Source organism: Sorex araneus, chromosome X (assembly GCF_027595985.1).
Source record: "Sorex araneus isolate mSorAra2 chromosome X, mSorAra2.pri, whole genome shotgun sequence".
NCBI lineage: Eukaryota > Metazoa > Chordata > Mammalia > Eulipotyphla > Soricidae > Sorex > Sorex araneus.
Genome location: NC_073313.1, coordinates 58,795,789 through 58,861,924, shown reverse-complemented (window position 1 = coordinate 58,861,924; position 66,136 = coordinate 58,795,789). Strand labels below are relative to the sequence as shown.

The following is a 66,136-nucleotide window of genomic DNA, read 5'->3' as shown; positions in this document are numbered from 1 at the left end:
GAGATATACAGTGGGTAAGGTCACTTGTCTTGCATGTAGCCAACAGGGATTTGATCCCTGGCATCCCACATGGTTCCCTGAGCACAGCCAGGAGTGAATCCTGAGCAAAGAAAGAGCCAGGAATCAACCCTGAGCATTGCCGGGTATGGCCCAGTGCCTCCCCCACCCCAATAAAAGAATAAAACAGACTGTCATTATTGGCTCATTTGCCCCCAGGTCACTCAGGGTCCCCCAAAGCGTTTATTTACTTCATTATAACTCGCAGAATACACCGACATTCTTATTCTAGTTGCCTATCCACACAATACCCAAGAGTCATCTCTGTGAAAGGGGAGAAATTATAACTGATCCTTTAGAAATCCAAAATATACTGAGAGGCTGGGCTGGAGCGATAGCCTAGCAGCTAGGGTGTTTGCCTTGCACGCGGCCAACCTGAGTTCGATTCCTCTGCCCCTCTTGAAGAGGCCGGCAAGCTACCAAGAGTATCTCACCCACATGACAGAGCCTGGCAAGCTACCTGTGGCGTATTTGATATGCCAAAAACAGTAACAAGTCTCGCAATGGAGATGTTACTGGTGCCCGCTCAAGCAAATCGATGAACAACGGGATGACAGTGACTGAGAGGCTACTATGAACAATTTTATGCTCTTAAACTGGAGAACTTAGAAGAAATGGAGAGATTCTTAGAGTCATGTAATCTCCCAAAGCTGAAGGAAGAGGAAGTAGAAAGCCTAAACAGGCTAATTATCAGTAAGGAAATTAAACAGTAATTAAGAATTCCCCCAAGAGCAAAAGTCTGTGTCCAGATGTCCAGAACTCTGGTGAGTTCTATCAAATTTTCAAAGATTTACTGCCTTTACTCCTTATGTTCTTCCAAAATACTGAAGACACAGAAATCCTTCCTAGCACCTTCTATGAAGCTAAAATTACACTAATACCCAAAGCAGACAGAGACAATCCCAGAAAAAAATTTTCAGGCCAGTTTACCTGATGAATATCAATCCAAAAATCCTTAATAAAATCTTAGCTAACCAAATTCAACAACATAGCACAAAAAAATCATACACCCTGATCAAGTGATATTCATCCCAGGGATGCTAGGATGGCTCAACATATGCAAATCAATTAACATAATATGCCGCATTAATAAACGGTCTGTCACTGTCTGTCATCCCATTGTTCATCGATTTGTTCAAGTGGGCACCAGTAACATCTCCATTGTGAGACTTGTTACTGTTTTTGGCATATCGAATATGCCACGGGGAGCTTGCTAGGCTCTGTCATATGGGTGGGATATTCTCGGTAGCTTGCTGGGCTCTCCAAGAGGGACGGAGGAATCAAACCCGGGTTGGCCGCACGCAAGGCAAATGCCCTACTGCTGTGCTATCGCTCAAGCATTAATAGAAGGAAAGAAAAAAAATCATCATATGACCATACCAATTGCTGCAGAGAAAGACTTTAACAATATCTAACATCCATTCATAATTAAAACCCTCAAGAAAATAGGGATGCAAGGAACCTTCCTCAAGATAATAATGGCTAGATGCATATACTGCCTGAGCCCTTGTGCTGCTTGTGCCCACGTGGCCGAGTACATGTGTTGTCTGAGCACGTGTTGCCCGCATCTCCCCTCTTGAGATCTGTACTTTCATGCTTTCCTGTCTAATGCTAGGATGTGTGTAGGGGCTCTCTCTGTTCCTAGAGAAGCTCAAGTTCTCTCTTGAGTGCATTACTCTCTCTCTCTCCTCCCCCTCCACACCTTAAAAATTCTCCAAATAAAATCTATTTATTTACTCTTAAATAAATAAATAATAATAAAAAGATAATAATGGCCATATATAACAGATGTAGGCCATCTAAAGCCTACAGCCAGTGAAAAACTAAAAGAATTCGTTCTGTGATTAGGTACAAGGCAAGGATGTCCACTCTCTCCACTTCTATTTAACATAGTATTAGAAGTTGTGACTACAGCAATCAAGGAAGAAAAACAAATCAAAAGGATCCAGATTGGAAAAGAAGAACTCAAATTACCACTATTTGCGGATGACATGATTATATACATAGAAGACCCTAAAGAGTCCATAAAGAAGCTCCTAGAAACAATAAACCAATACAGCAAAGTGGCAGGGTAAAAAGTCAATACACAAAAATCAGTCGCATTCTTATAATGCAAACAATGAATCAGAGTCAGCTTAACAAAATATATGGGAGATCTATACCATGATAACTTTAAATCACTTAGGAAAGAGATAGAAGAAGAACTTAGGAAGTGGAAAAATATCCCATGGATGGGAAGAATCAATATTACTAAAATGACTATCTTACCTAAGCAATTATATAGATAAAATCAAGAGAATAGAAATCGTATTAATTCTCTTCTCAGATTGTAATGCTGTGAAAATAGAAGTTAAATACAAATAGAAACAGAGAAATAACTCAAACATCTGGAAATTAAACAACTTACTACTGAACAACCAGTGGATCCGAGAGGACATCAGAGAGGAAATCAAAAGACTTCTGGAAACAAACAATAATGAAGGCACAAGCTACCAGAACTTGTGGCACAGCAAAAGTGGTGTTAAGAGGAAAGTCCATAGCTATGCAAGCATTCATCAGGAGAGAAGAAAGGGCCCACATAAATAACTTAATAGCACAGCTTGAGAAACTGTAAAATAAAGAACAATAGGACCCCAAAGCAGGCAGGAGCAAAGAAATGACAAAACTTAAGAAGAAATTAGTGAATGAGAATACAAAAAATTTAAAAGATGAACGAAAGCAAGAGCTTGTTCTTTGAAAAAAGAGACAAGGTTGATAAACCACTAGCAAGACTCACAAAGAAAGAAAGAGAGAACCCTAATTAACTGAATCAGGAATGTAAGGGGGATGTCACAACAGATACCACAGAAATTCAAAGGATCATCAGAAATTACTTTCGAAAATCTCTATGCAATGAAATGAGAGAACCTAGAAGAAATGGACAAATTCTTGCACTCCTATAACTTTCCAAGGCTAAACTAAGATGGCTTGGAATAACTGAACAGACCTATCACTATCAAGGAAATTGAAAGGGTAATCAAAAGTCTTCCAAAAACAAAAGCCCAGTCCCAGATGGATTTACTAGTGAGTTCTTCCAAACCTTTAAAGAAGACCTATTGCCAATCCTTTTCAGGGTCTCTCAGGAAATCAAGAAACAGAAACAAACACTCCCAAATAGTTTATTTGAAGCAAATATCATCCTGATACCAAAAGCAGACAGAGACTGCACAAAAATAGGAGAATTACAGACTAATATCCCTGATGCAAAGATCCTTAACAAAATACTAACAAATAGAATCCAACAACTCATCAAAAACATCATACACCGTGACCAAGTGGAATTAATCCCACATATACAAGGATGGTTTAACATATGCAAGTCAATTAATGTGTTGTGCCATATCAATACAAGAAAAATTAAAATCTTATGATCATATCAATAGGTGCGAGAAAGCACTTCACAAGATCCAACACCCATTCATGACAAAAAAAAACCCTCTCCATAAGATGAGAATTGAAGGAACTTTTCTCAACATAGTCAAAATCGTTGACCACAAACCCACAGCAAACACTATATTCAATGGGGAATAAATAAAATCCTCTCTTTTTATAGTTGGCTTTTTTTTGGAGGAGGATCACACCCAGCGATGCTCAGGGGTTACTCCTGGCTCTTCACTCAGGAATTACTCCTGGCAGTGCTTGGGGGACCGTATGAGATACCAGGAATTAAACCCCAGTTGGCCACATGCAAGGCAAATGCATTCCCCACTGTACTATCACTCTGGCCCCAAATCCTTCCTCTTAAGATCAGGCACAAGACAAGGTCGCCCACTCTCACCACTTCGATTCAATATAGTATTGGATGTGCTTGCCATAGCAATTAGGCAAGGAAAAGATCACAGGTATCCAGATAGGAAAGGAAGAAGTCAGGCTTTCACTATTTCCAGATGATATGATACTACATCAAGAAAATCCTAAAGACTCTACAAAACGGGTATGGTGCAACCAGCAGGAAACCTGTACCGGCGGAGCGAGTGCAGCAGCAGCTTGATGGTGCCTTCAGGTTTTCTGATACCCCAAAATTGCCGTTGTGCCTTTGGCTGAACCCCAACAACTTGGGGATAAGTTTACCAAGAAATTAAATGGTCAAAAACTAGGTATGTGGGAACCATGCCTACAAACTGCCTCCGGTTCAGCTATACAAACTCATTTATTGGCCTTATCTCTCAGAGACTCATAAATAAATCTCGAAAGAGATCAAAAGGCACAGTAAATCTCAGACTCACGCATGGCTGAACAGACCGGGGTAAATCAGAGTGGGACGGGTTAGTCTGGTACCCATCCAAGCAGAGCCCCTGGCAGCCGCTTGCTTCCACAATCCAAAATCGCTGCCATACCCCCAGCCTGACTCCACCATCTCAGGATGGACCTCACCAAGATATAGTCTGCTGAAAACTTGGGTATGCAGGTTTTGTGACTGAAATTTCAAGGCTTTCTCGGGGTTGGATTGGGCTACCTCCCCCCACTTTCCAATACTCCTGGAAGCACTGGCACCCCCATGAACCAACTCCAGCACCACCATGTAAGCTCTACTACCGGCCGTCCTTCAGAGACCCATAAATAAATCTCAAAAGAGATCAAAGCCGCAGTTAATCTTGGACCTGCGCATGGCTGAAGAGACCAGGGTAAATTAGAGGGGTCTGGTTGGCCTGTGCCTGCCCAAACAGAGGCCCCAGCAGCTGCTTGTTTCCACAGTCCAAAATCACCAGCATCCCCCCAGCCTGACTCCAGCATCTCAGGATGGACCTCACCAAGATACAATCTGCTGAAAATTCTGGTACGCGGGTTTTGTGACTGAAATCTCCAGACTTTCTTGGGGTTAGGATGGGTTACCTGCCCTAATCTCTCTTTATTTCTGAAAGCCTCAGCAGTCACATCCACACCCCAAATTGGCTACCAAATTGAAAAACTACTCCAGCCTTACTGTCTCAATAAAAATACTGAATGCTCTAAACAAACACCCTGGCCTCTTAACACCTGTATTGCAAATCATAATGCACAAAAGGAAAAGAAGAGAGAGAGCAAGAAGGAAGGTGCCTTTTATAGAGGGAGTCTGGGGGAGGGTGTGGGGTGTTGGTGGATGGTGGTAGGAAACAGGGGACACTGGTGGTGGGAAATGTACACTGGTGGAGGGATGGGTGCTGGATCATTTTATGACTGAAACCCAATTCTGAACAATTTTGTAATGGTCTATCTCACGGATATTCAATTTAAAAAATTTTTAAAAAGTATTGTGGAGTCCATGCCCAATTCAATCAGCTTAATCAATGTCTGAATAAATAACAGTACTTCTATATTTTAAAAAAAGACTCTATGAAGAAAGATTGCACTTATCTGTGGAAAATAAAATAACAGAATAGAAGACTAACACCCAAGAATAGTAGAAATAAGTACCAGGAGGTTTGCTCCATGGCTTGGAAGCCGGCTTCACATGCTGGGGGAAAAGGCAGCTCAGATAGAGAAGGGAACACCAAGTAAAATGTGGTTGGAGGACCCGCTCGGGAAGGGAGATGCATACTGAAAGTAGACTATAGATTGAACACAATGGCCACTCAATACCCCTATTGCAAACCACAACACCCAAAAAGAGAGAGAACAAAAAGGAATGCCCTGCCACACAGGCGGAGTGGAGTGGGGGGATGGAATTGAAGGGTGGGAGGGATATTGGGTTTATTGGTGGTGGAGAATGGGCACTGGTGGAGGGATGGGTTTTCGAACATTTATGATGGAAACACAAGCACAAAAATGTGTAAATTTGTAACTGTACCCTCACGGTGATTCACTAATAAAAAAAATAACTTAAAAAAAAGACTCTATGAAAAAGCTGCAGGAAACAATAGTACATTTAAATGACAGCTACAAAATTAACATGCAAAATTCCATGGCTTTCTTATATGCAGATAATAAAATAGAAGAGAGATATTTATTTATTTATTTATTTATTTATTTTTACACTATATATTACATTATTTGCTATTTATTTGCTCTTTTGCAAGGCCATGATTTTCCCATCTTAATTCTGTGTATATACCCCAAAGTGCAGAGAAATAGAAGCTTCAACGAACAGAGGTTCTACTCCAAAGCAAGAAAAAAAGGATATTGTGACATTATTTACTTATGCAAAACTAAAGTTTACAAAAGAAAAGCTGATTAGACAAATAATGGATATATTCCTCAATTTAAAGGCTAACTCAGTCTTTTTTGTTTGTTTGCCTGTTTGTTTTGGAGCATGGGTTCTTGAACATTGTATGTTGCCCAAGGCTTACTTCTGGCTCCTCTCAGGAATCATGAGACCATCTTGGCACAGTGGATGAAATCCCGGTTATATTATCTGCAAAGCAAGTGCCTTAACCCCAGGGCTCTCTGTCTCTGGCTCCAAATTTCATTTATTTTTCAAAAGAATTTCCCCGGATTATTTGAAAGCCCTGCTTGAAGAAAACCACCAAAGAGAGATATTTAAAAGATGCTATTCACAACTGTGCCTCAGAGAATCAAGCACCTAGTGTAGGGAGCCATCTTACAGAGCTTGGCTCTTATCGTCTAGTCAAGCGGAGGCTGCTTGGGATTCCTGTGATCTTATCATTTCACCACTTGTCTCGCTAGCCAACGGCCATGCCTGATCAACATTTTACTATTGTTCCTGTGGGGGTCCAAGCATGCATACCACCCCCTCCCACCAAGAGGTATAAGTATTGTAACTGCTGTGAATAAACTCTCTCTCTCTCCTCCTCCTCCTTCTGGCTCTGTGTCTGTTCATTCGGTTACGTCCCCTCCTTAGCCCCATGAAGGGTCCTCCCTGCGGGACAGGACGGGACCCCACAACCTAGGAGCTGACTTAACTAAAGAGGTGAAAGACCTATAGAAAGAAAACTATAAAACACTACTTTAAGAAATAAAAGTGGGGGCTGGAGCAATAGCACAGCGGGTAGGGTGTTTGCCTTGCACGTGGCCAGCCCGGGTTCGATTCCCAGCATCCCATATGGTCCCCTGAGCACCGCCAGGAGTGATTCCTGAGTACATGAGCCAGAAGTAACCTCTGTGCAACGCCGGGTATGACCCAAAAAGAAAAAAAAGTAATAAAAGAGGATACAAATGGAGACACATCCTCTGCTCATAGATTGGAGGATTAATATCGTCCAAATGACAATAATCCCCAAAACATTGTACAGTTCAGTGGAGTTCCTATAAGAATACCCGTGACATTTTTCAAATAAATAGATGAAAAACTCCTGAAATTTATATGGAACAATAACATTCCTCTCCTCAGTAGCTAAAATAATCCTCGGGGAAAAAGAAGATGGGAGGCACCTCTTTCCCCAACTTCAAACGGTACTACAAAGTGGTAGTAATTAAAACAGCATGGTACTGAAATAAGGAAAGACCTTCAGATAATAGAATAGAATAGAAAACTCAGAGGTAGACCCTCAGGTATACGGTCAGTTAATCTTCAATAAAGGAGCAAAAAATGTGAAGTGGGGCAAGGAAAGGCTCTTCAACAAGTGGTGTTGGGAAAACTGGTTGGCCACATGAAAAAAGGACTCAGACCTCTTTCTAATTCCATGTGCAAAAATCAAATCAAAATGATTTAAAGACCTAAATCCATAATTGCACAGAGAAAAACACAGGCAGAATTCTCCATGGCACTGAAGCTAGACTCATCTTTAAGTATGATATGCCACTGACCAAGCAAATAGAAGCACATATAAACAAATGGGACTACATTAAACTAAGAAGCTTCTGCATCTCAAAGGAAACACTGACCAGAATACAAAGACAGCCCACAGACTGGGAGAGGTTATTTGCCCACCACTAATCCAAAAAAGCGTTACTATCCAAGATACACAAAGCATTGGTAGAACTCTACTAGAAGAAAACAACCAATCCTATCAAAAATGGGGAGAAGAGATGAACAGGTTCTTTGAAGAAGAAGTACAAATGGCAAAAAAAATATAAAAGATTATCTGTATCATCAGGGATATGTAAACCAAAGAAGACAATCCAGACATTCCTCAAAAAACAGGAATTGAACTTCCATATGACCCAGCAATTCCATTCCTGGGTAGATACCCCAAGAACCCAAAAGCACAAATCAGAGAAAACATCTGCACTCCGACGTTCATTGTGGCACTATATATGATAGTCACTATGTGGAAACAACCCAAATACCCATGAACAGAGGACTGGATAAAGAAACTCTCATACATATACACAATGGAATAGTATACAGCCCTAAGAAAAGATAAAGTTGTTCAACGTGCTGTGATATGGATGGATCTGAAGAGTATCATGTTGAGGGAAATCAGTCAGAAGGTAAGGAACAGACTCAGAATTATCTCTCTCCTGTGGGATATAAAGAAACCTCGTAGGGAATATCAAATGCCCAATGACAATAGAAACCAAGAACAGGAGAACAGGTTTTCAGTAGGAAGCTTGGCCCTAGGCTGGGTGAGAGGGATAAGGTAGGGAAGGGAACACTGGGATAATGGGAGGAAGTTGCCTGCCACAGAGACAGGCTGGGGAGTCAGAGGGCCTTGGGGCCAGCTCCATAGCAAAGCCCATGCTTTTCGTTTCCAGCACCTCCTGACTTGCCCCCCGACACGGTCAAATGTGTGTGAGCACCACAACCACATACGCACCACCTCTGGTCTTCACAACAACCACAAAATGGAGGGGAGAGGGAATCCACTTTTTACAAAGAACAAAGTCCATTGTGGTTTCAGATACCAGCAATCCCGGGAGGCAAATTTCAAAGCGTACTAACTCATAATGGCATAAAAGCAGATGTGTCTGCTTTTCAATGCTTCTGACCAACAAAGTGCATGTTCTTTTGGGGGAAAATGCAGTGAAAGGATCTTAATAATTAGATGGTGTACTCATAAATGAAGAAACCCAATATTTTAGAGATGGCTAATCTCCAAAGTGAACCAAAAGTCAACAGACTTGCCCATCTATGGCTTTCAAAATAATCCCAGCAGGATTTTCACTGGAACTGGACAAGCTGTTTCACAAGTTTATAATGAAAACTGAAAAATTCCTAGAATTGGCAAGACACTTTTGAAAGTTGAGAAGGAACAGCATTGCCAAACAAGTGGAAGAATGAGGAGGAGAAAAAGGGAGAAAGAGAAAAGGAAGCTGTGCCAAGCCACTGCAGTCAGTCAAGCAAGGTAGGAAATAAGGTCAAAGGAGAGAGAGGAGGGTCTGGCCACAGAAGAGCAGTCAGAGTGTGACTAATGATAGCGTAGATGCACAGGTGAGTGTGTGGGCACACACAAATGCAACCCCTACCTCACACTGTTGACAACACTACCCTAATGTAGGGAGATGGATGAAAGACTATTCAATGGGAAATAATACTTATAAGGAGACACAAAAGAAAGTCTGCATGCCTTTGGGTAGGGGAGGACTTCTTTTAGATTTTGTGTGTGTGTGTGTGTGTTTTATATTTTTGGTTTCTGAGGGAATTATTTTTCCCACACTCAGTGGTGCTCAGGGGCTATTTCTGGCTCTAGAAGTGACCACTGGCAGTTCTCAGGGGACCATATGTAGTACCAGGATCAGTCAAGTGCCAGGCGAGCACCTTCCCTCCTCTAAGTTCTCTCCGCCCCCAGGGTAGGATTCTTAAACAAAACAAAGATGGCAAACCACAAGGATGGCTGACTCACGGATGACCGTCCAATTCAAATGTGTTCATCAAACAGTGTCACCAGCTGAGAAGACCAGTCCCAGGCAGGGAGAAGGCACCCAGGCCCAGGGCAGTGGAAAGGAAAGAAATTCTCCCTGCAAATAGCAAAGAAAAAAGCCTGCCTCAAAAGAAGGGCAATGACATGACCGCAGGTGGGACGAAAAGAAAGTCGGTGCTCCCATCTCAAGGCATGGCCGGCCAGGCCCCAGCAAACCTGTTGACCAACCCCCCTGAATTCTGGCCTGGCCCGAGAGCTGGGCTCACCCTGGACCCCCAACAACAGCGCTTGGTTCAGCCCAGTCCTGAGGTGGCGTCTGGCAGAGATGGAAAAGGGACTCAGCCACACACACCCCTCAATTCAGACAGTTGCACACCCACTTCTCACAAAACTGTGCTGCCTAGGGACATGTTCTTTGCCCACTGGGGAGGGCAGCGGAAGTGGTCCTGTGTCCTTCCGATGCCATCCGTGACCTCTGTGGTTAAGGGTGGTGGCAGGACCCAGCTGGCACTGGTTACGGAGAACCAGCCCCCAGCCCCCAACTCTTTTGATCTCTGTCCCCACCCTGATGATACTGTTCTCCCTTCCAGGAGACTGTTTCCGGGGGTTCGTCAGCAAACTGCTCGTGGGGGGGTCCTTCTAGAAAGAACGTGGGGTCTCCTGCCTCAGGAACTTCACCCAAAATTGTGGGCCTTAAGAGGGGAGTCCGGTTCTCCAGCCTGGCTGCTGAGAGCCCCTGAAGCAGTGGGTGTGGGTAGGGAAGGTTAGGGGCCCAGGGCTGAGTCAGTCTCGCTGCTCAGCAGCCCCATGGCTGGAGCCATTTTCTGCGCCACCTTCGTGCCTTGGTGTCCCCAGTGAGATACAGAGGATTGGTGGTCTCCCTCTTCGGTCACTGAAAGGACTGATGGAGTTTCCAGGCAACAGAAACTTGGACAGTCCCCAAGCATGGACGGTGTTGGCAGGAACGGCCCAGAGCCCTCTTCCTCTGCCTGACTCTCCCCTCTTTGGTGCCCTGCTCCCCACTGGGGCTCGCGGCAGCGGGCGTGTTTCTGAAGACACCTGGGGACAGCGCTGCCCTCCTACCTGCTCCAGTCAGGTGGCCCCGGAGCCAGGACCCACCATTCTCGCTGTGGCCAGCAGAGGGCAGCAGCGCCCCGGCCGGCACCGTCGGGCAAAGGGGAGGGCGGGGAGGGGCTGGGCAACGGGGCCGGGCTGGGGATGTGTCGGGCTGGGCACGATTGCATTGTGGGGAGAGAGGCTGGGGCTCTGGGCTCTTCAGGGACACACTCCTGGCACCGCCAGCTGCTCCTTGGCCCCTGCGGTGACCCAGCCAGGTAGGCAGGAGCGGGGACTGGCGTGGGCACGTGGTGCAGGGGTCACTAGGTCAGTGTGAGCTGCTGCAGGCTGTGCTGGGGCCTGGGGGAGGCCACGGCTCCCTTGGGTGCAGTAGACAGGGTGGAGCATGGACCCCCGGGCCACCACGGCAGTCCGCAGACACCCCGTCGAAGCTCTGAGCTGAGGGGTGGAATTGGGGACTTTACCCCCAATTGGGAGAGCCCGAAATGGCGGGACAGTTGGGGGGAAGGAGGCCGCCTGCCGGCACCCCACCCCCACAGCCACCCAACCGGCCCAGCCAGATGGCAGCCAGCCGTACCATCATTGCTGCCACCTCGCCCTGAAGCTCATACTGCTGCTGTGTGCCACCTGGGGGGACATGGGGCAGGACCCTGTGCAGATGGTGCCCCATGACGGTGGCCGGGGAGCCAGCTGCCGGCATGTAGGGGGCGCAGGTTCCCCCCTCCCACCAGGTGGGAGAGCAAGGGAGAGGGCACGGGACATCATTGGGCAGGCCTGAACCTTCTGGCTTGGCTCTTGGGGCCGTGCCCCCAGCCATTGCTATGCCCCCCACTGCCTCAGCCACCTCTGCTGGCACGACCCACTGCCACCACGCTGTCCCTGGCACCACTTTGCCAGTGCTAGGGGTGGGGTGGACAGGGACAGCCGGGTCACTGGCTCTGTAGCCAGTCTTTGGGGCGGGGAGGGAGTGGGGAGGGGGGTCCTGGACGGGCCGTCTTTGTCAGCGTGTCCCCTGCCCCCAGAGCGGACAAAGGCAGGCATTGAGGGCCAGACTGGCACTTGAGCGGGCACTGAGGCTGAGGTTGGTATGCAGGGGCTCAGCACCCCGACCCCCCAGGGGTTCTGCAGCTTACCGTGCCCTTCCAGGGGTCCTGGGCGGTGTAGAGCTCCTTGGCTGTCTGGAGGGAGCCCTGCGTGTCCCCCTCCCAAGACAGCGGTGTCTCCTGGGGGTGCAGAATGACCAGGAGCCTGAGTGGGGCCAGAACACCAGAAAGTGGCTCCCTGGCCAGGGCCTCTGGACAGAGGGGGCATTGTTGGGGTGGGGGCAGGGCGCCCTTGGCCTGGCCACTATTGACAAAGCTGCCAGCTGTGACGGAGCCGGGCCACCAGCCCTTGCCCCCACCGCCCCCCCTGCCAGTGTGAATGGGGCTCCACTCTCTCCCTCCCACTCAGGACAATGCCCCCCACAGCCCCCCGAGCCCTGTCACCACTGTCCCTGGGCTGCTGAGCCGGTAAGTGTCTGGGTCCCAAGTACAGGGCTGGCATGGGTACCCTGGGCCTGGCCCCTGCCCGCACGTGCCACCCCAGTGCCGATAGCGGCCAGAGGAAGTGGCCCTTCCTGTCTGGGGCCTGTGATAAGAGGGTCCGGGTGACAGCGAGTGCCCAGCTCCACAAAGGCTGGCTTCTGGCCCCTTGTCTGGGGTCCGGTGTCAGGCCAGGGGAAAGGAGGAGGGGTCCTGTGGTAGGTGAGGGGTCGTATGTGGGTGTGTTTCCCTGTGGGGCCTCCCAAGCAGCTGATGGGGAAAGAGGATGCAGCAGCTGCCCCTGGCGGGGCGTCACGGGGGTTCCTGAACCTTCTCGCCTCCTTGGCCCTCTGTCCTCTTTCTTCCCTTCGCTATGCTGTTTCTGAGCACCCCTTCTGCACCTCCACTCTGGCTGGCACCCAGCCCTCTCCGCAGTCGCTCCCTAGCTCAGTCCAGGTCCTCCTAGCCCTCAAGGGGGTGGGGGACTTCCTCTGCACCCTGGTTCAGCCCCCACATTGGTCATCTTCGGATGAATCTGGCTGCCTTTCTCCCCGGGCCTCCTCAGTGGGCCTGCCCTCTTGTCTGGCATCTCCCCTCTGCCCTGCGTGTGTTTTGGGGGCTTTTCAGAATTATCCGAACTGACCATTGAGATGCAGTCAAGTCCATTAAAGAAATTCTTTCCTTTGAGCACATGCAACTGCACGTGCTTCCCCGCCCTTGGCCCACCCCGGGTCACCCTCTGTGTCCTCCGCCTCTCTGCTTCTCTCTGTGGCCCTCCATGCATCCTCACCCCTGCCCTGCCTCTGTCTTGCTCCTGCTTTTTCACTCGTCAGCGCCTCGCCTTCCTGGACTCCCACCTGCCCCCTTGGTACCCCCAGCTGTCCCCTGCCTTCTCCTCCAGCTCCGACCCCCCCGCAGGTTGTCCTCCAGGTTCCTAGCATGGCTCTCCGGCCACCACTGGGCGCCCACCTCCTGGTCGCTCTCCTGCTGCTTGGTGTGCCGCCGCCCCTGGCACGGGCCCATCGCTTCTTCGCGCCCAACACCACCTTGAACCGCTTGGCGCTGGCGCCGGGGGGCACGCTGTATGTGGGGGCGGTGAACCGCCTGTTCCAGCTAGGCGCCGAGCTGCAGCTGCAGGCCGAGGCCGTGACGGGGCCCGTCGTCGACAGTCCCGACTGTGTGCCTTTCCGAGAGCTGGCAGAGTGCCCGCAGGCGCGGCTCACCGACAACCCCACACAGCTGCTGCTAGTGATCAGCGGTGCCCAGGAGCTGGTGGCCTGTGGACAGGTGCGGCAGGGTGTGTGTGAGAAACGGCGCCTGGGAGACGTGGCCACCGTGCTGTACCAGGCCGAGGACCCTGGTGATGGCCAGTTCGTAGCTGCCAACAGCCCCGGTGTGACCACAGTGGGTCTGGTGGTGGCTGCACAGGGCCGGGACCTCCTGCTGGTGGCCCGAGGCCTGGCGGGCAAGCTGTCAGGGGGAGTGCCGCCCTTGACAGTGCGCCAGCTGACAGGCCCGCAGCCCTTCTCCAGTGAAGGCCTGGGCCGCCTGGTGGTGGGCGACTTCTCTGACTACAACATCAGTTACGTGGCCGCCTTGGCTGATGCCCACGCTGCCTACTTCATCTTCCGGCGCCGTGGGGCCCGGGCGCAGGTGGAATACCGCTCGTACGTGGCACGTGTCTGCCTGGGGGACCCCAACCTCTACTCCTATGTGGAGGTACCCCTCAACTGCCGGGGCCAGGGTCTCATCCAGGCGGCCTTCCTGGCCCCAGGCATGCTGCTGGGGGCATTCGCCGCCAGCCTGCCGGGGACCCAGGCGGCACTGTGTGCCTTCCCCCTGGCCGAGCTGGACGCACACATGGAGCGGGCCCGGCGCCTCTGCTACACCACAGCTGGCCGGGGCCCCAGCGGTGAGGAGGAGGCGGCTGTGGAATACGGCGTCACGTCGCGTTGCGTCACCCTGCCCGAGGTCAGTGGCCCCGGTGACCTCATTTCCAGCCCCGTTTGCAGGTTGCAGGTGGTCAGACCCTCTTGCGAGACACCCACCTGTGACCATGGCCACCATCTGGAGTACTCTGACCCCTTCCCCAGGGCTGCCCTCAGTCACACCTCTCTTCCCTGCCCAGGACTCCCCGGAGTCATACCCCTGTGGCGATGAGCACACCCCCAGCCCCATCGCGGGCCGCCATCCCCTGGAGGCAGAGCCGGTGCTGCAGCTGGACCAGCCCATCAGCGCAGTGGCAGCCCTTCAGGTGGACGGCTACACCATCGTCTTCTTGGGGGATACCCAAGGCCAGCTGCATAAGGTGAAGCTGTGCGCCCGCTGCTTGGGCCCTCCCATCGTTGTTGGGTACCTGCTGGGGGCTAGGCAGGAAGGGTGCCGGGGTCCCAGGAGTCGCAGCTTATCCCTGGATCCCCAGGCCTTCCTCAATGGCTCCGAAGCCCAGGTGTACCATTCCCAGCAAGTGGGGCCTCCGGGCTCGGCCATCAGCCCCGACCTGCTTCTGGACGCCAATGGCCACCACCTCTATGTGCTGACTGCCCAGCAGGTGAGCCCTGTCCCGGGAGGGGTGCAGACCGCAGTGTTCAGGGGCCCGTACACACCGCCTCTATCCCTGGCCACTGCGCAGGTAGATCGCATCCCGGTGGCCGCCTGCCCCCGTTTCGCCAACTGTACCAGCTGCCTGCAGGCCCAGGACCCACTCTGCGGCTGGTGTGTCCTCCAGGGCAGGTGAGCAGCTGCGCTGTCCACTCCTGTCCCACTCCCCCCGGGCCCTGCCCATGGCCCTCCCACAGGACTGTGCTCCTCAACCCCTGGCTGCCGGGGTCCCCTGCCTGCAGGTGCACCCGCAAAGAGCAGTGCAGGCGGGCCACAGAGCCCAAGCAGTGGCTGTGGAGCCGGGAGCAGGAGGGCGGCTGCCCGCACATCCGGGGCCTCCAGCCAGCACACCGCCCCCGCCAGGAGCAGGGCCAGGTGAGGCATCCCTGAGGGTGGGGTGGGGGGCCCTCCCCGCTGCCTCTCCACTCAGTCCACCTCCTTGCCCCCCAGATCACCTTTTTTGTGGCCCAGCTGCCTGTACTGGTGGCTGATGAGTATTTCCACTGTGCCTTCGGAGACTACGAAAGCCTCGCGCACGTAGAAGGGTCTCATGTGGCCTGCCTTGCCCCTCCGCCGGACCAGCTGCCACCCAATGCTGCAGACGCAGGTGAGCCCCAGCTGGTTGGGCAGGGCACAGATGGGCAGGGCAGTGGCCATCTGACTTGGCCTGTCCTTTCCAGACCATGTCACATTGCCCCTGGCCCTGATGTTTGAGGATGTAGCCGTGGCCACCACCAATTTCTCCTTCTACGACTGCAGTGCTGTGGCAGCATTGGAGGCCGCTGCCCCGTGAGTGCTGTGGCTGGGGGCAGGGGCAGGTGGGGGCCCCGGACTGCCCCCTGAGCAGCTCCTTGCCCCCAGGTGCCGGGCGTGTGTGGGCAGCATATGGCGCTGCCACTGGTGCCCCCAGAGCAGCCGTTGTACATCTGGGGAGCAGTGCCCAGAGGTGGAGGTGACCATATACAGCTCTCAAGAGGTGAGTGGATCCCCCCGCAGTGTCTGCTCGCCCCTGGGCCGGCACCCCTGCTTTCGAAGGACAGAGGAGTCTCTTTTTCCAGGCGGATGTCCCACTGCAGGGCCCTGCGGCTTGCCCGCAGGTGGAGGGCCTGGCAGGGCCGCTTCTAGTACCTGTGGGTTGGGAGAACCGTTTGGCCCTACGCGTGCGAAACCTTCGACTCTTCCGAGTGAGCAGCCATGGCAGGAGGGATTGGGGGTGGGGGTGGGGTGGTGGTGCAAACAGAGGTAGGTCCTCACAACGCCTCCCTGCAGGGCCTGCCAGCACCCTACCACTGCTGGCTGCAACTGCCCGGGGAACTGCGGCGACTGCCTGCCTCCCTGGAGGAAGGGCCTGGGGACACGGGCGTCATCTTCTGCCAGGCCCAGCAGGTGGGTGTTGCATGAAGGTTCCTGTGGTCAGAGGCGCTGAGATAAGGCACGAGGAAGAAATGTCTTGATTAGAGGACTAAGGCTCTCTCTGGCTCTTAGCAAAGGCAGAGGACCTCGTGGACCCCCTTTTATTGATCATGGTACCCCTAAAGGGCGCAATACAGTGACGTCACCAAAGGCATCAAAAGATGTTACAGGAAGAACATTGAGGCAACATTGTTTCCTTGTATCTGCAGGCCAAGTAATCTAGGCCTCCAGAAAGAAGATGCAAAACCAAAACTGAAACCTTCCTTGGGCTAAAAGCACTTGGATTTACATCCCAAAGACAAAACTGGGCCCTGCACCTGAAATCTATATCCCAAAGACTAGGCTGGGCCAGAGCCTACAATTTACAATCTCAAAGGTCAGGCCTGGCTAACACCATCTGCATGTCAAAGACCAGCCAGGCTTCTGGGAGAGAAGGAAAACTGTTCTTTTCAGTAGACTGAAATTATTTTTCTGAAGGCAGCATGAAGGGGGAAAATGTTCAGCTTTATCCAAACCAGTCAAGACACACGAGAAATCTCGCCCATTTTCATGGGTCCCTATGTTCCTGTCCGTAGTACAGTACAGTACACATGGGCTCGCCCTGGTGGCTCAGTCCAGCCCCAACAGGTGTGCACTCCCTCCGCATTCACACTCTCACTCCTGCCATCATCCATTCCCAGAACAATGGTGCCCATTCTGGGAGCAAGGGTCAGGGGCGCCCAGCATGGAGCCAGCCTGACGCCCCCCTCCCATCCCATTCAGCTCCACCCCTTCATGGCCCAGAGGGAGCTCCTGGTGCCCATCTATGTGACCCGGGGCGAGGGCCAGCGGCTGGACAATGCTCACAGTCTTCATGGTGAGGGGGCGGGCTGGGCGCGGGGGGGGGGGGGGGGGCTGGGGGCAGGCTGGTGGGAGGAGCCTCACTGGTCTGTGCGGCTTTCCCCAGTGACCCTGTATGACTGCTCCGTGGGCCGCCCCGACTGCAGTCACTGCCAGGCGGCGCCCTCAAGCCTGGGCTGCCAGTGGTGCAGCCACGGCATCCCCGCCTGCCGCTACGGGCCCCTGTGTCCTCCTGAGGCCGTGGAGCTCCTTTGCCCCCAGCCCAGCATCTACATGGTGAGTGCCCCAACCTACGTCTCCCTCCTGGCCTCTGCGTGTGCGGGGGTCTCCACCGCCTTTCTTCCCTGCTGCAGGTGGAGCCCCTGACAGGCCCCCCAGAGGGTGGCTTGGCCCTGACCATCCTGGGCTCTGACCTGGGCCGGGCCTTCACTGACGTGCAGGATGCAGTGAGTGTGGCCGGCCGGCCCTGCAGCCCTGATGCCTCTCTTTACCGCACCTCTGCACGGTGAGCACCACTGGCCCAGAGTGGGACGCCCAGGCGGTGGCTAGAGTTGGGGTCTGGCTCCCCCAGGGGCCAACAGCTGCTGCCCTCTGTTCCAGGATAGTGTGTGTCACATCCCCTGCTCCCAATGGCACTGCAGGACCCGTCCTCGTGGCCATTCCCAGCCGACCCCCGAGCATCTCCACCCAGCACTTCACCTACCAGGTGAGTGCACGCATAGTCTAAAGGAGGGGCCGGCAGGGCACACTTGGAAGTCTGGGCTGTCACAATGATGACTGGGTGACTGGGGCTGTGTGACGGGGGACCAAGGCTGCGGGGGACAGTCAAAAGGTGCTGCCATGCTGGCCTGGCAGAGACCTGAGATGAGAGGAGTGCCCCCTTGTAGAGAAGTGGTTGGGAAGAGCAGGAGGCTGCAGAGCGGGGTGAGAGATCTGAGGGTGCCCACCCCAGCCTGTCCTATTCCGCAGGACCCCATCCTGCTGAGCCTGAGCCCCCAACGGGGTCCCCGGGCAGGGGGCACCCAGCTCACCATCCATGGCCGCCACCTCCAGACAGGTGGCAACATTAGTGCCTTCGTGGGCAGCCAACCCTGTCCTGTGTGAGTACGGGCCCTGTCCCCACCTGCTGCTGGCCATACCCCTGGTGGGTGTGGGAGGCGGGAGGCGACTTCTGTCGGCACCATCAGATTGCAAGAGGAACGGTGGCCCTGCGGCCCTACGCTGTCCCTGATGGACTTCAGAGAGGCAATGGTGCAGATAACCTCTACCACTTCCTGCAGCCAGGAGCCAGTGTGCCCTGAGGCCATTGTGTGCCGCACCATGCCCCAGGCCACCCCGGGAGCAGCTGAGGTGCGTGTGACCTTTGGCCATGCCCAGCGGACGTTACCCGCCAGCCCCTTCCACTACACTGAGGACCCACAGCTGACTGCAGCTGAGCCTAGCGTTAGCTTCCAGGGGTGAGGAACAGCTGGGGGGAGGCAGGGGTGTGGGGCCGGGGGGTGCTGCCCTGCGCCACCCTGCTGACTGCAGACCCGTGCAGGGGTGGGCGACTGATCCGAGTCAGGGGCACAGGTCTGGACGTGGTGCGGCGGCCACTGCTGTCGGTGACACTGGAGGCTAAGGAGCAGGTGCCAGCTGAAGGGGCCAGGCCCCGGGGCCCCAACCTGAGCCGGAGCTGTGCAGGCCCCACCGAGCCACCCCCCGCTTGTGTTGAGCTGGATGGGGGGCAGCTGCAGGTGAGGTGATACCCGGCATGATAAGTGCAGTGGGAGTGAATAAGACAGGGGACTCATCCCAGCTGGCCTGGCCTTGCAGTGCTCCACCGCCTGCTCTGTCAACTCGTCCAGCCTCCTCCTGTGCCACAGCCCCGCGGTGCCCGATGGCACACGCCCCCTGCAGGTCTTCTTCACTCTGGACAACATGCACGTGGACTTCGCCAACGCCAGTGGGGGCCAGGCCTTCCTGTACCAGCCCAATCCCCGCCTGGCCCCCCTCAGCCGTGAGGGGCCTTTCCGTCCCTACCGCCTCAAGCCTGGCAACGTCCTGGACGTGGAGGTGAGCCAACCTGTGCCAGCTCGTGGCTCTGTACCTTTTGCCCAGCCACGCAGACAGGTGGTGGCAGCTCCGGCCCCGGTGCTCTCTCCCAGGGTGAGGGCCTCAATCTGGGCATCAGCAAGGAGGAGGTCCGCGTGCACATCGGGGATGGAGAGTGCCTGGTGAAGACCCTGACACTCACCCACCTGTACTGCGAGCCCCCTGCGCGTGTCCCGCAGCCTGCTAATGGATCGGGTGCGCTGCTGCAGTTCGTGGTGAGGCCTGGCCTGGCGCTGAGGACAGCGGGCAGAGGAGGCGGCGGGGCGTCAGGGCCTCGGCTCAGGAGCCCTGTCCCTGCCCCAGGTGCAGATGGGCAACGTGCGGCTGGCCCTGGGCCCTGTGCAGTACGAGGTGGAACCGGCAGGGCCTGCCTTTCCCATTGCGGCGCAAGTGGGCCTGGGCCTGGGCGCTGCAGTCCTGATCGCGGCAGTTCTCCTGCTCACCCTCATGTATAGGTGAGCCCGTGCACCGCCGCGCGCCAGTGACACTCATGGCTTTGCCGCCTTGGCTGCCGCGGGCTTGTGGCTTGTAACTGATCCCCAGTTCCCGGACTGCAGGCACAAGAGCAGGCAGGCCCTGCGGGACTACCAGAAAGTCCTGGTGCAGCTGGAGAACCTGGAGATTGGCGTGGGAGACCAGTGCCGCAAGGAGTTCACAGGTAGGGGCCAGAGCGGGCTGGGGTTGCGCGGGAGGAGGCTCCGGCCCTCACCCGCTGGTTCCTGCCCACAGACCTCATGACAGAGATGTTGGACCTCAGCAGTGATCTGGAGGCCAGTGGGATCCCCTTCCTGGACTATCGCACCTACGCTGAACGTGCCTTTTTCCCCGGCCATGGTGCCTGCGCGCTGCAGCCCTTGGCCGAGGGGCCGGGGCCGGAGGGCCGCCGTGCCCCCGCGCACCAGGGCCTGACACAGCTCTCCAACCTGCTCAACAGCAAGCTCTTCCTCCTCACAGTGAGGCCCAGCGGGGCGGGCGGTGGCTGCGGGACCCCCGGGAGGGGGTCGGGGGGGCCCCCCATGTGAGCTGCAGCCCTTGCGCCTAGCTCATCCACACTCTGGAGAAGCAGCCCAGCTTTTCCCAGCGCGACCGCTGCCACGTGGCTTCGTTGCTGTCCCTGGCGCTGCATGGCAAGCTGGAATACCTGACCGACATCATGAGGACGCTGCTCGGGGACCTAGCTGCCCAGTGTGTGCGCAAGAACCCCAAACTCATGCTGCGCAGGTGAGCCTTGGCTGGACTGGGGCTCATGGGCATGCGAGACCCGGCACCCCTCCAACGAGAACTGCCCCCTGCAGGACGGAGACCATGGTGGAGAAACTGCTGACCAACTGGCTGTCCATCTGTCTTTACGCCTTCCTAAAGGTGAGTGGGCCCCGTGGCACCTCCCCAGCCAGCAGGCCTACTGCCCAGGACCTCCCTGCTGATGCCATGCCCCCTGCTTGCAGGAGGTAGCCGGTGAGCCCCTGTACCTGCTCCTCCGGGCCATCCAGTACCAGGTGGACAAGGGCCCAGTGGATGCCGTGACGGGGAAGGCCAAGCGAACCCTGAATGACAGCCGCCTGCTGCGGGAGGATGTGGACTTCCGACCACTGACGCTGGTGGTGCTGGCGGGACCTGGTCCTGCGGGAAGTAGCACAACCCAGCGTGTGCCCACCCGGGTGCTTGACACAGACACCATTACCCAGGTCAAGGAGAAGGTGCTGGAGCAGGTCTACAAGGGCACCCCATTCTCACAGAGGCCCTCGGTGCATGCCCTTGACCTGGGTGAGATGCCCCTCGGTTGAGCTGCCGAGCCCTGGGGCTGCCCCGCTCTGCCTGTGCGCCAGCTGACTCTCCCTGCCCCGGGTCCCCCAGAGTGGCGCTCAGGAGTGGCGGGTCACTTGACCCTTTCGGACGAGGACCTGACTTCCGTGACCCAGAACCACTGGAAGAGGCTCAACACTCTGCAGCACTACAAGGTGGGGGGCGGGGCGGGCCCGTGTTGGGGCAGCCCCGCCTGGAAAGTGGGGAGGTGGCCAGCCTCTACTCCCCTCCTTGCCAGGTCCCGGATGGAGCCACTGTGCGGCTCATCCCCCAGATGCACAACGGAGGCACTGTGTCTCAGAGCCCGGCCCCCAGCTGCTTGGCAGGGGAGAGTGAGTCCGGGAGAAAGTGGGGGTGCAGTGGAGGGCTGAGGCGCTCCCCAGTCTCCCACCCCAGAGTGACTGTCTGTGCTCGCAGGCACGCCCATGCTGGAGGAGGGCGAGGAGGGCGGGATGCGTGTCTGGCACCTGGTCAAGGCCCCCGAAGAGCCCGAAGGGGCCAGGGCCCGGCGCAGTAGTCTGCGAGAGCGGGAGCGGGAGCGTGCGCGGGCCAAGGCCATCCCGGAAATCTACCTCACCCGCCTGCTATCCATGAAGGTTTGTGTCGTGGCTCCCACAGGGGCCCTGTGAGCTGGGCGAGGAACGGGTCCCCACCTGCCGGCCCCTGACAATGGTGTCCACCCACCCTTGCAGGGCACGCTGCAGAAGTTTGTCGACGACACATTCCAGGCCATCCTAAGCGTGAATCGGCCGCTGCCCATCGCCATCAAGTACCTGTTCGATTTCCTGGATGAGCTAGCTGAGAAGCATGGCATCGAGGACCCCGAGACCCTGCACATCTGGAAGACCAACAGGTGTCTGGCGGACCTGGGGGTGGGGGTGGGAAAAGGCATCCCCTGGCTTTCTGGGGAGCCAAGAAGTTAGAGCGGGGCACCCTGCTTCCCTGAGCTCTGCATCTGCCACAGCCTGTTACTGCGCTTCTGGGTGAACACGCTGAAGAACCCACAGCTCATCTTCGACGTGCGCGTGTCGGACAACGCGGACGCCATCCTCGCCGTCATCGCCCAGACCTTCATTGACTCCTGCACCGTGTCAGAGCACAAAGTGGGCCGGGTGAGCCTCGAGCTGCAAGCAGGATGGGCGGAAGGCTAGAGGAGGGTCCCTGCTCATACTCTCCCACCCCTGAGCAGGACTCGCCAGTGAACAAGCTGCTGTACGCTCGGGAGATCCCTCGCTACAAGCAGATGGTGGAGAGGTATGTGTCGCCACGGCATGGCGGGGCCCAAGGGTGGGCCATGCCTGATTGTGCTCCCCCTCAGGTACTATGCTGACATCCGCCAGAGCTCCCCTGTGAGCTTCCAAGAGATGAACTCGGTGCTGGCGGAGCTCTCAGGGGTGAGCTGGCCTGGGGGTACAGGGAAGTGGGCACTGGGATCTGGCACCCAGGTCGATGCCTCACTGTGCCCCCCCCCCCCTGCTCAGAATTACACGTCTACACCTCACTGCCTGGAGGCACTGCAGGGCCTTTACAACCACATCCACAGATACTATGACCAGGTGAGGCCCTCCCCTGGGGAGGGGGTCTGGCTTGCCCAGGGGGTTCTCAGGGTTCTCAGGGTGCCCCTGTGGGTCATCGCCCCTGATGGTCATCGGGGCACCCTCACCTCCGCAGATCATTGGTGCCCTGGAGGAAGACCCTGTGGGCCAGAAGATGCAGCTGGCCTGCCGCCTGCAGCAGGTGGCCGCGCTGGTGGAAAACAAGGTGACAGATCTGTAGGGGCCCCTGGGCGGGGCCCCCCTAATTTATAGCCCCGCCCTCACTGTATTTATTTGCTTGCTGAAGAATCGAGTCTGGAAATAAAATAGAAATAAGTCTTTGTAAGAAAAGTGAGTTTTGGGGGGCTGGAGCGATAGCCCAACAGGGAGGGCATTTGCTTTGCACGCGGCCGACCCAGGTTCGATTCCCAGCATCCCATATGGTCCCCTGAGCACCGCCAGGTGAAATTCCTGAGTGCAGAGCCAGGAATAACCCCTGTGCATTCCCAGGTGTGACCCAAAAAGCAAAAAAAAAAAAGAAAGAAAGAAAAAAAAGAAAAGTGAGTTCCCCTAGGAGTCTGCTAGGGGCTCTGGAGCAAGGGGGAATTACCGGGCTCCCCAGCCCTGGCTCTCCTCCCTCTACTGTCCTCCCTCCGAGCCCATCCTGTCCACCAGTTCTATGCGGGCACAGGAACACAAGATCCATGTCTCCCATCCTCATCTGACTACCTGGCAGTCTCTCGCTGAACTGCTCCCCATCTTTTTTCAAGGGGGTTGGGGCCAACCTAGTGGTGCTCGAGAGCTCTGGCTGGCACTTTGCTCGGCAGTGACCTCTGGTGGTGCTGGCAGAACCCTCTTTGGCTCTGACCCGGTGGGCCACATGGAAGGCACGCGTCTGGCACTTACTTCCTGTAGCCTTAGCCCAAGAGCCAAGTCTGTGTGCATTTCATTCACTAACACGTCTATTATATTCGCAAACCTTCAACAGTCCTGTGTTTATATGGAGATTCCTGTTTGCCAAGGTCTCTTTTGCAATTTCTTTTCTTGGTTTGGGAGGCCCCACCTGGCAGTGCTCGGTGCTTACTCCTGGCCCTGTGCTCTGGGATTTCTTCTGGCAAGGTTCAGGAAGGATGCTCCCTTCCTTCTGTGGCACCTCCCCAGCACTGTGGGTCTCCACATGCTCCCCGACTGCAGCGACTCTAGGCCAGGGAAATGCCAGAGTTTCTGAGCGCCCCTACTCCCCTCTTTCTTGACTGCTAGTTCTCCTTTGGAGGGACATAACTAGAGGTGCTCAGGGGTAGGTTCTGGCGATGGCAGCAGGGCTCAGACCCAGCCTGGACTCAAGCCTGCGCAGTGTCCAGTGAGCTGTGTCTTGGGTCCTGGCCACCAATTCTTGCCACTTCCTCAAGGGTTGGATGTCCCTTAGTTGGCACCCACTCAGCTGGAGGAGGGACCCCAAAGATGTAGCCTGGGTTCAGCTCTCCATGCCTCCCAGGGTGCCCGTGCGGCCTGTGGCATGGCAGGAATGGCGGGGGGGGGCTTCTGCCCTGTATCTTTGCGGTCACTGAACCCCAGCACCCAGGTGGAGACACCTGCAAGGGCCAAGATGGGTGCAAAATATGTTGTCAGTAGCCTGCAGCAGGATTCTTCGTCTTTCTGATTGCTTGGTGTGTGGGTTAGCGTCATATTCCCAGTGATTTCTGATGCCCATGGCTACGGCATCACTCCACCACTCCCCATTGGATTATGCCCACTGACATGTTTGCAATGGTCTTGACAGCTGTGGTTTTGGGGTGCAGTTCACCCGTCTACTGCTCCCCCATGCTCTTGTGTCCTTTCAGTCTACCTCACCCCACACCCCCAAAGCAGGAATTCTGAACACTTTCCTGCCTGTGATCTGTCATTCCCTGGAGGTGCAACCCCGGTGAGTATCGCCAGAAGCACCTGTGAACCACGGTCCAATTGCTTTTGTCTTTTCATTTGTTTCCAGTTTTTCTTTTGGGAGGTCTTGTGGAGATACGGTCTCAGGCCTCATGCTGAGCCACATCAGGGTTGATTTTGAATTTTTTGTTTGTCTTGAAGGCACAACCCACAGTATCCAGGGGCTACTCTAGAACCTGGTGGTCAGTCCTGGTCACGCTGAGGGACCATGCCATGCTGGCGATGGAACCTGGATCAGCAGGGGGCAAGGCCGGTGCTGTAATCCCTATGTTCTGTCCCTGCCCCCAGCGCCATTGATTTTTTTGTTTATTTCTGCTTGTTGCGTTTTCAGAATCCGTGTACTGCCGATATTCTCATCCATCCCCCTCCCCGCACTGTTATGAGACCCCATGGGATGCCAGCCCGCGTTTACAAAGCTAATTTCTAGGGTACGGGGTGGGGTTAGCACATCCTTCTAATCCTTGTGTGACTACTGGAATAAGCGGCTGCGCTGAGGACCAGGTGACAGCCACATTCCATGCAGAGCCCCCCTTCCCCGACGCGCCTCCCCCTTACGCCCCCCCCCGCCCTGTGGCACGGGGGCTCAGCCTGGGAGAGCGGCCACACAGCGTCACTGTGTGGGTGGGCCTCATGGGGGCCAGCCTGGGGGCTGTCATCTCTCAGCGGTGGGGGCAGGGGCCTCAGGGCGCAGGGCGGGCGGTCCAGGGCGTCGGGCCGCGCCGCCCCCTCCCGGCCTCATACCTTGCCCACAGCCGAGCAGCTGGGAGGCTATTTATAAAGGCGGGTGAGATCAGCGGCCGAGGCTATAAATGTGAGGGCCGCGGCCGGGCCCAGAGAGCAGCCGCCCGGGGCGCTGGAGCTGCGAGCCGGGCCACGATGAGCGCCAGCGCCGGCGGCGGTGGGGACTGCGGCGGCAGCAGCAGCAGGTAGGGCTCGGCCAGGCCCGGGGGCCCCGGCGCCCCAAGTGCGTGCTCACCGCCCGCCCGCCCCGCCCGCAGCTCGCCGGCCTCCGCGTCCGCTGGGGCCGCGTCGGCGCCGCCGATGCTGCAGGGTCCCCTGGGCTCCGACGATGAGGAGCAGGAGGACCCCAAGGACTACTGCAAGGGTGAGGCCGGGCCCGGAGCGCCCGCGCAGGGCCTGGGCGGGGGCAGGGCGGCGGGCCGGCACGCCCCCACCGTTCTCGGCCCCTTCCTAGGCGGCTACTACCCCGTGAAGATCGGAGACCTGTTCAATGGGAGGTACCACGTGGTGCGCAAGCTGGGCTGGGGCCACTTCTCCACCGTCTGGCTGTGCTGGGACATCCAGTGAGCAACCCCTCTGCCCCCGGAGCCTAGGGTCTCCTGGGAGGGGGGCCCTGAGCCCCGCGGCTGCCCAAGCGGCTCTCTGTGCTGCAGGCGCAAGCGCTTGGTGGCCCTGAAAGTGGTGAAGAGTGGCGGGCACTACACGGAGACAGCTGTGGATGAGATCAAGCTCCTGAAATGTGTGAGGCCCCTCCCCACCCGCTGACCCTGCGGCCTCCCCAGATGAGGAACTGGTGGGCGGGGGTGGGGTCGCAGGCAGGCTGGTTGGAACCATGGGTGGCCCCTTGCCCTTTGTTTCAGGTCCGAGACAGTGACCCAAGTGACCCTAAAAGAGAGACCATTGTCCAGCTCATCGATGACTTCAAGATCTCGGGGGTTAATGGGGTCCGTATCCTTTGAGGGTGTAGTGAGTGGATCAACCCAGCACAGTGGAGCAGTGTGTGTGTGTGTGTGTGTGTGTGAGAGAGAGAGAGAGACAGAGACAGAGACAGAGAGACAGAGATCGGTGCCTGTGGTTTATGCCTGCCCCCCACAAGCCTGTGGTGAGCTGGGGGAGGGTCTCCAGGTTGGCATCTGGATGGAGAAGTTCCTCTGGGAGGCCAAGCCTTCCCAAACTCCATACGCATGGGAGCATGGCCCTCTCCCCAGGATGCCCAGGGACACTGGGATGGCAGGGCTGGTGACCTCCAGGACCATCCAGTCTGCCCTGCTGCCCCCCTGCACTGCCCAGCCGTGTGCCCGCCCACTTGCCCTTCACTCCCTGCCCCAGATGTCTGCATGGTGCTGGAGGTCCTGGGCCACCAGCTGCTCAAGTGGATCATCAAGTCCAACTACCAGGGCCTACCAGTACCCTGTGTGAAGAGCATCGTGCGGCAGGTGAGCGTCGGGGCTGCGGGCTGCGGGCGTGTGGTTGCACCAGGGCGGTTCAGGAGCGCACGGCCCACAGGTGCTGCATGGCTTGGACTACCTGCACACCAAGTGCAAAATAATCCACACGGACATCAAGCCTGAGAACATCCTTCTGTGCGTGGGGGATGCCTACATCCGCCGCCTGGCCACTGAGGCCACCGAGTGGCAGCAGTCTGGGGCGCCACCCCCATCCCGCTCCACAGGTACCAGCTGCTGGGTGGCACCATGGGCCTGCGGGCAGGCTGGACGTGGGCCACCCCTGAGTCCCTTCCTTTCTCTCTTCGCCTGTCCCCAGTCAGCACAGCCCCCGAGGAGGTCATGGTAAGTCAGGACCCCGTTCCCTGTGCCTTTTCTCCTGCAGTGCCGCTAGTCGGCTGGCCTTGGGGCTCCACAACCATTGAGGCGGTCAGAAGTGGGGCAGGGGGCCGGTGCCCGGGGTGAGCCCGGCTGTACCAGCAGGTGGGGAAACTGTCCAAGAACAAGAAGAAGAAGCTGCGTCGCAAGCGGAGGCAGCAGAAGCTGCTGCTGGAGGAGCGGCTGCGAGACCTGCGGCAGCTGGATGCCATGGATGAGGCAGCGGCGGCAGCGGAGGCCCGGGCTGAGGGTGCGAGCATGCGGGCCGGGTCAGGGCCATTGGAGCAGTGCTTCAGGGGCCGAGGCTCACACACTGCCTCCGCTGCTTCCCCAGATGCTGGCTCCACCTCTTCTTCGGGCTGCCACCCTGGGGGGGCGCAGGGCGGCCGCTCACCAGCGTCATCGCCCGGGCCTGGTGGGGAGCGCAGCCCCAGCCCCGGCTCGCAAACCTCGGGCTTCTCGGGCTCCCTCTTTTCGGCCGCCTCATGCTCAGTGCTGTCCAGCGCGTCCAACCAGCGGGAGGCAGGGGGCCTCCTTTCTCCCAGCAGTAAGTGGGGGGAGGGGTGGGGGCGGGGCGGGGCCCTGAGGAGCGGGCGGCTCAGCAACTCCCCACTACTCATCCTTCTTCAGCACCATTTGGGGCCTCGAACCTCCTGGTGAACCCCCTAGAACCCCAGAACGCAGACAAGATCAAGATCAAGATTGCGGACCTGGGCAATGCCTGCTGGGTGGTATGAGCCGGGCATCCCCACCTGGTGCACGCGGCAGCAGGGGTGGGGGCCAGGGGCCGGGGGCCGTGGAGGCGACTTCCCAAGGCTGCCCTTGCCTGCAGCACAAGCACTTCACGGAGGATATCCAGACGAGGCAGTACCGGGCTGTGGAGGTGCTGATTGGCGCTGAGTATGGGCCCCCGGCCGACATCTGGAGTACGGCGTGCATGGTAGGTCACGTGCTGGGGTGCCGGCCACCCCCACGCATCTCAGCCCCTTCCCCCTCAACCCCCACCCCTCCCACAGGCCTTCGAGCTGGCCACCGGTGACTACTTGTTCGAGCCCCACTCTGGAGAAGACTACAGTCGAGATGAGGGTACAGGGCGCTCCTTGGGCTGGGCTGGGCCCCCAGGCCTCCCGGCCGCCTCCCAGCCTCCCCTCTGTCCACAGACCACATCGCCCACATCGTGGAGCTCCTCGGAGACATCCCCCCAGCCTTTGCCCTCTCAGGCCGCTATTCTCGAGAGTTCTTCAACCGCCGAGGTGGGGCTCGCCTTCCGGCCCAGCAACCCTGGGAAGGGGGCCCTGGGATGTGAGGGTGGCACCCACAGCCTCCCATACCGGCCTGCAGGGGAGTTGCGGCACATCCACAACCTCAAGCATTGGGGTCTGTATGAAGTGCTTATGGAGAAGTATGAGTGGCCTCTGGAGCAGGCCACGCAGTTCAGCGCCTTCCTGCTGCCCATGATGGAGTACATCCCTGAGAAGCGTGCCAGTGCCGCCGACTGCCTGCAGCACCCATGGCTCAACCCCTAGGCCGGGGAGGGGTACCAGAGGAGCTCTCCACCGCCGCCTGCAGCGCGCACCCCGCAGCCCCCAGCCCAGCCCGCCCCACCGCACCAGCTCTGCTCCCACACGGGTTTGTGCTAAAATAAAGGCCGCAGCTGACAAGCATTGGAGTGCCTGAAGCTGCTTTATTGGGCCCACCTGCCGAGCTGGCTGGGATGTGGGGGAGACTGGGGACCGGGGTGGGGGGGACTCTCACAGGACAGCCCGCCCGTTGATGATGCGGATATTGCGGATGATGTCCTGGATGGCCTCCGAGGTGGTGCCCTGGCCTCCGATGTCTGGGGTATGAATCTGTGGAGACAGGCCGCTGGAGCACTCCCTCCACGCTGTACGCAGTGGGGGGCCTGCCCCAGGAGCCCCAGGGAGAGGGTGGGGGGAAACCTCACGTGCTCATTGTCCATGGATGCCAGGACGGCCTTGCGGATGGACTTGGCATAGGAGTGGAGCCTAAAGAGGAACAGCTGCCTTCAGCGGGGGGAGCAGCAGGGGGGCTGGGGCCAGCTGGGATGCCACTTACTTGAGGTGGTCGAGCATCATGCAGCTGGCCAGCAGGGTAGCTGTGGGGTTGGCGATGTTCTTGTTGGCAATGCTCTTGCCAGTGTTCCGCGTAGCCTGGAGAGGCAAGAGGGCGCACGTGTGCTTTTGTCGGGTCCTTGTGGAGCTGTGCCTATCCACACGTATGCACACTGCCTCTGGTTTCATGCACACTCACGCATATGCACACTGTCTCTGGTTTTGTGCAGGCATATGCGCACTGCCTCAGGTTTCGTGCACGTGCACGCTTCCTATGGTGCCAGGCATCTCGGTGCACGTGCACATGCTTCTTTTCAAACAGTCTCATTCTGCCACATGCATTTGACCTGGTTTGGGCTTGTTTGGGGGCCACACCCCCGCTGTGCTCAGGGATTGAACCAGGGTCAGCCACATGTGCCAGGAGAGCGCCTTCCCTGTTGTACCATCTCTCCGGCCCAACCTTAAGTTTTCAAACAAACACCCTCAAGAGAGCGCAGAGGTGGGCGACCTAGCACTGCCATGTGCGTGGGGAAATAAGCAGGCACAGGACACAGCTCTGGTCTAACTGTGAGACACAGAACCAATGTCCTGCCAAGGCAAAGCCAGAGACGGGTAACAAAGGCACAACGGTGATACCTCCAATGGGGTCAGGTGCCTTCCAGACAATGAAAACACCCCCACGGCTGCACCACTCGTCTGCTGCCAAGGAGTGGACAAGGCAGGGCGGGAAGGCATGGCTGAGGGCACTCACCGTCTCAAATACCGCGTATGCATGGCCGTAGTTGGCACCCGCCACCAGTCCGGGGCCCCCCACCAGGCCTGCACACACGTTGTTGACAATGTTGCCATAAAGATTGGGCATGACCATGACATCAAACTGCTGGGGTCTTGACACCAGCTGTGGGGCAAGAAGGCAGACAGGAGTCAAGGCCTAGGAGGCCTGGGCTGGGCCCCGGGGGCAGGCAACCTGTCATTACCTGCATGGTGGTATTATCCACAATCATGCTCTCGAAGGTGATCTGTGGGTAGCGGGCCGCCACCTCCTTGCAGCACTGTAGGAAAAGCCCATCGCCCAGTTTCCTAGGGGGCAAAGGACCAAGCCTGGTCACCCTCCAGGCCCATCTCTCCTCAGCATGCGCCAGCAGGGCCTGAGGGCGCAGGCATAGCTGAGAGGATGGGGAACCTACATGATGTTGGCCTTGTGCACAGCAGTCACTTTCTTGCGCCCGCTCTCGTGGGCCAATTTGAAGGCGTACTCGGCAATGCGCAAGGACTTGGCCTTGGTGATGATCTTTAGGCTCTCCACCACACCCGCCACACTCTGAGGACAGAACAAGGAGCGGTGAGCCCAGCCTGCCCACCCCCTAACAACCACACACGCACACACAGACACATATGCCTGGCACACGCACCTCGTGCTCCAGGCTGCTGTACTCCCCCTCTGTGTTCTCCCGCACGATCAGGATGTCTATGTCCCTGTGTCGGGTCACCACGCCGGGCAGACTCTTACAGTGGATCACATTGGCATAGAGGTCCAGGCTGGTGCTGAGGGCAGAGAGGCAATGACCAGTGCCCTCATCCTGCTGCCATACTGGTCCGCTCCCGCCCTGGGCACCATCTCTCACCGGAGGATGTTGTTCCGGGACTTGTACGAAGGGGGCAGGTTGTGGTTCGTTTCGATGTTGCCTATGGGATGAAACAGGTCAGACCACTGGCAGCAACCCAGGCTCGGGGGAGATAAAGGGGCCTCTCCTAGAGAGCAGCACGAGTGCCTCGCAGGGCTCCTCGGACTTCAGGGAGTAGTGGGAGCTTCAGGGGCGCTGGTTGCTTCATGTACTGGGAGCTTGACTATGTTCACTGTTGGTGCTTACTGATCGTGAGTGCTGTTTTACTGGAGTGTTTTTCACTGCCAGTGTGTTTAACTGATGATGTGTACGTGTTTCACTGACCGTTGTGATTCACTGTTGATCTGTTTCTCTGGATGTGTTTCACTGATGGTATGCATTTCCTGCCTCTACTTTGAACTGATGTTTCACCAACGCTATGTATATCCCACCAATGGTGTTTCAGGAATACACTTGACCCAGGGTGCAATATTTTGCAGATATCTGTTGATAGTGTGTGCATTAAACAGATATGTGTGTGTATGTTCCATTGATGGGAGTGTTTTTCAGTGATGTGTGCATGTTTGTTCTGATGTGCTTTATTTATGGTGCATTTCATTGGTGTGTGTTTCACCGATGATGCGTTTCACCAGTGGCTGCTTCACTGATGTGCATTTCTCACTGATGGCATGCTTTTCACGAACTGTTTATTTTACTGTGGAGAATTTTCACACTGATGCTGTCTGACAATGCGCATTTTATTGAAGGTATATTCCACATATGGTGCATTTCACTAATGTGTTCAAGACATTAATGGTAGTTGTGTGTGCATTTCACCCATGCCGTGTTTCTCTGATATGTGCTTTTCACTGACATCATACTGTGTTTCTGATGGTGTGTGCTTTTCCCTGACGACACGTGTGCATTTCATCATGCTGTGTTTCTCAAATGATGTGTGCCTTTCACCTGTGTTTCTGATCGTGTCTGCCTTTCATTGACTGATGCATTTCACCAATGGTGAGCTCACTGCTGCCTGTAGTTTCTCTGAAGGTGTGTCATGATGATGAACTGTTCACTCTGCTGGATTTAATGGAAGATTGTTTGGTTGACAATCTACTGACTGACGTGCTTCTCTGACCACGTGTGTTTGCACTGACGGGGTATGTTATTCACTGATGGTGTCTGTGATTCACTGGTGTGTGTGTGTGTGTGTGTGTGTACATGTATATCTCATTCTGATGGGGAGGATGTGTATGTGTGAGTGTCTCACTGATAGTTTGTTTCACGGGTGTGTTTGTGTGTGTGCATGTCAGTGTTTCACTGATGGGCTCTAAGATCCTAGACGAGCCCCTGGAACATAGCTGCTTTTCGGGAACTACGGAAGGACTGGAGGGACGGAGGAGTGAGTGGATAAGGAGGAACAGCTAGAGCCTGGGCAGGGAAAGGTGTGGCTGGTGTCTGGACAGAAAGTGACTGTTCCCGACTGGCACTGGACCGACCAGCCAAGCAGGCATTAACAATGTGACCTTGACCACTTCCGGCCTGGCTCTGCACGAGGCGCCACACAAGCCCCAGCAGATGCTGAGAGGTGAGAGAAGGTGGTCAGAGGGTGTGACAAGTTGTGTTCCTGCCATGAGGCCCACCCTGCCTGGACAGGTGCCCACAGAAGGCCTCTGTGCCCTCTGGTTGGCTGGTACTCCGTCCATTTGATTCTAGAGCTGGGCTCTCCCTGGGCTCATCGTTGCCCACCCGCTCTCCACACAGAGCAGGCGATGAGCTAGAGTTCACACAGGAAGTGACAGAACTGTTTCAGAAACCAATACCAGCAGACAGACTCCGTTCTAAAAGCCCAAGCCCCCCAGCCCACCTCCCTAGTCAAGCAAGGCCTGAATCAAGTGTGTGAGGGTCAGGGAGAGCGACATACTAGTCCAGGACTCACCCTTCAGGGCCACACGGTTCCGGCGGATGGCCATGATGGCATTCTGCACATCTTCCTCATCTGTGTTGGAGCTCACATGCACCTCTTCAAAGTCCACGGGCACACACGCATGCCTGTGGCAGAGCCAGGTCACGCACCTCCACCAGGATGCTTCCCTGGCTGCTGCCCACCCTACCATGGCTCGGACTGGAGGACATGCTCGGGGCCATGCAGGGGTCAGGGGTGCCATACCTGAACACTGACTTGACGTGCAACATGAGCTCCGGCCCGATGCCGTCCCCAGGGATCATGGTGACCGTGTGCCGCCCACCATATTTAGCTGACGGAGGCTGGAGGAGGGGCGGGGTGGCGTTTCAATTCCATCCTCCCCCAGATGGACCCCGAGGGCTGGCCAATCGGATGGATCCCAAATTTTGGCCCACCCATTCCTAACAGGACTGCCCTTGAGGTGCTGGGGCAGAGGCACTCTGAGCCCCAGCCTAACCTTCAGATGGGAATTATACTCACAATTGTCTGCTGCTAGAGACAAGAAGGAAGAGAACACAGTCAGTTGTGGTGGGAGCCAAGCTCAGGGGGACCCACCGCCGAACCTGGACACTGCCACAGGAAAGGCGCCCAAGGGGTGCAGAGCACAGGAACAGCCCACACGCGTGCACGCACAGAGGAGTCAGGCATGCAGGAGACCGTGTACGCATGCCCATGGGCCAGCGTGCACAGACCCCAACTCCCACGCACTCACGCACACGCACACGCCAGGCAGCTACTTACTGAGACGTTCCTCCGGGAGGCCTCCCGTGCACCCAGAACCTGACCAAGAGAGCCTCTGTGTCAGCTGCTGTGATCCAGCCACAGCACCCAAGCAGGGCCCGGACACAAGCCACTCACCCGCTCCCCTCACAGAGGCTCCCATGGAGGGGCCCACGAGCGCCAGCAGGAGCATCACAAGCCGGGCTGCCTCCAGCTCTGCAGACGGCTTCCTCCCAATGCCTGCCACTGCCCCCAGCGCCTGCTGCTTCTGCGTCTCCTCCCCCACCCCCGGCTGCTTCCATCCCTTGTGTGCACAGTACCAGCCCTAGGAAAGCGCAGCTAGGAGGCCACAGGGACCCGGTGGATTGTGGATTCCTCCCTTGGGCCTTTTTCCTGGCCACGAGATCAATGTCCACCAACCCAGGAAAGTCAGCTGGAACCAGCCAGTTTGGCTTTGATGGCAGCAAAAGCCCCGGCCAAGTGGGCCAGGTGCTAAAGGAGGGGACGGCATCTGTAGGAAGACACAGGGGACCCACTTTCCCCTGCCAGGGAGCCAGTCTACCCAGTGCTCACTGCAACAGGGGACCTAGGTTCCCCTGCCAGGGAGATGGTCCACTCAGCGCTCACTGCGACGTTTACCTGAGCCCCCCTCCTTTCAGAAACCGGGAAGAGCTGAAGGTCTCCCACTGCTGGGGCCAGCATAGCATCTTGGCCAGGGGCTGTTTCCCAGAAGCCGGCCCAGGTGAGGTGGGGTTGGGGCACCTACTGCTGTGTTTCCTCTGCAACCAGAGGAGGGGGAGCATCTATTAGCCCAGATCTGTGTGCATCTCACCTGCAGGATCCCTGATAAACTGTGGAAGGTGGTACAGACTGCCCCTCCTCCAGGAAGCTGTCCTTGGTAACAAAGGCTCCAGAGCTCTTCATCTCACACTCAATCTCCCTAAGCTGTCACCACCTGGCTCCTACATGTCCTGTGGCTTGCTATGGTCTCAGGTTCCAGGTTCCACTGGACACATGGAACACTTCTTGAATGATGAGCATATCAGCTAAGGGAAGGTGGGGGCTGTGGAACCTCAGTGCAAAGCCACTGTCACTGGCTCCTGGTGCCTGACAGTCTGACCTTGCTGAGCTGTCCCCAGGGATACAGGGGCTGACTGGTCGTGCCCTTGGAAGGACTGTGTGAGGGGAGGGGCAAACTAGCCCATCCCGAGAAGAGTTTCCTGGATTGTGTAAGACCCTTGAGTGAGGGTGCAGCCCAATGGGAGCGGTCGGGGAGGAGTCCTACAACTGGCCTCTGCAGCCCCCAGGGGCCCCTCAGCTCAGCATGGTGTAGCACTTTCCTGGGCTCTGGCCAAAGTGCCCAACAGCCTCCAGATCAGAGAGTGGTCTGCCTCACATCTCTGCAAAAGGCAGATATGCTGGGGGCCCCCCAGGCCTCACTGTACCCCTGCTTCTGAGATTCAGCTCTCCCCCCCACCCCAGAAATCAAAGCTTTGAGTTCATTTCTAAAGGTTCCAGGTGCCCAGGCAGGGCAAAGCCATGGCCAGCACCCTGCTTGTACTGCACCACCGATGCCACAGCTTGAGGAAGCCCAGCTGCCAGCACTAGGAAGACCTGGGGAATGCGGCTCCTCTGCGGGGCCAACCAGTCTAAGTGCTGGCAAGGCAGTCTGCCCCATGGGTGGTGCCCCCAGGAAAGTGACCTGTGTGCCCACGGGGAGCTGGGGCAAAGTCGGGAGTTCTGAAAGGTCAGAAACAGCGGGGTCCCTCGAGAACATGAAGTTCCCGCCCCTCAACGTGGCCAGAGGAAAGAGGCCATACAGGGGTCAGTGAAAGAGCCGGTCGTAGAGGTCACATCGGCTCTGGCCAGGGGCCGTCCTAGCTTCTAGCGCGCCACCCGCCAGGGCCGCAACCGTTTTCCCTTAAGCCTGCGAGGAGAGACGAATCGGACCCGAACTACCAGGATCCCGCTCGGAGAACTGTGGCAACCAGGCCCCCAGACGCGACTGCCTCCGCAGTAGGGCGCTCGCACCGCAGGCGCCAGCGGGGCTCTGAGGATGCCCGAGGCAACAGGAGGGCCGGGCACGGCGCGACCCTCGGGGAAGACGGTCCCCAGACGTTCAGAGAAAGGCGAGGCGGAGCATGTGGCCGCCTCCGGGGTCTCCCACAAGGTCGCGAGGGAAGTGACACGGCCTCCTCTCCCCTCCCAGCCCCGGTTCCCACACCCGGTGCTGCAAACCCCAGCGCAGCCGAAGCCGGGCCAACTTCGAACGGACCCCTCGCTTGACAGCAGGGGTGGCCAATCAGCCCCCGCGCCTGGCCCTCTCTCCGCCCCTCTCAAGGCCGGCGGCCAATCGGGAACCAGGACGCTCAGGGAGCGACGGCCCCGCTAAGAGGGGAAGTGTGAGGCTCCCCTGGCGTACCCCGCGGACCGCGGCGCTTCTCACCTCCCAAGAACGGCAGAGGAGAGCCGGCCGGAGCATGGCCTTCGCAGCACCGCCCGCAGCTGCTGCCACCTTCAGCGCCATGACGGAGAGTGAGAACCTCCGAACGTCCCAACACGCAGACAATTGTCTCGCGAGAGCTCGACGGAGCACGAAGTTCTGCGGCAAGCGCGGACCCCGCCCTGCGCATGCGCGTGGCCGCAGTGACGGCCACGCCCCCTTCCGGCGCCGGGAGCGCAGCCGCCATGTTGGGGGGGGGCTCAGCCAGCTGCGCCCCTGGTCCAGGGAGGGGACACGTCGGTGTCGCCAGCGACGTCACAGGTTCGCCCGGCCCGCTGGCCTGTCATTGGCCGCCGTGGCTGCTGACGCGTCGCGCTTCCTCGTCGGCCCCGCGTGTTTAGGGGAGCCCGTTCTCTTTCCCTCGGCGGAGAAGAGGCGATGGCGGCGCTGGCGTCTCTCGCTCCCCTGGTGCTGCTGTTGCTGGCCGGTCTGTCCTGCTGCTCAGGTAGCGGCCTGCAGGATCTTGTTTTGGGTAGCCCCTTCCCGCGGCAGGTGGTGCGTGGGGAGGGTGTAGGGGCGCAGGCGAAGCGGGGTTCTGGGCCTGCCTGTGAGAGGCAGGTGGCTTCGGGCACAGCCACCAAGGCCACTACGCGCTCCTGCAACACCAACGTCTATGCAATAGCCACTTTCCTTCCCCGCCGCCCGCTCTTGCCGGGAAATGCTTCACTCTTTGCAGCCCCCAGCCGGGGCAGGTGATACGCGGCCCTGCCCCCTCTCCCTGGCGATAGGGGCTGGCCGAGATGGCCCCCGAGGGGTGTTGAGGTGCAGCACTCCCCAGCCAGTGATCCGAGTGGACCACCGTGGGGTCTGGGAGGACAGCTGAGCTGAGGAGGTGCGGGGAGCGTGGCCCGGTGTGGGGACCATCAGGGCCTGCGGGGGCTGAATGGACGAGCCCAGAGGAGGCATGCTGTTGCACCTTCGCCCTCCCTGCAGCTTCCGGCGCCACCCAGTGCCACGAGGGCACCTGTCCAACCTGGGGGAACAGCGGGGGAGATGCCACTGTCTCCGGCATTGGTGGGATGTGTGAGGACATGGTGTCACCTCCTTTCTGAGGGCAGCACTGTTCGTGGCCCTGTGCACCCTTCTGCTCTGTGGGAGGGCAGGGGATACCCTGTTAGAGGCATGCACAGTGCAGGGTCACCCTGGCCCCAGCCTTGTGTGCTCCCTGCAGGGCCCCCTTCTGGTGGTTCTCTGACACTGTCTGGATAGGAAGGCCACCTGGCAGGATCCAGAGTGTGGCCTCTGCCGGGTGGCCTGGGAGCTGGGTGGTGCCTTCTGCCCGGGCTCAGCACTCATAGCCCCAGGCCCTTCCCCGCAGCTGAGGCCTGTGTGGAGCCACAGATCAGCCCGTCATACTATACCACCTCAGACGCCGTCATCTCTACTGAGACAGTCTTTATCGTGGAGCTCTCCTTGACCTGCAAGAACAGGGCCCAGGTGAGGCTGTGGGCTGACTGCTTTCTGGAGCACCTGGGGCCCAGGAGCCTAAAGCAGGAAGTTGGACCTTTTGGGGTCTAGTGCTCATGGGGTACCTACCTGTTTTCATGCATTTCCTTCCTGGCTCAATTATAACAGGGTTCCCCCACCTCAGTTTCGGAGAAGGCAGTGGAAGGAGGGTGGGTTGGCTTTCTGGCATGGGGCTGGGTTGTCAGATCTGCTGCTGTAGTTCTCCTGGGGTCCCCCTGCTGCCTCACCCCCACCCTGGGCCAGCCCTGGACTGGCCATCGAGGGAAGCCAGTGACTGTCTCCCCCAGAACATGGCTCTCTATGCTGACGTCAGTGGCAAGCAGTTCCCTGTCACACGGGGCCAGGATGTAGGACGGTACCAGGTAAGCGCGGTACAGTGGCCCGGGCTTTGGGTGGGGGATCTGGGGATTTCAGCATTGGGAGGGGAGTTCCTGCTGTCTCACAGGTATCCTGGAGTTTGGAACACAAGAGTGCACACGCAGGGACCTATGAAGTTCGGTTCTTCGACGAGGAGTCATACAGCCTGCTGAGAAAGGTGGGTCTTGGGGGCCTTGCCGCAGCCACCCTGTCCCTCCGGCAGCCCTCAGGAACATTCTGACTCTTGTCCTTGCTTTCAGGCTCAGAGAAATAACGAAGATGTTTCTGCCATCCCACCCCTTTTCACAGTCAATGTCGACCATCGGGTGAGTGGCTGAAGGTGGCCCAGTACCTGGAAGCAGGGGATTCGACCTCCTGTGGTGGGGTGGGGCTGGGTCACTCCATCCTGAGCCTGTACCCTTCTTTACAGGGCACCTGGAATGGACCATGGGTGTCCACCGAGGTGCTGGCCGCAGCCATCGGCCTGGTCATCTACTACCTGGCCTTCAGTGCCAAGAGCCACATCCAGGCCTGAGGGGCAATCTGCCTGGTGCATTCAATAAATCTCTACTGGCTCCTGCTTGTGTCACCCGCCTCCGGCCTGGGCAGAGCCGGGCCACCAGCACGCAGTGTGGACCTCAGTTGTTGGGCTTCTTCTCAATACCACTCCTTACTGCCAGAGAGGCGCATTGCCCCTTGCGCCCCTCCCCAGCCTGATTGGGGGTGGGCCTGGGAAGGGCTCCTGGAGCAGTAATGTGGGAAGTCCGGGCACAGCAGCACTGGACGGCCCTTTCCATGCCCGGGTGTTTCTTCTGGGAAGAAAGGATCCTGTGGTAGGCTCTCCTGGTGGCACGTTACCCTAAGCAGCCCCCCTTTCAGCAGTGACACTCTCCAGGGCATTTGGGGGGTTCATGGGAAATGGCGTCCATCCTGCTAATGGCCCTGCCAGCCCCCGGGTGGCTTCAAGAATCCTGGGAACTTGGCAAGCTCTGCCCTGTAGCTCCCAGCCTCTCATGCAGCCATGGTGCGCTGCCAGCAGAGGGCGCTCTTCAGGCTAGTGCTCTCCTGGGAAGCACCGTCTCTGCTGGGAGGGTCTGTGGAGGGTGAGCACACAGCCCCCCAGGGCCAGGTCATGGCACTACCTTGCCCTACAGTGGCCCGGGAGTCAACTGTGGAAGGGCATGGTCTGGCCTATGTCTTGGGACTGCTCGGACTCTGCCACCAAAATGGGGTGCTTTTAGAATCCTCCGGCCCCCAGGCAGCTCAAGGAGGTGCCACGCAGTCCTCTGCAGCAAGGAAGGGGTTTCATCACGAGTGGACAGAGCCTATGCCTTGGCCCAGGCTTCCTGTCAACACTGAGGATTGGGAACACACCCTCAGGACCCCACCCTACCCGTTGGGCGCTGACCCAGTTCCGCCTTGCTGTTTCAGGGGCGCCTGCCCCATTCACCCACTTTCACAGCTGACTGGGCCTTGTCCGCGACCAAGCTTTGCCACACTGCTGCCTCCAGGGGGCGTTGTGCCCCATCAGCACTGAGCACAGAGCCCATGTGACAAACTTATGTGCTTGTCTGGGCGTTCCCCAGCTTTCCAGCACCCATCCATCTGCTCCAGCTATTCGCTGGCATCTGCCACAGCTGGACCAATAATGTGCTGCTTTCCTGCTGCTTCCAGCTCTGCCACTCTCTGGGCTGGGGAAGCAGAAGACCGTTTCTCTGGCTCTTAGGATGAAAATGGGCAGGGGTTGGTGCTAGTTCGGGTTGGGGTGGGGGTTGACTTCTACAGGGCTACCTGTGGTTTGGTCCCCAAGCAAAGGAGTGACCCGTGGGCACCACCGGGTATGGCCTCCAAACATCCTTGGGGTTAGGAGTGGCAGGCAGGCTTGGAGAGACTCACCACCCCATTGTCCCTACCCAGTGCCCCCGCAGAAAGAATGAGCAAAGGAACAGAAGGTCACCGAGTAGAAAGGCAGCTTTATTCTCACAATGCCACACTGGTGCATGGGGTGGGCAGCTTTGAGGGATGACGGCTTGCTCCCCCAGCTCTGAGGATGAAGCACTGTCCTCACCACGTGGGGCTTCCTTGGGGTCCCCTCCCCAGGCCAACGGAGCCCACTCTAGGTGAGGCTCCTTGGACAGTTCTACTCCCTTCGATTAACCCCCCAGGGGGAGCCTGCCCAATTGCATCAGTGACAACCCACCCCCACACCTCGGCTGCTTCCCATCTGCCTGTTCTCCCCCCTCCCTCCCCAAGCCCTTCCTCCCCCCTCCCCCCACTCCCCGGCCATCACTGGGGGCTCCACCTTGGGTCAGGCTGCCAGCCCCAGGCAGGGCCACAAAACAGAAACAAGGATTGGCAAGCACAGAAAGGGAGAAAAATCCACAAAAATCAGGGTTCCTCTGTCTACAAATCACAGGCTCCGGCAGGGGTGAGGCTATGTGGCCCATAGGCCCCAGACATCCTCTTGTGCTTCAGACAGTCCTCTGCAGCCTCTTCCCTGGCTCCAGGCCCCGGGCATGTGCTTGTGTGCGCAGCTGAAGGGGTGCCCCGAAGCTGGTTGGCCAAGTGCTCACAGCGCCAATGGCAGGAGGAGAAAGGTCCTTTTGGAGGACCTCTTGGGCCGCCAGTCCTGGCACGTACACAGCTGCTGGATTCTATGGGGCACAGGGCAGGTGGCCAGTCCAGCAGCTCCCCGCGGACATCTCATACAGTGGTAACGGACAGCAGTGGGTTATATACCCGCTTGCCGTCAGCTGAGCGCGTGCCGTGAGCCAGCATCTCCTGGATGGTGATCCAGTTGTCCAGAATCTTCTTGTTCCGCTTCTTCATGGTCTTGCGGTGGCTGAGCGCGATGATGTTGAGCTCGGCCCGGCTATCTCCACTTTGCTGCTCCCGCAGGCACTCCAGGCGGCTCTGCATCATGAACTCACGCCGCTTCCGCTGTTCACGGGCCCGGATCAGGTGCTGCTTGCGCTCCTCCTTGCTCCAGTAGCGGCCCATCTTCATTTCACTCACAGCGTCATCATCCGTGGTCATGCCGCTGCGCTCCTCACGGATTTTCAGTGCACGCGCCTTCAGCAGCCGGTCGCGCACGGGTCGTTTGGCCACGTAGCGGGTGCCGTCACTGCGCACCTTCACCTTCCACTCCATGCGGGGTGCCTCGGGGGCTGCAGCGGCTGCTCCCCCGACTCGGGCGCCACTGGCCAAGCCCAGGGGCCCAGGGCCCAGCTCCTCTAGGCCGCGTGGCGGGGCCAGCTGCACACAGCTATGGTAATGCTCGCTCTCCGGGCCCCGGTGGCGCCGGGACAGGTAAGGGCTGCCTTCGGGGCCCACTCGCTCTAGGGTTCCCCCTACCTTGGGGCTGCGGGGCACGCGCTCCTCTGAGTGTTGTCTCCGGCCCTCGGGATCACGGGAGAGGGAGCGGAACTTGGCTGGGCTCCCGGGTGCCGGAGGGGCCGCCTTGGAGTGAGTGGCGCCAGCAGGGCCGCAGGGGGTCCAGTTCAAGTTGGAGTTGCCGGTGGCTGCCCCCCGGCGCAGGGGGCTATCAGGCAGGGGCTCGGCCAGCAGTGGGGTGCTGCGGCAGCTCTCGCCCGTGTTGTAGGCGCTGGTGCTGTCCTTGTCGGACTTCTCAGGCAGCTCGGAGATGTCAGGCAGCTCATGCTTCTTGGGCTCGCTGGCCGCCAGCTCATACAGGCTCTCCTCGTCACGCAGCCATGCCTTCATGCAGCGCTCACGAAGCTGCTGCATCTTCTGTGCGCGCAGGATGTTGCGGCACTTGAACTCCAGGTGCCGCAGCTCCTCCTCCAGCATGGCCATCTCATGGCCCAGGCTCTCGTTGCGATTCACGTCCAGGGCACTGTGGCCACCTGCGGCCCGCGGGAAGAGGAGCCCCAGCGGGTTGCCGTTCTCCAGGTGGCACTTGATCTCCAGCAGCTCCCGGTAGCGCTCAGACTCCTCGTCTGTGAGGCCCGGCACGTCCCCCATGCCCAGCCCCGCGCCCTCAGCCAGCAGGGAGTCCATGCTGAAGTGGAAGTCGCGGCTCTGCAGTGCCGGTGCCTCCCCCTGCGGACCGAACTTGCGCAGTGTCCCCGGGGTGTTGGTTGTGCTGGGCGGCTCGTCGCCCAGCAGGTCGTGCTCTGAGCTCTCCTCGTTGCGCGTGCTCTCGTCAGTCCGGCCCACGCCACTGTCCAGCTCCTGGCTGTTGCTCAGGCCCGAGCCCGCCTCGGGGGCCCCTTTCTCCTCCTTGTTTCCAGCCTGTGACAGAGAGTTGCCACCTTAGTCCTCCTGCCTCTTCGGGTCTCCCACCACCCCATGGCACCCGCGCCCCTCCTGTCTCACTTGCTGGCCCAGGGGGGATTTCAGCTTCCGCACACGCAGGTCCGCCTCGTTCTCCGAGCCAAAGTCATCCAGAAAGTCATCCCGGTCACTGTCTTTCCAACGCTTGGCCAGCTGCACACACAGGGCAGGGGGGGGGACCCCAGCCTGAAGGGCCTGCCCTGCCTCTCCCTGTGGCCTGCTCTCCAGGGGAGGGGTGACCCCAGCCCTCTCAGCCACCGGCGGCCAGGGAACCCACCCGCCCTTCATCATGGCCAGTAGGTGGACCCAAGTCCTGACAGGTGCCCTCACAGCCTGAAGGCAGGGGGCCCAGGGCACCGTGCAGGGCACACACCTGGCTCTCGGGCCGGGCCACCAGCAGGGAGATGTTGGTATTCTCCTCCTGGCTCAGGATGGCCACTGCCTCTTCCCGGTTCTGGACGTCCACACCATTAATCTGTGGGACAAGCAACAGGGATGTGGGTTCCGGGCCACTGAGGCGGGAAGGGCTGGAGCAGGAGCAGCTCAGAAGAGAGATGGAGGGGGCCTCGAGCGCCTACTCACTCACCTGGACAATGCGGTCCCCCTCGCGAATCCTGCCGTCTTTGGCTGCAATGCTATTGGGGTTCACCTGCAAGGAAGGGCAGCTGCACTCACAGGATTCCACAAGTACACTGTGGGCCAGTCCCCAGAACCAGCAGCCAACATGCTTTCCCCACTCCCAAAGCTGCCCGCCCCCTCCAGGAGCTGGGAAACCTCATCCTCTGCAGGTCTGAGGGCAGACAGGCAGTAGCAGGGATGGTCCCTGCTGGACGGGGGCACTGGCTCCAAGCGGGGTGAGGGGGAACCAGGCAAGGGCCCATTTCAGCCTTCCCTGCTGCCCCCCAAGCCATAGTCCCACAGAGGTCCAGGCCCCCGGTCTGACATCAGTCCCGCCCTCCTACCTCTCCGACGTAGATGCCCAGGTCCTCCTCGTCATCCGTGCGGTAGCAGACCATGAGGCCCAGCTTGTCCCGGTGGCTGGCTTTATAGAGCTCCACCTCCTGCGCGTGGCAGCCGAGCCCAGGGACAGAGGCACAGGAGGCCCCCAGTGAGCCAGGCAGCCAGCCCAGCCTGAGACCTCCCCTGCCCACAGCTTGTGCCAGCCCCGGCTTTCTCTTACCATCCCCATTGGTGCCCATGGGCTGCAGTGTCCCTAATAGGAAGTGCCCGAGACGCACACAAGACACATGGGTCGCACAGGACAGACATGCATGGGACACACTCCCCAACACACACTCCCCACCCGCCGGACTCCACCTGTCTTGGCGGAGAACCGGAGTTGGGGCCACACGCTGGTGCGGTGCACAGGCCTGGTTGCCCCGCGGTCGCAGGCCACAGGCCCCAGCGAGGCAGCTGAGAGCCAGGCCCAGCCCCAGCCCTGCCCTGGCCACCTGGCTCACCTCATACTCCAGCTCGTCCAAACGGTCTGCCTCCTGCGGGCCGCCCTCCATGAACTCCGCTGGGTCATAATACTCATGGCTGATGGGGGGGCTGCCCAGGAGAAGGGGGGTCAGCAGGCCGTTTCCTCTCCTGGCCTCACCCCAGCTTCCAGGCTGGCTGGACCCAGTACACTCAGCAGGGAGCCATTCTTGGGCTGGCCTGAGCGGAGGCACCAGGCTCCATTGGCACTACATGCAGCTTGTCCAGAGCACCAACCCCTCCCAAATCCGGTTGCCCATGCATGCAACGCCCCCAGGAGTTACCCAGGCCCCGAGGGTGGCCAGGGAATGCTGGACGCCCCACTCTACCTCCAGGGGGCCCTCCTTGCCCAAGGCTAAGCTTGGCCGCTGGCGGAGGAGGGTGTCCCAGCCCATATCCCTGCAGCCCAGCTGGGACGACCGGAAAGAGCCAGCGCTCACAGAGCCCGGAGCCGTGGGGCCGGCCGAGAAAGAAAGAAGTCGCAGAGATGGAGACAAGGGAGGGGGCAGACAGGGTGCAAGAAGGCGCAAGTGAGATGCTGGGGAGGCAGAGACGATGGGGCGGCAGAGGACAGGATGAATGAGGAGGAGCTGAGGCCCGGCCTCCCAGCAGTGCAGACAGGACGGGGCGGTCGCCCTCAGCCCTGGGGGTAGAGACGCAGGCAGTCTGCAGGTCCAATGGCCCAGCCCCATCCAGGGCTAGAGGCCCAGAGCCCACAGAGGCCCTGGGCGCCAGGCAGCTCTGGAGGCCAAGAAGCCTGCTGCCTGCCCTGAAGGGCAGGCCAGCCAGGCCCTGCCTTGCCTCTGGGGGTGCAGGCGGCCAGCCCTCTCAGAGGCAGGGCCCAGGGCCCTCCTGAGGGCGACTCACAGCTCAGAGAGGACGTACGGCTCCAGGATGACTGCGGGTGGGGTGGGTGGGCGCAGCTGGCCCAGCGCCATGATGTGCTCGAAGGTGACATCGGTCTGAGTGCCACTGTCCACCAGCTGCAGGTCATGGCAGGAGCCAGCCCCCCGGAGGCGGGGACTGCGTCTCAACACCTGGATCACCAGGGGCTCCTTGGAGGAGCGCAGGGCCTCCAGGGTTTGCTCCTGAGACAGCCGGGAGAGCTCCTTCCCGTTCACCTGCAGAGACACGGCCGTGAGACCCTGCGCCCCAGGCGGTGCCACCGAGGAATCTGCAGCCCACACACAACCTGGCCTGAGCTCTGGGCAGCCCCCTGGTGGCCTTGCCCCCAAACATCAGTATAGCTCTGTGTTGCGCTGAGGCCATGGCTGGGCTCGCCCAGCATACAGAGCCTGGAAAGGGAAGATGTAACCCACAGGCCCATCCTCCAGGGCACCCAGCAAACCCATCTACAAGGAAGACTTGAGGGGGCACCAAAGAAGAGGTCCCTGGTGTGGCGACCCCGAATTCCAATCCTCAGCAAGCCTCTTGGCTGCTGAGAAAGCCCAGGTTCCACAAGACAAAGGGCGCAGGCCAGAGAGGGAGGCAGGACAGAAGGGCAGCCTGGCTCCGGGGCGTGTGTGCAGCCAGCAGGCACTGAGACTGGAAATTCCTCACGGGTGGAGAGGTGAGTGGAGAAGGGCTAGGCGAGCAGCCCATCTCGGTCCGGGGCACACTGCACTGTTGGCAGGTCCTGGGTCTCTGCTGACAGATCACACCCACAAGGGCCCGGCCAGTGGCGGGGGGCAGGTCTGTGGCAAAGGGTCTCCAGCGCCTTCAGCAAGGTGCCTGTATGCACCACAACTGAGGGTTGCAGCCTCCTGTGAGCACAACTCAAAGATGTGCAAGCAGTACTGCAGAAAGTGGAGTCCCTTCCTGGCAAGCGCCACAGCCTAAGTATGGCCATGACCTGACGCACAGTCTCTGGGGGCCCTCACAAGGGTCTTCTCTCCCTAGTCATCACGGCAACAACACGGGAAGCTGGTGTGCAGGTGCAGTGCGGAGAAGCGCCCTGTGGGGAGTGTTGTTTGTCCTGTTGCTGCAGATTCAACAGACAAACATTGGTTTGTCCATTCTATTTGCTGAAGGGAGCTTAGGTTTATTGAGTAACGCCCATCACAGTGCTCCCGAAGCACTCCCATTCCTCTGTTTATCTTTAACTGCTTCTCTGTGCTCAGCTTCCCCTCGCTGTTAATTCCTATATCCCCAAATCAGACCCTTTTGACTTGTAAGGTCAGATTCTTCTGAGGACTCTGGATTTTGTATATGCAAGTGAAATAATTGCTTTTCTCTCTCTCCCTTATGTCCTTTGCATAGTTTACTTTAGAGCAATGTCCTTTTTGTATAGACACAGGAAGACAGTCAATGCTATGCTTTCGTAACTTGGGAGTTAATTGACTCTGAATAATATTTATTCCTGTGCATCTGTCATATTTATTCAACTTAAGCCTCAGTTGCCCTTAGTTCCTAACACCCCAAAAGGAGGTTCCTGATGAGGGATTGGATGGATCCAGGACAAGCCATAAGCTACCCTGGCATCGAAAAGGGACATGCCACACACCATAAAACTTATAACAAGTTAAGAGCACTGTCACGGACAAACTCTGTCATGGCCCAACAAGAAGTAACTGGATAAGGACCCTACTGGAGTTAGGAACGACTAATCTGGCCTGAGGACAGTAGACTGGTATCTATAGTGAGATGTCCCCAGGAGAGCCACCCTTTAAGCTTAAGATATTTCTTAATGTGTTCATACAAAATGACTAAAAAGATTATTAAGAAGTAAATGTAAGACAACTGTTTAAATGGATAATGGCCAAGGAAAGGGGAAAGTAATAAGCCTTAGAATCCCACCCTTGAGCGGATCTCCGAGTAGAATGAGATTTTGTCCTGGAAGAAGCTTCCCCTGAGGGAAGGGCTTTCATATGTTGATTGTGCAACCACACCTATGTGTAATTGCTATCCCCAACCCTTCAGGATTTCTCCATAACTAAGGCTGTGAGACTGGAAAGAGAACTAGTGGGAGACTGGTATGGGGGACAGTGTGAGTCTGGAATGGGGACAGAGATTGGTATAAATGGCGACTGATTACCAACCAGCCTGCCCCCCCCCCACCCCGTTTCCTCCTTCATTCGCCGATCACTGTTGGCCAGCCAGGGTGGGGAGGCGGCTCTTGGCCATCAAATGCATGCGTCAAGTACCTCCATATTTTTTGAACTCACAGGCGAGGACACGAGGGCCCAGGGATGGGGACAGACACAAGCCCCACTCCGTTTGCTGAGCTGTCCCCTGTTCACTGTCCAGGGTGGGCTGGCCAGCCCCTGGAGGCTCCAGGAAGAGACGCACTCAGGCCAACCAAGTGTGACCAGGGCAGTCTGGGTCACCCAGGGTATTGATTTCCGGAGCCTCATCACCCAACCATGTTCTGCTCCTCAGTTATATCCTCAGGGACGATAATTTCCATCTCCCGATGCTCAAAAATGGCAGTTTTGAATCCGTCTTGTCCAGTTAGAATGGATAAGTGGGGAAGAGAGAAAACCAGGGCCAACACCGACCAAAAGAAAACTTCAGGGGCTGAGGAAATAGCACACGGGGCTTGATTCCTGACACTGCCTGGTCGCTCAGTACCACCAGGAATGCCTCCCTGCAGTTTCCCCCCAGAAAACCACAGGGAAGAAAACCAAAGTCGCACTTGCTCACAAGGCCTGAGTGGTGTGGCTGTGTTGGCAATTGCTCTTCCCCTCCTGCCAAGACCACTGCAGGCTCTGCATAGCATCTGCACCCTTCTGGCCACCCCTCCCTGAAACAGTGTCCTGTTAGATCTCATCAAAAGGCTGCAGACAACCATACTGTGTATGTTCTGTACCCACCTACGTTTTACATGCATCCCTATGTAATCTAGGATTGGAACATTAGAAAACATTCTAGAAGTGTATCAAAGAGTATGGAGGAGGGGCCTGGAAGACCAAGTGTCAGTGTCACAGAGGGTCAATGTTACGTGGGCTGCAGTTCCTGGTGGGGAGTAGAGGGCTGGGGGCAGATAGTAGAAGATGAACTCAGTTTGGGGCCAAGAATGTGTGCGCTTCATGGGGCCATGTGACAGTATGACAATACAGAGGGAAGGGTGCTTGTCCTGCACAGGGACAACTCGGGTTCAATTCCTGGCACCCCATATGGTCCCCTGAGCACTGCCATGAGGGATCCCTAAGCAAGGAGCCAGGCATACTGGGTGTGTCCTCCCAAAGAGGGAAAGAACTTCTGGGAGTTCCTGGCTTCCTAGCATGTGCCACACTCCTGTCAGCCATGCTCCTGTTCCTTCTCTGTAGCCTTTCTGTCCTGTCACTGACAGTCACTCACTGTTTCGTAAAGCGACAAAGACATGCACCTGGCTTCTGGTCTCAGAATATCTGCCAGCTCTTTTTAGCAGCTCCAGTCAATGGTTTCCTTAACAACCTCAGGATCTGTGTGTGTGCGCGCGTGCGTGCACACTCCCCTAAACTCCTGGGGCAGCGCGACAAGTGCGCAGTGGGACGCTCAGGTGACACTGAGGAATGCAGGGATGTCTTTCTCCCCGGATTCGTTACCCAGCAGCAGCGTTGCTATGGAAACCGGGCCCAGGCAGTGGGAAGGGATGTGGGGAGGCTGGGATGTCACGAGGGGGATGGGCACACAGCCTCAGCCCCTCAGCAGGGGCCATCAGCGTGATGCTTGTGACAGTCGGGCCGCCTGGCCCTCTGCCCGCCTGGCGCCATGCGATGCAGAGGCCAGTGCGCAGGCTTGGAGTGCCTTGACCGCAGCCCCCACCTCATCAGTGAGGGGGGGTGGGGATGGGAGGCAGGCGGGTCCTGCAAGGAAGAAACAAGTCCCCTGGGAGCAAGAGCACCCCCAAGATGGACAATATGGGGCAAAGAGCCAAGAGCACCAGGCTCAGGTTTTGGCAGCTATCCTTGGCAAGGAAAGACTCTGGCAGTGCCACCGCATCTTGGACCTAACCTGATGGCAACGCCCCCAGGGCTCTCAGGACCAACCTAATGGGACCCCACCAGGCTGCCCTACAATGCATCTCTCATCACCTTTTTCCTGTTTCCCATCCTTTCCACTCAGCAAGCCAACAGAAAGGCTGCATCACTAGGTCAGTCACCAGGGGGCAGCACTGAGACGATGCCCTCGTGTTGGCTGGACCGGTTCCAGAATCTTTCAAAATGGAGGGGCCACTAGGGAGGGCCGCCAGCTGGACAGCCTTGTGGCCACTCTGTGGGACATGACTGGGTAATGCCGCGACTGTCTGGATGCAGTGGAGATGGTTTCAGTATTAATCGGGCCACAGAGCAATAATGACATGGCTTACCAATGGCAACTGTCAGGGCTAGGCGCCAAGTGCAGAGAGGGCAGCGAGGTCTGGCCAGGGCCAGCTGGGGGATGCACGATGACACGGCCCCTGTGGACTCTGGCTCTGGGCTGCACAGTGTGAAAGGTGGGCCCACCTGTCTGCCCTGCGCACAGCCTTCCTCCCCTTCTCAAAGCTCACATAGCCCAGGGGCTGGGGCTCACTCACTACCCTGTTGTCCTGCAGGGCCTGGCAAACAGTGAGGGCAGAGCTCCCAGCCTCCATGGAGCTGCCGGGCCGCCCCGATCACCCCCCGATCACCACCCTGGAAACCTGTTCCGGGCTGACCTGACAGTGGCCTCTTTGGGACAGCACACACAGGTCTCCGCTTGCCATGGGGGCTGAAATGATGTGTGTCCTATGCCCTATGCACAGATGCCGCTGCAGAAAAGAAGGCACCACTCCCCATATTCCTATGGCTCACTGTGAGCCCTCTCCTGGGATCCCAAGAACCCTTGACACAAAGAGCCAGATGTGCGCTTCCGGGCTCTGAGGAGGAGCAGAAGAGCATTGTCACAATAAGACAAGCTTGTCATTGATCAGTGACACCTGGCACCACTGCAAGTGCAAGGTCCTGAGCTTTAGTCCCAGCATCACCCAAGCCCTGACATGATCCTGACAACCCCAAGTTCTGCAGTCTGCAATAAGGGAGGAAAAACATTCATCCTAGGGCCCAGGGAGGCATTATAGTGGGGAGGGCATTTGCCTTGCACAAGGCCAACCCAGGTTCAATCCTGAGTATCTCATAGGGTCCCCTGAGCACCACCAGAAGTGAGCCCTGGGCATCGCGGGTGTAGCCCAAGCCTCCCCCTCAAAAAATATCTGTCGTGGGGCTGGAGTGATAGCATTTGCCTGCTCTGAGAAAGAAATTTTTCAATCAAGAACAGATGCTTTTGGGGCTGGAGCAATAGCACAGCGGGTGGGGCGTTTGCCTTGCATGCGCCCGACCCAGGGTTGATTCCCAGCATCCCACATGGTCCCCCAAGCACCACGAGGAGTTATTCCTGAGTGCAGAGCCAGGAGTTAACCCCTGTGCATCGCCAGGTGTGACCCAAAAAGAAAAAAAATCGTCGTACCCTTTGAGCAACTCATTTTGCTCTAGGTAGCCGCTACTACAGTGAGTGACCAAGTGCATGGCCAGGCCACTCAGAGCAGCATGGCTCACGCTCCCAGTGTCCTTCAGTCATTGCCTCTGTCCAGTTCTGGAATACCCACCCTGACCATCCCCCTTTGTCCAATCCTTACCAGTCTCTGGCTGTGAATATGGGATCATAGCAGATGCATACCATATCCAGCCTCTTCCCTTTCATGGCTGAATACTATTTCAGTATGTTCTGGAATGTTCCATTGCGGAGACCACATCACATGTCTGTCTACTCATGATTTACTTGTGACTGTTAGGAATCATGGACCTCAGCCCCCATTTCCCCCGACACATTCACATGCCAGCCTGGCTGTCCCACCGGAAACGGGGATCAGTGACACAAGAGTCAAGGTGCTAATATCCAGTCACTGTCCCTACGAAGCCCATTTCTAAGGCCCAATGAGAACCACCCTGAACTATAGCAATGACAGTAGTCATCGTGCTGGTGGCCAGAGAGCCAAGAATGGGAGGGATTCAGGAAGCAGAGACTGGCTGCCATGATCCAAACTTGACAGAACATAGCCATGTTGTTCGTTGGGTTGGGGGCTCAGAGGTCCTTCTTGAGGATGCTTGGGGAACCACGTAGCACTAGGGATCAAACCCAGGCCATTTGATGTATCTGTTCAACCCCTGGAAAGAATTAACTTGCCTTGCATGCAGCTTATCCCGGCTCAGTCCCTGGCCCTTCCTATGGTCCCCTAAGCAGCACTGGAACTGGTTCCTGAGCACAGAAACAGAAGTAAGTCCTGAGCACAGCTGGGTGTGGCCCCCAAACAAACAAAAACTATTAAAACTTTTTTGTTTTGTTATGAGGCCACACCCGGTGGTGTTCAGAAGTTCCTCCTGGCTCTGTGCTCAGGAATCACTGCTGGTGGGCTTGAAGGACCATATGGGATGCCGGGCATTGAACCCGGGTTGACCGCATGCAAGGCCAACACCCTCCCTGTTATATGATCACTCTGGCCCACAAAAACAATTTGAAAATATTCTGAAAAACAACAGAGCTCAAGGACACACTTTGCATGCAAGAGGCCCGGGTTCCATGCTGAATGTACTAAGGTCCCCGTAGGACTGCCAGGAGTTACCCCTGGGTACTGAACAAAACCAAAACAAACAAAATAAATGTCAAGAAAATCCTTGTGGGCTAGAAATGGAACTCAATGGCAGAGGCCATGAGCCACACACACACACAGGGGTGGCACTGGACCAGTCTCAAGATGCGAAAATGTAGCGATCTGAGAGGCTTGCCGGGGAGGGGGATGGAGGGGTGTCCACCTGCCTTCCCCAACTGTGTCGAGCATGGGCCAATGGCAAGTGGCAGACAGCTCAAGGCTGCTGAGTGATTCCCTCCCGGTTCTTCCTGCATTTCCTGGGAGTGACGTGACTTCTACAATGAGGGGAAAGCCTGGGTGCGACCCATGTGTTTGCTCTGGGTGCTGGGGCTTGGCGGCTGCTGTCAGTGTGACCCGCTGCACCTGTCATCAGCTGAAAGTGGCAGCACGCAGAAGGGAGCTGGAAAGGAGTGGAGGTGCCATTGGGGATGGGCTGCACAGGCCACAGCAACTCCCAAATCACAAATGTGCCTCAGCAGACTGCTGGGACCAAGTGCGGAAACCAAGTGTTGGGGACTGAGTGCTGGGACTCAGTGCTGGGATTGAGTGCTGGGAACTGAGAGCTTAGATCAAGTGCTGGGGATTGAGTGCTGGGGGTTGAGTGCCAGGAACATGTGCTAGGGACTCAGCAAGTGCTGTTGCTGAGTGCCTAAACTGAGTGCTGGGAGCTGAGTGCTAGGACCGAATGTTGGGGGCCAAGTGCTAGGACCAAATTTTGGAACCCAGGTGCCGGGACCGAGTGCTGAGGACTCACGTGTATGGGATCGAGTGGTGCTCACTACCCAGGACATGTGTGCACAGGGAGCCAACCCTGAACGGCCGGGAACCAAAGACTAGCAGGACAAGGACAGGGAGAGGTGAACACAGCATGGCACAGGAGAAGTTGCCTCTGTCCACCGCCTCAGAGGCAGCTGAGGGAGAAGAGAAGTGTGCACCACCCAGTCTGCGGGCTCCAGGGCGGAGGTGGGGGATTCCCACATGTTCACGGGAACAGGAAGGCGGATCCTCCCAGTCAGCAGTGCCAAGGGGAACCCACACCCTAAGTGCTATGGGCAGAATCAGAGGTTACCAACCAAATGCAGGGACACCCAGGAGTGGGGCGTGACTGTTTGTGGCATCATGTTCCCTTGTTGAGGTGCTAGAATGTTTGCGAACCAGGAATGGTTGCATGGCACCGAATGTCAGGAATGGCTCTGCTGCCATCATGTGTGTCCCCCCCCATAAATAAAACTGCCACCCATAGCCAGAGACCTGGGGGCCTTCTGGGAAGTGAGGACACAATTGTGACCCACCCCCTGAAACAACAGAATGAGAACACATGGGGCTGGGAAACAAGTAGTCCCCACCCATGCCAAGGACCTGAAGCTCCTGGGAGGGTGCACATGCCCAGTGCCCAACTCCACCTACCTGTGTCCCGAACTCAGGCCACCAACCCAAGCGACATGCGACTACTGTCACTGATCTCAATCAGCACTTTGATTCTCAGGAGCACATGAACCCCAGCACTTCTGGGGTACTGAACAGGGAGTAGCGACGAGCACCCTTGGGTGTGCCCCTACCAAGTCCCACTGAGAGCTGGGGTGTGGACGGATGGGGGCATGAAATGCGGGGGCCTCAGTGCTGGGTTCTATCTTGGGCGTCTCCTGAAGACAGAGGCTAGGGAAGATAGGGGAGTTTGCCAGGAGAGAGCTGGGGGCCTTGTAAATGATGATGGGGTGCCAAAGAGTGCAGGGAAGCTCAGCAGGCACCAGGAATGGTCAGGGGCTGTGGCTCCCACCTAGGGGTGGTCTGTAGGGAGTGCGGGGAAAGGTGGAGGGCAGGCCAGGAGGCCTGAGACGGGGAGGCGTGCTCTCTCCTCACCGGAAGCTATCCTCTGCCCCCTCTCCAGCGGTACCCTGAGGTCCTCTGTTTGGTTTCCAGCACCGGAATCCACTCCAGGACATGTTCTGCATCTGTGTGTTATGTCTTCAGCTCCCTTTCATCTAGAACATTCTCTCCCAATATTGCCTTGGTAAGGCCAGGGCAGCTGCCCAACACAAAGTCCAGAGCTCAGGGTCCCGTGAGACCTCCCTCAGATCCTGCCCCACCTACTCTTGGGGACTCAGGCACTGTGATCACGTGGCCAAGCCTGGAGCTGCTAGATCTCCTCCACTTGTAAGAGTATTTTCCTTTCCTGACACCAGAAATCAAGGGGAAATGTCTTGAGATCCAGTTTTTTTTTAACTTTTAAAATGAATTAAAATTTTTAATTGAATCACCATGAGATAGCCCATTACAAAGCTGTTCATGATCGGGTTTCAGTCATACAGTGTTCCAACACCCATCCCTCTACCACTGTCCATTTCCCAGCACCAGTGTCCCCAGTTTCCCTCCTGCCACCCTCCCATCTCACTCCCCTCTCTCTCTCCTCTCTCTCTCCCTCTCCTCCCTTCCCTCTCATTTTCTCCTTTTGAGCATTGTAGTTTGCAATACTGATACTGAAAGGCTATCATGTATAAGCCTTTACCTATTTTCAATACTCAATTCTCATCCAGTGTGATCATTTCCAACTATTATTGTCATACTGGTTCCTTTTCTGTCTTACTTACCCTCCACCCCCCCCCCCAACCCCAGTCTTACAATGGGTCAGGTGCTTTATTCGCATTTGCCCAACCTGGATTTGATTCCTGGAACCCCGTATGGTCCTCTAAGCCTGCAAGGCGTGACCCCGGAGTGCAGAGCCAGGATTAAGCCCTGAGCATCATTGGATGTGGCCCCAACAAAGAAAGAAAAATGTAACTTTTCAAACACCTTGTTGCCCAACAGCCCTCTCATTTGGCTGTGCCCGTGGTCATGTGGAATTCCAGCAGGGCCTCAGTGCAAGCCCCAACAGACAGTGGCCAGTCCCGGCACCCACTGCACCTCCGTGCCCACAACTGGGAGTCAGAGAAGTAGCTGGGCATCAACATTCTGTCAGTACAGCTGTGAGTAATGGCAAAGGAGACTGAAATAGAAATGGCCCCTGGCTTCCTCTAAAAATCTCCCTTCCTAAGTGGACATGACCTTGGCTTCTGTGGACTTAGCCCAAGCTCCTCCAGAGCCTGGGGCTAAGGCTCTGCCTGGGGAGCTCTGCAGTCTCAGAAGCCCACTGGGGGCTCCCGAAAATTACAGATGACCTTCTCAGAGTGTGCTCCAAGGCCCAGCAGGCTGAGAAAGGCTCAATCTCAGGTCCCCCAGGAGCTGCGCACACACACTGTGCCCTGTGCTTGAAAAAAGGCTTGGGGGGTGGGTTTGGCACTGGCCCATAGCGCCCCTGGCAGAACCCGGAGAATTGGCACACAAGTGAGCAGGGCACAGCATCCCGCGGCCTCTCCTGCGCCACCTACCTCCAGGGCCTGCTGCCTTTCCAGGAGCGCTGGCTTTGTAGGCGCCTCCAAACACCTGCCTTGGTGGGAAAGGGGAGGGACACCCTGATTTCTGACACTGCAGTGATCGCTGCTCATGGACACCCATCTCAGATCTGGCAGGTCCAGCAGACCTGAAAATGTCATACCCGAGGGTGTGCTGTGTCCCACCTCAGATCCCTGAGCAGGCTGGGCAAGGGGGTGCAGTAAGCGGGGTAGGAAGATGCCCCAGGGAGGATCACCTCCAGCATGTGGGGGCTGGTGGGGGCGGGCTCAGCAAGAAGGAGCTGTCGGACAGGGGTAGGGCAGGGGCTTGAAGAAGAGCAGAGGCTGCACAGGCACAATCAGGACAGGGCATGGGCTCAGGTGCCAGGCTCCTTCCTGGTAGTTAGTCACGGAGGTACCTCTAGGTGCTAAGCCCCCACATGAGGAGCTGAGAGCAGGGGGATAGGGCGGCAGGGGGAGGAAAAGGGTGAAGAGGTGATATGAAGGGAGCAGGGAGCCGCAGAGGACCCCTGGGCCTCGCCAGGTGCTTTGTGCCTCCCTCCTGGTCCGTTTCTAAGGCAGCACACATAACCCCATTCTCAGGGTCATCTGCAAGTTTTCCAAGCTTATTCCCAGCCCCGCCCACCACACATACTTGGTTAACTGGATGCTAGACACAGAGTTCTGTCAGGCTGCATCGAAAGAGGTCGAGAGAGACCAGATCGATAGAATCCACATCCAAACGGTGTGACGGTCTCCACTGGCCCAGAAAGCAGCGGCCCGTCATGCTAAACTGGCAGCCCTTCATGCTAAAGCCAGTGGCCCATCATGCTAAACCCAGCAGTCATTCATGCAAAAGCCAGCAGCCTGTCATTTTAAACCCAGCAGCATTTCATGCTAAAGCCAGCAACCCATCATGCTTTAACCCCCACGGTCTTTTGTGCTAAAACCCCTGCAGCCCTTCATGCTAAAACCCACTCTGGGGCTGGAGCAAAGTACAGTGGGTAGGACACTTGCCTTGCATACAGCTGACCTAGATTCTATTTCCAGTACCTCATATAATTTCCCACGCCCACCAGGAGTGATTCCTGAGTGCGGAGTCAGGAGTAACCCTTGAGCACCACCAGGTGTGGTCCTCAAACCAAAATATATAAGTAAACCCACTACCTTGGAATAGAAGGGGCTTTCTCTGCCTGACAAAGGACACATGTGAAAAAGTCCCTAACTTCCTACAGGATGAAGGGTGGAACTTTTCTTCCAAGAAAATCAACCAGGCCTACTGTCTGCTCTCCCCACCCCTAATTAATGGACTAGAGGTGCTAGCCAAAGCAATGAGACAAGAAAAAGAAATGAGATACTACGATTGGAAAGTAAAACTATCTCAGTTTGCCCAGTAACTTGACCCATTATAGAGCAAATCCTGAACGTGTGACTAAAAACCTAATGGAACAATCAAATTTTATACAACAGCAGGATACAGAATCAACATACAAAGGTAAGTCAAATTTCTATACAGTGACAATGAAAAGACTGACAAGAAGGAGAGGAGAACGGGCTAGTCTGAACAGCATCCTAAAACATAAGCTACTCAGCATAACCTTACCTGAACAAAGTGGAAAGAAACGAAAAACCCACACAGAAAGACAGTTCTTGTTTACCTGTAATAATGGCCCAAATGGACGAGAATTCAGTGCAATTACTATAAAATGCCAGCTGGCTTCTTTCGGAAATTGACAAGCAGATCATAAAATTCACATAGAAACTCAAGGGGTCCAGAATAGCAAACATGATCTCTGTGGGTTTTCATTTTCATTATTTTGGGTCACACCTGGTGATGCTCAGGGGTTCCTCCAGGCTCTGCACTCAGGAATCACTCCCAGCAGTGCTCAGGGGACCCTATGGGATGCCAGAGATCGAATCTGTGCATGGCAAACCCTCTACTCGCTGTCCTATCTCTCTGTCGCTCCAGCCCCAATCTCAGTCGTTTTGACACTGAGTTCGAGATGGTTTTCTGACTGAGATTGAGCACAAAGTTGAAGCACTTGTGCTTGCAGGTTTCAAAATGTACCATAAAGCTACAGTCAAAGCAGCCTGCTCTTGGCATAAAGAAAAACATTTTCCCAGAAAAGATATGCAAATGACAATAAGCACATGAAAAGGTACTCAACAGCATTTAGCTACTAGGAAATGCAAATCAATAGCACAAGGAGACAGGAGAGGAGGCAGGCTTTAGTCAGAAGCAAGTGCTGGGGAGGATCCAGCAGAGGGTCCAGTACGGGGGAGGACCCTCTTACCTTTCAGGTAGGGGTGAAATGCTGTATCCCCTATGGAAAACAATCCAGGCAGCTCGTCAAGAAATGACACAGGCAAACACCAGATGATGCAAAAATCCATTTTGTGATATATACCCAAAGGAAGAGAAGACGGGGATTCTGGGGGAGATCAGGTCTGAACACTGCTGTCCATAGCACCTTTGCTGACAAGCCAATGGTGCATGCAACCTGATGGATGAGAGCAGAAAGGGAATGTGCTTCGGCCATTAAAGGAAGAAAAGGAAACGCAGCCCTAATCCATGCTAGAAGTTAGATGACCCTTTGAAACAGGACGATCCATGACAGAGCCAGACACACAGGCCTGGGCAGTTCCATTTCTATGAACTGCCTATGCAGCAGGAGAGGCTCACTGAGCTGCAGCACCTGCTTGAGGTGTAGGTAACCCAGGGTCCACCCCCAGTACCGCATGGTCCCCTGTAGGATGACATTGGTTTGTTCTTTCTCCCTTGCCTCGGGGAGCTTAAGCTTATTGGGTTACACCCGTCATGGTGCTCCCAAGACACTCCCATTCCTCCGTGTTTATCTGTAACCTCTTTTCTGTGTTCTGCCTCCCCTAAAATCACCATTATCCCCAAATCAGACCCTTTAGCTTGTAAAGTCAAATTCTTCAGAGATCTCTGGACTTGTATTTGTAAGTGAAATATTACTCTTCTCTTTTCCTCGTGTCCTTTGCATAGTTAACTTCAGAGCATTATCTTTTTTGTATAGACACAGGAAGACATTCAATGCTATGTTTTCATAACTTGGGAGTTAATTGACTTCAAATAACTTTACTCCTGGGCATCTGTTATATTTACTCGACTTAAGCCTCAGTTGCCCTTAGCTCCTAGCACCCCAAAAGCCGGGTCCCGATGAAGGGACTGAATGAACCCAGGGCAAGTGGTAAGCTACCCTGGCATGGAAACAGGCCAAGTACTATAAAACTTATAATAAGTGCACAGTTGTGGACAAATTCTGTCATGACCCAAAGAGAAGTGACTGGACAAGAACCCTACCAGGGTTAAGAAGGGCTAATCTGGCCTGAGAAATATAGTCTTGGATCTCTAGTGAGATGTTCCCAGGAGAACCACCCTATAAGTTTAATGTGTCTCTTACTATGTCCACACAAAATGACTCGAAAGATTATTAAGAAGTAAATCTGAGATGATTATTTGTGGACTAAGGAAAGGAGAACTATGTCCTTAGATGAAAACACGCCCTTGAGTGAATCTCCTAGCAGGAAGAGATCTTTGTCTTAGAAGAGCTTCCTCCTGGGGACTGGAGAGATAGAGAGCAGGTAGGGCATTTGCCTTGCATGCGGCCAACCCAGGTTTGATTCCCAGCATCCCATATGGTCCCCTGAGCACCGCCAGGAGTAATTCCTGAGTGCAGAGCCAGGAGTAACCCCTAAGTATCACCAGGTGTGACCCAAAAAGCAAAAAAAAAGAGCTTCCCCAGAAGCAAGGGACAGGCTTTACATATGTTGGTTGTGCTAGTTGAGCTGGGGTAGTTGCCACCCCAACCTTTGGAGGTTGAGGTCTAGACTAGGCTGAAAGACTGAGCATAGAGAGAGTAGCATGGGGGATAGGAGATGGGAATGAGGGGGAGTGTGAGACTGGAATGGGCACTTAATGAGACTGGAACAGGTACGTGGGGAGAATAGAATAAATGGCGACTGTTCCCTCCTTCATGCGTCTGTTGGTGGCGGCTGTAGGCTGGAGTGGGGAAGCGGCACATGACCACAAAAAGCCTGTGACAGGAGAGGGGAGAGAGTGTACCTAGTTATTTTGTGGTTACATAGACCCCCAAGCATCAGCCAGTATGTCTGGAACAGGCAAACTCATCCAAATCAGTGAGTAGAATAGTGCGAAGGGCTAGGACCTGCGGGGACCAGTTAGGTGACTGCTAGCGAGTACAAGGTTTCTTTCCACTTACGAGGGCTGGGTCACACCAGGAATGACTCAAGCACCTTAGCCCAGTCCTACTTCTCCAGTTCCCCTGGCTTCATTTTATTTTTTTTTTAATTTTATTTTATCACCATGTGGAAAGTTACAAAGTTCTCAGGTTTATGTCTCAGTTATACCGTATTCAAACACCATCCCTTCACCAGTGGCCATATTCCACCACCAAAATCCCCGGTATACCCCCCGCCCCTCACCCCAACTGTGTAACTGATGAATTTCACTTCATTTTCTCTTCACCTTGATTACACCTGGCTTCATTTTAAAGCAAGGAAATATTAGTGGTGAGGAATGCACAACTCTTGGGGTAGCCTAGAAACCACTGAATTAATTGGGCCTTCCACAAAGGTATGTGATTTTTATCATCTTACTAATACTTAGGGTGGCTTTAACTTCAGGGCTTTTGAGTTCCTGGGGAAAAGGCTGTGAACATCAGGCTAGCACAGATCCAAAGGTTCCCTGCTACATGGCAGACACATGTTCAGTGCACTGTCTCGGGGTCCCTCCCTCTAGTGACAGGCTCTAGCTAAGGGCAGCTGTGGGTGCTACTGAGAGCCACATGCCCTGGAAAGTGGACAGGTGGGGGACAAGTTGACCAATACTCTGGTGAATATGTCCTTTACATCCGAACAAAGGCATGGGCCAGGTGACATCAGGTGTGACAGGGGGCTTCTGGGAAAGTTAACATAACACTATTCCTTTCACTTTCTCTGCCCTAAATCTCAAAGGCAGGCTCTTATTTTCTGGAGGGGTGATGGTAGTAGACCTTTGTCACTGGTGATCAGGGCTTAGTCCTGGCTGTGAGGTCCAGGATCACTCACGGCAGTGCTTGGGGGACCCTATACAGCATCAGGGATGGTATCAGTCAGCCACATGCATGGTAAGCGTCTTCCCTCTGGAATGTCCAGCCCAGCACTATCTTCTTGGGAAAGCACAAGCATGGGGCCAGAGCAATAGTACAGTAGGCAGGGAGTTTGCCTTGCATGCAGCTGACTTGGGTTCAACCCGTGGCACTCTAATTGGCCCCCAGAGCCTGCCAGGAGTGATCCCTGAGTACAGAGCCAGGAATAAGCTCTAAGCACCGTGGGTGTGGCAAAAAAACCCCAAAAATAAAACAAAATGTTTTTTAAAAGACAAGGAGCCAAGCGCAGGCTTGAGGGCCTGGCGATGGCCTGCCTTACATGCAGAAGGTTTCAGAGTCGATTCCCTATGACCATGGGATCCCCACGTACTGCTGGCAGCCCTGTGAGCACTGAGCCAGGAGTAGCCTCCAGTGCGAGGTGCTCAAGGTCTACGCAAACTTCTGCAGGAGCTTTCAAGGAGCGGCATGGCCTCAGTGTGGTCAGTGTGGGCAGCAGGCCGGATCAGGAAGGAGGCTCCAGAACATTCCTGCCCAGGGGGCCTCAAGCCTGCCCCAGTGGGGAGCCCCTGAACTTACACTTGGAGTGAAAGGGGCTCCACCATGAAGCGGTCCACAGCCATTTCAGGGTAGGCCCGATGCCTGGTCCCAGGAGTGTCCAGAAGCCTGCATGGCCCCCAGCCAGAGAGATAAAGGAAGTGAAGCTGAGAGGGCACGGCTGCCCCAAGCTGGGGCTGCATGAGCTCACTCCACAAGCAGACACCACTGAGACAAGGGGGGGGGCACCATCTCCAGTGAGGCCAGAGGTGGCATACGCTAGGTGAGAGGGGCAGAAGGCAGGCGGAGGCGCAGGCGTAGACAGGGGCGGCCAGTAGGTTCACCCCAGGCTCACCTGGGACTGCTGGGCCATCCTTGCCCTCACGCTCGTGGCCCACACCTCCAGGTCTGCATTTGCTCCTCAGTCCGGCCTGAGGTACGTGGAGCTGAAGGGCCTACCTGTCAGTGCCCCTTCTCACCTGGTTCCTGATTCCCTCTGACCATCATCACCCCTCTCCTCATGGCGCTGAGGTGGGGGGGTCCCCGTTTCTCCAGACAGAACGCACACAGAACGCACAAACGCGCGGGCACACACGCAGATGGGGCACAGGCACACACTCACGAAGTCACGGCACGCACAAGAAGGCAGCCCCTGGGGCGTGGGGACACCGAGCGTGGACGGTCCCTCCGCGTGGCTGCCCGGCTGATCCACCCCCTCCCCCCACTTGTGGGCTACCTGCGCACTGCTGGAGTCCAGGTCTGGGGGTCAGGTGGAGAAGGGCGATGTTAACTGTCCGCGTCTGCCCGCCGGGGGCGGCCAGTCACATCTCCCTCCCTGACTCCAGCAGGGCGAGCGTGTGTGGGCACCAAGCCTGCAGCCCGGCCACCCCCGTGTCTTCAGCAGCCGGAGCCCTGGAGCCAGCGTGTCTGGTGCGGGCCGAGCCCAACTTCCCGAGCCGGGCTCAACGGCCCTGGGACTAGCATCCCCGTCGACTCCTGGAGCACCCGGGCTCTGCTCCTCACCCCTATCCCACGCACCTGCCCCCTCTGGGATGGGTTCCCACGGAGCGCCCCCACCCAGCGCCCTACCTCTGGCTCTGCGAGCCGGCCAAGCCCGCTCCCCCTCGTGGCCAGGCGGCACCCACGCCCCCTGCGCCGGCGGCCCGGCGCCCTACCTGCAGCATCACTTTGTACTGCTCCTCCGGTTTCTGGACCACGCACATATTACATCCCATGGTGCTGGCGGGCGAGGGAAGGAGGCACGAGCGGGAAACGCCTTTCACTGACCGCCTCGCGGGACCTGGGGTCCCGGGCCCGGGCCGGGGGCCATCGCTGAGCGCGCGGGGCGGGGGAGGGGCTGCCGCACGCCCCTCGGGGTCACTGGGCACTGGCGGTGGCCAGGCGCGGGCATGCTCCCTCGCACCCGGCCAGGAGAGAAAGGGCAGCGGGGGAGGGGCGGGCGCGCCGGGCGTTGCTTGGCTACGGCCCCCCAAGAGGCGCGGGGGCGCGCCGGGACGCCGGGGGCCGTCAGGGGCCGGGCGCTGCGCGCCTCCCCGCCCGCGGGGCCCGCCGCTGCCGCTGCCGCCTCCGGCTCCCGCCCATGGCCGCCGGCCCCGGGGGCCCGGCCCTCGCGCTCGGCGCAGCGGCCCGGCCGGCCGACGGGGGGCGGCGGCGTGGCGGGGCCCCCGCCCACGCTCCCGGCGCTCCCGGCGCTCCCGCGGCCGCTCTCCGGCCCGTGGCCGGCCCCGGCGTCTCCCGCTCCCGCCCGCCCGGGACTACCGACGGGCACGCGCGTGCGCCCGCGGCGGCGGCGGGGGAGGGGCGCGGGGACGGGGCGCACGCGCGCGGGGGAGAGGCGGGGAGCGGGGCGGGCGGCGCGGGAGCCGGCGCGGGAAGCCGCCAACGGGGACCCGGCGAGGGCGGGGGCGGGGGGGCGGAGCGGCCCGCGACGCCCGACGTGGGGTCCCCGGGCTCCCGACCCAGATCGTGCCCCTGGCGTGTGCGCAGGCGGAAGAAGGGGTTTCCGGTGGGCGGGAGCGCCCCCCGCCCGGGGTTCCCAGGAGAGCGGGGGGGGGGCGGGCGGGCGCCTCGGGAGGGGGACGCGATCCCCCCACACCCCCGCTTTCCCGGGTCCTGCGCGCAGTCCTAAAACCGCTCCCCCCTCCTCCCTCCGGCGTCCCCTAAGGATGGCTCCTCTCCTTCAACTCAGCGGCCCGCCGGCGCGAACACCGACACCTTTGTTTATAGAGAGATGGGGAGACGGGAAGGAAGGGGTGAGGGGCTGGGTGTGGGAGAGGCCGCGAGCGCGCGCCCAAGCCCTGGGCGCTGCCTACCTGCGTGTCCCAACCCCGGCCCGCGCGCGGGCACCGAGTAGCCTGCGCCAACCATCCTGCTGTGGTTGTGCCACAGCCGGACGAGGGGAGGCGAGGACTGGGTTCCCCTGGGGGCCGGGAGAGCTGCGGGGATCACTTGATTAAATTGCTGCACGCTTCATTTCCAGGCTTTGGCAAGTGACGGAATCATTAACCACACTGGGCTGTTTAATTAGGCGCGGTGCTGGGGACAGCAGTCAGGTGCCCCAAAGGCCTGGCATTCCCAGCACAGCGCCCCTTGAGCCACATCACTTCTGGGGCCAAGTGGGCTCCCCCTGTCACCCAGTACTAGAGTCTGTTCTGCAGTGGCTGGTCACCAGGAGGGCCTGGTACAGCTCCTGCTGGGGGCTACGCACTGGACACTTTGGAACTGTCAGCCCTGCACCGCAAGATGGGATGGTCACACCGTACCCCAAACCCAGTGGCCCAATGCAACAGATGTGCAAACATCCATTTCTGGGGTTCCAAGTCCAGCCTGAGGGCACTGGAGGCCTGTCCTCCCTGCAAAGGCGCTGGGGGAGGCTCCCAGCCTTGGGGCTCATTTCCCCCTTGAGTCGGCTCAGTGCTGCTGATGGAACCCCAGATTCCCACATGTAACCCATGTGCGCTGGCCCCTGGCGTGACCCGCGGGGCCCCACTGTGCCTTTCCAGACACTGTGAAGAGCCGAGTCCAGTCCCAGGTTAGCAGGCACATGTTTTGTTTGCGGCCATACCTGGCAGTGCTAGTCAGGGACCATCCTGCCCACCCTGACCCCAGATGGGCGGAGGACAGAATACATGTTGCCACAAAGGGGGCACACAGGCATACTGGCAGCTGGCTTCCATGTCCTGGCCCTGCCCTGTCATCCACCCCCAGTGCTCTCTTCTTCTCATAAAGCATCCGTGCTACTTCTGGTGGGCTTCCTGGAGGGGCGCGCCACCTCAGTAGCCCCCAAGGCCTGAGCCTGCTCTGGCTCTCCTCTTTGATGCTACAACTATCAGGGTGGCGTACATGAGACACTGCCTCCAAAGGGCCTCAGGGTCATGGCCTCCCCATAACCCAGTACCCTCCTCCTGGTCAGCAGCTCTGTGGATCCCCATGGTGACTGGGGGTGACAGCATGCACCACCAATCTCAGTCTGGAGAAAGGGCAGGTCAGTGCTTCATAGGGAAGGGTGCATGCAGCTAGACCAGGGTTCTGGAAGTCCTGAGAGACCTGCATAGATGGTCCTCCCCAGAGGACTGACAGGAAGTGCAACCCTCATCTCTGACCCTCTGGGTCACCATAGCTCAGGAATCCCTCCCATGCCCAAGGGCCGCCATTGGTCTCCAGTTCGTGGTGCTGACAAGGCCTCCTGAGGGAGTCTCCGTGTTTCTCATGAGTCCACAGGGGTGAGCTAGGACTAGCAGAGTGGTGATGACAAGTAACCTGGGGACCACCTGCTTGTCATTTTCCCTGCCTCGGTCTGAGGCTGCCACTGTGGCCGCCGATACTCAGCTCTTGCTGCTCCACGCGTGGATCTACTGGTGGCCCTGCCCTGGGAAGAACGCTCCGTGGCAAGCACTGCTGCTGAGGGTGGGTCCCTGGCTCTGTCCAGCACATTGGCACCATGGACAGAGCCCTCCCAGCCACTCTGCTGGCAGGTTGCCCGTGGCCTTTCACAGGCCTTGCCCACTTTGGTCTGGTGCGTCCATGTGATGAGACACTGGTTTCAGACACCAGTGGGGCTGTCGAACAGTGGACCCAGAGACAGCAACTCTGAGCAGAGCTGAGTGTTGGGGGGCCTTCCCAGCCTGGCCAGGTGGAGTTCAGGTGCCATGGCAGCCAGACTGGAGCAGACGCATGATCACCATATACTGTCTCAGTCATTTTGTGTTTTACTTTGGGGGCCACACCTAGGGGTGCTCACACGGCAGGGCTTGAATGGAACCTGTGTCACCTCCACACAAGGCCGGCAGTGCCTTGGCCTCCGTGGTCTCCCTCACGCCTCTTCATTGGTGTTCTGTGACCAATCATGCAGTATCAGGAATCCAACCAGAACCCCTAGTACACAGAGCCTGTGCCCTTGCCCTTTGGATCACCTCCCAATCCTGCCACCCCTTTATGTTCCTAGGGGTCACCGCTGTAAGGCTCAGGGCTCAGGGCCCCGGGGCTGCTGCCTGCCTGCTGTCAGGGCCCCTGACAGTTCACAGCCAGCAGAAGTAGAGGTCCCTCGTGAGGCTGGGTACTCCCCTAAGCCATGTGACCAGCCCCTGTGCCCATGAGCGCCCTGCCCAGGCCTTCTCTGGACCGATCCTGTCTGGAGCAGCTGTTCTCCTGCATTACTGAGGGTGATGCATTACATCGTCCCCAGAAGGTTCTGAGCCCATCCTGATCGCTGGCAAGAACCCAGTCTCTCACAATTGGGCATAAGGGCGTCCCCAGACAGAAGGCCCCAGAACCCGTAGGCAGCACCTCTCCTATCGTGACCCTGAGCTTGGGGCCTCTGCTCGTCTGTCTGTGGGTGTGCAGTTGGTCTTAGCATCCCCAAGCCCAGGTCCACCCAGACTTTCCCCTACGGCTCTTTTGAGGGAGCTGTCTGGTCACTCCCTTCATTGCTCAGGTGTTTCTCCTGGGTTCTGCTCTCAGAAATCAGTCTTAGAGCAGCTCAGGGGAACTTTGGGGTGCTGGGGATGAAACCACAGTGAGCCTCGGGGCAGGGAAGAGCAGCAGCATAATGTCTGCAGCCTCAGGGCTTCATCTTCTAAGGCCCATGTTGCGTTTTGATTTCATTGTGAGCGTGTTAGGCTTGGCCATTCCTTGGCCCTTGGAGGACTGTTTCTACCACTCCATCCACTGAATGATGATCTCAAGCCTCTCCATCCCTTTTCCTTGGCCTAAAGTCAGTTGAAGGTACTTATCAGAGTCTGTCTCATCTGTCCTCTACCCCAGACTGAAAATGACAGAGGAAGAAAATCAGGCAGGGGAACAGGACAGCGAGGGGCTTCTCGGTCCCAAGAGGACATGTCCTGCATTTGCTTTTCTAGTTGACTTATTTCAGAGGCTAAAATTCGATCAGTCAATCTCGCTCACATTTGGGCACTCAACTTACTTGAATTTTGCTTATTTGAAAAAATGTGTTCATTCTGGGCCCAGAGGAATAGTTCTGGGGGTGTAGAGCACTTGTCTTATAAGCATCTGGTCATGACTTCCAGCCCTAGGCATCCTGGAAGCGCCAGACACACCCCTGGCACCATTCCAACCTATGGCAGTGTGCTGCCTGCCATCCCTGGCACTATAAGACATTTTGGGGTGTTTATTTTTGTCTTTAGGCCACACCTGGAGGTGCTTGGGACTTTTTCTTACTCTTTGCTCAGGGACTATTCCTGGTTGAGTTCAGGGGACTGTACGGGGTACTGGGGATCAAACCCGGGTTGGCCGTGTGCAAGGCAAGTACCCAGCCCTCTGTTCTCTCCCTTTTCTGGTCCCACTAAGTGATTTCTGTCTGCAACAGAAGAGTGTGCTGGAGCACGCCAACGAAGCTCATGACCC

At 57.2% G+C, this 66,136-nt stretch overlaps 5 protein-coding genes and 1 long non-coding RNA gene across 12 annotated transcripts; 3 read left to right on the top strand and 3 right to left on the bottom strand.

Annotated features, from left to right (window-relative positions):
* The first annotated feature begins 11,002 nt into the window (after positions 1-11,002).
* On the top strand, positions 11,003-24,877 carry PLXNB3 (plexin B3). 2 transcript variants are annotated; one of them, XM_055119904.1, is made up of 38 exons: positions 11,003-11,110; positions 12,306-12,364; positions 13,295-14,347; positions 14,505-14,684; positions 14,799-14,927; positions 15,009-15,109; positions 15,220-15,352; positions 15,428-15,584; positions 15,658-15,766; positions 15,839-15,953; positions 16,036-16,161; positions 16,247-16,363; positions 17,153-17,246; positions 17,337-17,506; positions 17,584-17,735; positions 17,831-17,936; positions 18,200-18,330; positions 18,511-18,687; positions 18,771-18,966; positions 19,046-19,285; positions 19,378-19,539; positions 19,628-19,779; positions 19,882-19,982; positions 20,054-20,277; positions 20,367-20,545; positions 20,620-20,686; positions 20,770-21,088; positions 21,179-21,282; positions 21,366-21,459; positions 21,545-21,723; positions 21,820-21,980; positions 22,092-22,239; positions 22,317-22,381; positions 22,446-22,521; positions 22,609-22,683; positions 22,799-22,888; positions 24,504-24,586; positions 24,745-24,877. In XM_055119904.1, the coding sequence occupies exons 3-38, from the start codon at positions 13,316-13,318 to the stop codon at positions 24,803-24,805; spliced, it is 5,805 nt and encodes a 1,934-aa protein (XP_054975879.1). In that variant the 5' UTR covers positions 11,003-11,110; positions 12,306-12,364; positions 13,295-13,315; the 3' UTR covers positions 24,806-24,877. The 2 variants fall into 2 exon arrangements, with proteins under 2 accessions (XP_054975879.1, XP_004606661.2); XM_004606604.2 differs by lacking the exons at positions 24,504-24,586; positions 24,745-24,877 and having other exon boundaries at positions 22,799-23,013.
* A 184-nt stretch (positions 24,878-25,061) lies between these two features.
* SRPK3 (SRSF protein kinase 3) lies at positions 25,062-28,831 on the top strand. Of its 2 annotated transcripts, XM_055119905.1 has the most exons (15): positions 25,062-25,529; positions 25,602-25,708; positions 25,799-25,907; positions 25,998-26,085; positions 26,205-26,288; positions 26,553-26,780; positions 26,851-27,016; positions 27,109-27,134; positions 27,270-27,417; positions 27,502-27,714; positions 27,798-27,898; positions 28,000-28,107; positions 28,184-28,253; positions 28,328-28,420; positions 28,509-28,831. In XM_055119905.1, the coding sequence occupies exons 1-15, from the start codon at positions 25,234-25,236 to the stop codon at positions 28,691-28,693; spliced, it is 2,022 nt and encodes a 673-aa protein (XP_054975880.1). In that variant the 5' UTR covers positions 25,062-25,233; the 3' UTR covers positions 28,694-28,831. The 2 variants fall into 2 exon arrangements, with proteins under 2 accessions (XP_054975880.1, XP_054975881.1); XM_055119906.1 differs by having other exon boundaries at positions 26,205-26,292; positions 26,674-26,780; positions 27,270-27,714.
* Positions 28,832-36,153, bottom strand: IDH3G (isocitrate dehydrogenase (NAD(+)) 3 non-catalytic subunit gamma). Of its 2 annotated transcripts, XM_004606603.2 has the most exons (13): positions 35,976-36,153; positions 33,551-33,589; positions 33,290-33,301; positions 33,014-33,111; positions 32,783-32,895; positions 30,865-30,925; positions 30,652-30,784; positions 30,427-30,560; positions 30,217-30,319; positions 29,991-30,137; positions 29,244-29,338; positions 29,113-29,173; positions 28,832-29,017 (listed from the first exon to the last, which is right to left on the bottom strand). In XM_004606603.2, the coding sequence occupies exons 1-13, from the start codon at positions 36,054-36,056 to the stop codon at positions 28,919-28,921; spliced, it is 1,176 nt and encodes a 391-aa protein (XP_004606660.1). In that variant the 5' UTR covers positions 36,057-36,153; the 3' UTR covers positions 28,832-28,918. The 2 variants fall into 2 exon arrangements, with proteins under 2 accessions (XP_004606660.1, XP_054975882.1); XM_055119907.1 differs by lacking the exon at positions 33,290-33,301.
* Positions 36,154-36,249: 96 nt separating this feature from the next.
* SSR4 (signal sequence receptor subunit 4) lies at positions 36,250-38,478 on the top strand. Its single transcript, XM_004606510.3, has 6 exons — positions 36,250-36,477; positions 37,351-37,469; positions 37,787-37,861; positions 37,945-38,034; positions 38,117-38,182; positions 38,287-38,478. Exons 1-6 carry the CDS (start codon positions 36,411-36,413, stop codon positions 38,389-38,391), a joined length of 522 nt encoding a protein of 173 aa, XP_004606567.1. The 5' UTR covers positions 36,250-36,410; the 3' UTR covers positions 38,392-38,478.
* Positions 38,479-39,809: 1,331 nt separating this feature from the next.
* On the bottom strand, positions 39,810-61,862 carry PDZD4 (PDZ domain containing 4). 4 transcript variants are annotated; one of them, XM_004606507.2, is made up of 8 exons: positions 61,429-61,862; positions 44,499-44,752; positions 43,613-43,703; positions 43,115-43,213; positions 42,739-42,801; positions 42,526-42,627; positions 42,195-42,305; positions 39,810-42,110 (listed from the first exon to the last, which is right to left on the bottom strand). In XM_004606507.2, the coding sequence occupies exons 1-8, from the start codon at positions 61,486-61,488 to the stop codon at positions 40,560-40,562; spliced, it is 2,331 nt and encodes a 776-aa protein (XP_004606564.2). In that variant the 5' UTR covers positions 61,489-61,862; the 3' UTR covers positions 39,810-40,559. The 4 variants fall into 4 exon arrangements, with proteins under 4 accessions (XP_004606564.2, XP_054976591.1, XP_004606565.2 ...); XM_055120616.1 differs by having other exon boundaries at positions 43,613-43,811; positions 44,517-44,752; XM_004606508.3 differs by having other exon boundaries at positions 44,517-44,752.
* LOC129399681 (uncharacterized) lies at positions 50,753-61,384 on the bottom strand. Its single transcript, XR_008627255.1, has 3 exons — positions 60,609-61,384; positions 60,296-60,382; positions 50,753-50,825 (listed from the first exon to the last, which is right to left on the bottom strand). It is a non-coding gene; the product is annotated as an uncharacterized LOC129399681 (long non-coding RNA).
* Positions 61,863-66,136: the final 4,274 nt, after the last annotated feature.

Excerpts from the sequence above, each read along its gene's own strand:
- IDH3G (XM_004606603.2), bottom strand. The coding sequence starts at position 36,056 with ATGGCGCTGAAGGTGGCAGCAGCTGCGGGCGGTGCTGCGAAGGCCATG. Across the intron at positions 30,138-30,216 it reads TGGATAATACCACCATGCAG|CTGGTGTCAAGACCCCAGCA; the intron begins GTAATGACAGGT and ends CTTGCCCCACAG. Across the intron at positions 29,018-29,112 it reads CATCCATGGACAATGAGCAC|ATTCATACCCCAGACATCGG; the intron begins GTGAGGTTTCCC and ends CTGTCTCCACAG.
- SRPK3 (XM_055119905.1), top strand. The coding sequence starts at position 25,234 with ATGGGGGCCAGCCTGGGGGCTGTCATCTCTCAGCGGTGGGGGCAGGGG. Across the intron at positions 26,289-26,552 it reads AGATCTCGGGGGTTAATGGG|GATGCCCAGGGACACTGGGA; the intron begins GTCCGTATCCTT and ends CCCTCTCCCCAG. Across the intron at positions 27,899-27,999 it reads TGGGCAATGCCTGCTGGGTG|CACAAGCACTTCACGGAGGA; the intron begins GTATGAGCCGGG and ends CCTTGCCTGCAG.
- PLXNB3 (XM_055119904.1), top strand. The coding sequence starts at position 13,316 with ATGGCTCTCCGGCCACCACTGGGCGCCCACCTCCTGGTCGCTCTCCTG. Across the intron at positions 21,981-22,091 it reads CACATCTGGAAGACCAACAG|CCTGTTACTGCGCTTCTGGG; the intron begins GTGTCTGGCGGA and ends CATCTGCCACAG. Across the intron at positions 22,382-22,445 it reads TACAAGCAGATGGTGGAGAG|GTACTATGCTGACATCCGCC; the intron begins GTATGTGTCGCC and ends GCTCCCCCTCAG.
- PDZD4 (XM_055120616.1), bottom strand. The coding sequence starts at position 61,488 with ATGGGATGTAATATGTGCGTGGTCCAGAAACCGGAGGAGCAGTACAAA. Across the intron at positions 42,628-42,738 it reads AGGGGGACCGCATTGTCCAG|ATTAATGGTGTGGACGTCCA; the intron begins GTGAGTGAGTAG and ends CTTGTCCCACAG. Across the intron at positions 42,306-42,525 it reads TGGCCCGGCCCGAGAGCCAG|CTGGCCAAGCGTTGGAAAGA; the intron begins GTGTGTGCCCTG and ends CTGTGTGTGCAG.
- SSR4 (XM_004606510.3), top strand. The coding sequence starts at position 36,411 with ATGGCGGCGCTGGCGTCTCTCGCTCCCCTGGTGCTGCTGTTGCTGGCC. Across the intron at positions 37,862-37,944 it reads AGGATGTAGGACGGTACCAG|GTATCCTGGAGTTTGGAACA; the intron begins GTAAGCGCGGTA and ends GCTGTCTCACAG. Across the intron at positions 38,035-38,116 it reads CATACAGCCTGCTGAGAAAG|GCTCAGAGAAATAACGAAGA; the intron begins GTGGGTCTTGGG and ends CCTTGCTTTCAG.